Source organism: Lytechinus variegatus, chromosome 12 (genome assembly GCF_018143015.1).
Source record: "Lytechinus variegatus isolate NC3 chromosome 12, Lvar_3.0, whole genome shotgun sequence".
Classification (NCBI taxonomy): Eukaryota; Metazoa; Echinodermata; class Echinoidea; order Temnopleuroida; family Toxopneustidae; genus Lytechinus; species Lytechinus variegatus.
In genome coordinates, this window is record NC_054751.1 from 30,392,120 (window position 1) to 30,450,002 (window position 57,883).

A 57,883-nucleotide genomic window follows, 5' to 3' on the forward strand; every position below is an offset into this window, starting at 1 on the left:
TGAAGCGCCCATCGGTAGCCCATTGTGGGAGGATTATAAGAACAGCCATTAGTGGCGGATGAACTGGAGTAGCCCATTACCATTCCTTATGAGTAATGAGCGATTATGTCCATGAATAAGCAAGATGGGACCCTTCAAAACTCGGCTATAAAGTGAACTTGACATGATTTTCAAGCATTTTTGTTTTCTCTCAGAATTAATATGAACATGGATCCATTTTCTTACTTTCTACTGACTTTTACTCCAATTGACTTGCCTATAAGATAGGGGCCACGGTGGGATTCGAACCGCGGTCCTCGCAGCTTATATGCACAGTCCAGAGACTTTTCACACTGATAAGCTATAGTGATATCATGTTGATTATGCTGCACAATCACTATTAATCCTATATATTCATAATCTATTTGCTATGTATATATATATATATAATATTTTTTTTGTTACCTGTCTTGATGGTCATGGTAAATCCTGTAGGAAATAGACAAAGCAACTTTTTATGTTTTTTTTGCTCGTATAGCGCAAAACGGGAATATAACAAATTACATAGGAAACATATAACTTCTAAGTTAATCATGCATACTGGCTGACCTTATAGACGACTAAAGTACTTTGGGTCCTTTTTTAATCAAAGAAGAGACAATGGCAGAGCGGGGATTCGAACTCACAGCCTTACGATATGACTCCAATGCTCTAACCACGCACTTTCCCATTTTATATGAATGTAGTTTTTGCATTACTGTATTGTAATTTGATATAATTATGTACGTCTTAATTTTGTTTATAAAATAGTATAATTTGAAAGTGCTGTCAGACATATATATACCTTCTTTTCGTTAAATTGAACAATTGAACAGTGTTGAAGATGAAATAAAACAAATCATACCATGGACCACGAAACAGATGTTAAGTAACACGGAATGGAATTGGAGCGATCAGTTCGGCCCTCGGGCTTGCCAAAGACTGCTCTGAAAACCAGATTGCCACACGACCGCGGGAAAACTTCGTTACTGAAAATGACTTTTATAATATTTTGGGTCTCTATCAAGTCAGGATATCGTCATTCTTTCCCAACATCAGCATCGGCCCGAAGAAGGAGAAAAAATAAAATCATCCTAAAACCACATCAACGCGATTGTCTTCTTAATGACATGGGATAAGATACGAGGATTGTTAACCGTACTGAGAGTCATCAAACTTTGTAATTGTCATACCCCATTTTTCTCCCTCAATTATTATTCGGAATGACAAAAATTAATATCCTAGAGCGAAGCATTTAGCGTGTTAAGCGCCGTGTGCCACAGCTGTTGTCGGAGCTAAATGGAATATTGTAGAAAGGAATAGAGGAGGCTTGGGGAGGAGAAGGGGGGAGGGGTGCAAAAAGCTGAAAATCTATTACCCCCAAAATTGTGTCAATGATTTACAAACGATGGTACAATCAGATTGCTGGTGAATAGGAAGAAAATGACTTGGATTCAATTGGCGAGACACAATTAGATTTTATGAATTGGCTATGATAATTTCTCGGGTTCTAACCTTCCAGCTATGCAATTTGCACGGGGTTAATGAAGTTGGCGGAATGAAAGAAAGAGAATACCCGCTAAGGTCAAGGTGAATTGATGACTGAGATAATTCGTTTCTTCTCCCAATATTGGACTAGTCAAATTAAAACAGTTTCGCGCGAAGTCATTTTTCTTTTCGGGTATACAAGCTAAATGACATTTCGTGAATTGATACGAAAACGGGCGCTTACGATTATTCGACAAGCCTCTCTATCGATCTTTTGACCACCAAATCAGGTATAGTTCACGTTAATAGCCCATTATATATCGCCTTAAGTATAAAAATAATGACGTCTTGTACAATTTGTTGAGATAACTTAAATTAACACTGAACATCGAATAATTTTACGAGATTGTGAAAATAAATCGTCTCACTATGGCTGTTAGGGGATTATGACTTTAATTGGGTTATAACTTAAAAGCAAGAAGAGAGATGTAATTGGCTATTTCAGAAATGATTATTAAAAAGTGAATTATGATTGGTAACGATGTAATTAAGAGTAAAATCAATCATAAAGGGATTATAGGTGAACACGCACCTCCTGCTATAGGTCAAAGGGCAATGAATTACGAGAGTTGGAGTATCTGAAGCATTTCGAGATCAGGAGGCATCTCACGAATATGTCCAGAATGTAAGGCACGACTTCGACTTATAATTTCCAGTGTAAAGCAATATTTTAGTCATACATTTATTTCAATATTATTTGATGTATATATGAAAAGGATATTTTAAAGCGCAAACATACTTAACTCGACTCCAGTCACCTGTCTGAAATTAATTTGAGAAGGGCGATTATTTAGTAAGCACACTAAGTTTGTAGACCAATTTACACAGGGCGCGAAGCGCTTCCGAGAGGTTTGGAGCAGAATCCCCAATATCCCCCCCCCACACACACACACATACATGAAGCGCGCATCATGTTATTAATAACTCAAAACTTGTTTTAAGAGACTATATCTCGTATCTTCATTGGCTCTAACTGAACTGACTTTTCTTTTATCGGGAAACTTGATTACTGGAAATAACTGTGGTAGCTTTGAGGGGAAATAACTGTGAGATGGTGCAAGAGGCAAAAAAAAATAGCCGATTTTCCTTACCCCGCGAAGAGCGGAAGCACGACTTACCGAAATCACAAGTGAACGAAATCGTGCAATTTTCTTGGACTGAAAGCGTATGATTAAAAATATTCTTTTGCAAGAAAAGGAGTAAGAGTGAGCGCGCAAACAGCAGAAAACGGTCTTGCATGGAAAAGAAATAGCTTTCTGCATAATAGCACCAATGTCGAAAGTTGCGAAGTGTCATAAAGATAATTCAAAGAGCTGTTCATAAGTTGATTAAATTTTTTTTAAAAACAATATTGAATCTGGCAAGTTATATAGGGGTATCTTAATATTTTTCATTTCGTGAACCTCCGTTGAGAACCAGTGTTGATAAACATTGGAGCACAAGTAATATTCTTGCCACTGTCTTGTCATATGGTAGAATGAAAAGAAAAACAAAATATTAAATTTTGATGAAAATGACATTAAAAAATTGGGCATATATCATAGAGGTAATTCATAGTCATATCATTCACGAGTGGAAGACTGCGAACGACGGTGAGGTACATGGTTCATTAAAAACTAATATTTCAAACCAATTATTTGTCCATTCCATGATAAACAAAGCAATGAAGAACGTGTATAGGGGAAGGGAGAGCATTGACCCCAACCTTTTATTGGGTATGATCGTAATAACGAATAACAGAGGTCATTCATTTTCCGCGCCCCTGCCCCATTTCAGATAGATTTATTTGAATGCGAAAATGAAAGGGGGTGGGGCGAAGTCAACCCATTCCGCTTGCAGACAAAAATTCTACCTGCATGCTTACCATGAAACAACGGGATTTATAGCAGATTTATTATCATTTTTTTTTGGCATGGCGCGTGGAAACTATTTTGTCTGACATGTCTGACGCCATCGTTACAATTTGTGGATTTCGTGGTATCTGTTCACTCTCCCTCTCTCTCCTTATCAGTTAATCATTTTCTATCAATAATTATTTGTTTAAAGGATTGAATTCAGTAGTTTTTGACAGGATAATTGCTTGAATTATGATGTATGAGAGATTACCGATACTGTTGTTATAAACACGGGCTTGGAAGATTAGTTTTATTAATTGAAATATGGATGAAATAATAATCCTTCGCTTAAGACACCGGACGCCCAACTAGCGAGTCGTCTTTATTAGCTTTAGCGTTACCTCCGGTCATCTAATTGTGACTTGCCAGCAATACATAGGTATACGTAATTTATCCACTTCTTGGGGAGCATTAAAGCAAGGGCTTCCGGGCTAAAAATGCTACTGAATTTACATTTATTCAAGCCCATTTCGTTAACTTTCCAAATGAATACGAAAAACTACAACTAATTCTCATTCAGTTCACCCCCACAAAAAAATTTCCATCTTCATTTTCAACAAACTAAAGAAAATATCAACAAAAGTGCAATTCTTTGATCAAATGAAAATTATGTTGGAGCAGTGCTGTCAGCTAGACTTTTATCAATTACTTCTCTCAACAGAAAACTCTTTGATGTATTCCTGGCAACGGTGTACAGTTTGAGGGCGCGAAACCTCTTTCAAGCATAGACATTTTTTGCTATTAAAAATCGGGAGACTGCGATGTGATTTGTCAGGACATATTCACGACTTTGCATAGAAAAGAGGCATATTAATATCTTGGATGAATCATAAGTAATAAAGGAAACATAATATATTAAATATGATTTTAAAGTTAAACGTGATGTTACGTTTCGGAACGAGGATGGTATAAAATTGGAGCATTCAGCCTCCCTTGTCTGGTATGCCATACTTTTCTGTATTTTTGTCATTTTTTTTATATAAGAAACTTGAAGAGGATAAAGGTAAAATAAAAAAATACTACAGGCGAGCAGTTGTCAGATAAATCCATTTTTACGGGCGACAGTGATGTGATCAGAATGAATACGGGATTAATTAAAAAACTGTCTCAGATTTACGAGCGAACATAACTCTTACAAAAGATAACGATGCGAATGGTGAGCCGGGAGAAGGGCTTCTAAAGAACACAAAAGCAGTTGCAACAGATTGATTTTTATTTCTGGATGTGACAAATTTTAGGTGTCCGCGATGTCCTTAATCACAAATACATCCTGGGCAATTCAAATCAATTTTCATAATGGGCGGGGTCGCTATTCAGTCAGGACAAAAGCATCGCGAAGTGAGAAACAACCTTTGTGTCTTCCTAAGCAGTTATGTGCTGCTTTTCTAGCACATTCTTTTCTCTTACTTCGCAAACGCTCTCTTTCAAGCCATTCAAAGTTCGATAATCTTCACGCGTTTGACGGCGTTTAAGACGATTTAATGGACCCGATTATAACGCGTTGAGAAGAAAGAAAGCAATTTGCCCCTCTTTTGTGGCGGAAGCCCCCATAAGGGTATCTATTACAGATTAGTGGCGAAATAAATTTCTCGTCTCATTATTGTCCGACTTGTCCGAAGCCAGCCCGGGAACGCAAGGTGTTAAAATCCGAACATTATTTTCACACCTACACCACCGATATGTTGCGAAAGACAAGAGCAGTGCCAATTCTTTGCATTTTTAAAGCCCCTCCTATCAAAACGTTGAAAGGACTTTTGATAGAAGTACTACCTTGAAATGTGCGATAGAGCGCTATAGTTCCCTTTCTCTCTTTATTTCCCTTTATAATAACCATTCCCCTCTCGTTCTTGTATTGTGTATCACCAGTGCGAGTAATACTATTCACTTATATCTCATATATGTTATTAAATCTTGTTTTTTATTAAAAAGGACAAACTGGTTATGTAACTCTTTCTACTTTCGACGTCGTTTTTAAGTCTTTCCAAAGAGGAAAAATGCGAGTATATTAAAAATAACACTGCATTATCATCAATTTTTCCTGTCCCCAAAAGGTGTATATTGTTGGATTGCAGGGTTTTTTTGTCTTTCGAAAGAGGAAAAATCGTGAGTATACAAAAAATAACACTGCATTATCATCAATTTTCCTGTCCCCAAAAGGCGTATATTGTAGGACTGCAGGCTCTACTTCAGCATGTCCAATGTCCAGGCTGACTCCAAATCATAATGTATCATAACTGATTTGGACCTTTGCTATATACTTTGAAAAAAAAATCGAAATCCACATATTGGTTCAATTCTCATCCAATTCAATGTAAAAAAATATAAAAAATAAATTACATGTGATTGACTCATCGCATTGACTGACGCATGTACAAACAACCCTCATACAGGAATGGTAAGTAAAAAAATACATGTGATTGACTCATAGCATTGGTTGACGCATGCACAAAACCCACATACATGAATGGTAAATGCATGCACTTTAAAGAATAATGATCATCATCAATCATGATCGTCATCATCATCATGCTCATCAACGACATCAAGCAAAAGAAAAGCACATTCAAAGCATCATTCAATTCTATAAAATATTTATTTCTTATTATCCTTTTCTCATATCTAAAATTCATTCTGTACAAAGTGATATTAACAGGTTTTGCTTTTTAGAGAGCAATATCACAACCTTTAGAAGAAATCATTTTCATCCAAAGTCATGATACATAATATAATTCATTCAATACAATTTGCTTTTAGCCTGATAAGAAATACAATAGTCATCTTGTTTCAACGTAACTATACCACTACAGGAAAATATATTGCAAAATAAAAACTAAGAAAATCGGTTAAGGGTGTGTGATAACATTAGATAAAAGGCCGGCTGTAAAAAGTGCACATGTTTATAGCAGATTATGCCCCTTGAGCTGGATAAAATTGAATTATGATGGACAGTTGTGGCTAATGTTCATCAATGCAACTCCTTCATGTACTGATAATACAGACCAGTCATTTAATTACCGGTATATTTGCAAGGATACAGACTAACTATTAGCATCTTTATCTGCTATCTCAGACTCTCTGCAGTCCTTTGGATAGGATGTATAACTGTTAGCCATTCTTATTTTTCTCTACAATGCACATTCTATATCCTTGCATTTCCCAATATGAAACATTATTTAGATCACTTTTGAAAGCATCTATCGATTTTGCCACCAATATACGTCATGTAAATTAAAATAATGACAAAAAGGAAAAAAAATGGAACATAGAAAATTGATTGCCTATAATTCAAAAAAATAATATTGGTAAAATCAATTGACTAAATGCTGATTAATGAAATGCAATTAGGGTATAAAAATATTTTTCTTTCAACCAATGAAATTATACACCATGTTTACAAAAAATGTCAAAATTACTTATACCTCCAGTTAAAAATTACTAGTGTACAAAAGTTACAATATACATGGTCACAATCTAAATCAAACAGATACGTTTAAATAAAACCAGTTTAGGTGAAAAACTGAACAAAGTGAGGCATCTTAGTTCCTTAATACCACAGTTCAAACCTAAAATTCATGAAATTATATTTCTTGCTGGTAAAGCTAAAATTAAACAATACATTACACAAGGTATTACATAACTCACAGCATGCATATACGTGTACAAGGTTATCTATATAGTATCGTTGATGATGTGTGTTGATAAAAATAAAGAGAAATAATGAAAGGATATCTAATGTTTGTAAGTACTGTCATAAATAGCTAAATACAAGAGAAACATCACTTTCTATGATTTTCAACAGAACGATTAATAAATTACACCCTCTTATTACTTTTAATACGTACATGACTTCTCACTTAGACCTTACTTTTTAAAAAGGGGGAAGTGCCAACAAATGCCCATTGATGCCTTCAGGATGAAAGTGTTTGGAATGAGGCCAAAGTTTCACTGAAAAGGTGCATCTGATTGGTGTGTAGACAAGAGAAAACGTTCATATCAAGAAATTTTTTTCCTTCATGGAGCAAAATTTAATTTAAAATAAGAAATGCAAATATTGCAAATAGCAATTTATTATTTTGAAAATTGAATAGGGATCATTTTGGATTGAAAATCATTTCCATATATTTCCAGCAAAGGACAGTTAGAATAATAAAATTATGTAAAGGCAGAAACAGTACATTGATGTTTAAAATCAATTTTTTTTTGTTAGAACGGGCAATAGCAGACCCCATCCATTTTTTTTTAATGCTATAGCCCCATAAAGAAAAGTGGGTATCTTTGTCAGACGGTTAAGTTTAACAATACATCAATCTAAGAAATTCAATTAAAAACTGGATATCAACTCACTGTTATGACATTTCGTCTGAAAAAGCCAATTGATATTTGGCGAAACGTCCCAACAGTGAGTTGATTTTCAGTTTTTTAATTAAATTTCTTACAATGATCACAACTGGATAAATGAGAAGAATTTACATCAGTTTAGTACATAGGTGACGGAAGCTTGTCAATTTTGTTTTCTGCGTCCCCCCTAAAATTTGGGTTGATAACATTTTTTTTTTTTGATTGTCCAATTTCTTACCTGTGTCCATCCCAAAATTTTAAGTGGACCCCTAATTTTTTGACTTCCTCCGCCAATGGTTTAATAACATCAATTTATTTGGAAAGAGCTTAATGTTTCTCAACAATACATGTTGAGCAGACTAAATTCGAATTTACAATAATTAACAAAAATCCATATACATGTCAATTCAAGAATACCTCTTTGAACAATGGTGTCAGGCTGTCAGCCATTATTAAAACGAACTCTTAAAAAGTCCTTCTTATTCACATAGCCCCTGAAGAAACAATGTGTTGAGTCTTGAGTTACATTTTTTAAATGTTGAATCCTATATCTTTCATAGTTGGACTGCCGAAGTGACACGAGTCACAAAAGAATACTAAAAAAATACCTGGGGAAATTTTAGCTATATTCTCAATGAAATATGGTGCAGGCCTAATTAGGATTATATCTACTAGTAACTATGTGCTTTAAGCTTGCATAATTCTTGTGGGAAGTCCCCTAATAGCAAGCACACATATCATAATCAAACATAGAATAAGAGTTTGAATACATATCATTGTTTCCTATTTACAGGTTCATAACATCCTAATCACACAAATAGAGCGATAATATATAAATCTCCATATAGACCTTTCCCATATAGAATTTCTTTACAAAGAATTCAAAGTTTTGGCGAAATAATGTTTTGTTAACAAAGAACAAAAAATAGTCACTTGAGAGGAAAAAAAAAAATCTACAATATTTTCAGAGTAAATGCTGATGAATGCTTCGGGCGAGAAAAAATATTAAGATAAACTAGAATCCAAGATGCATTCGCCTCAATATGATATCACAGCTATAGCCTATAATTACGAGTTAATCAACTAAAAACGATTAAAGAATGAAACCTTTAGAACAAGATAGCTTGTGTAAAAACAGAAAAATCAAAGAAACAGATTAAAAAAAGTTTAAGAAAAATCGGACAAATGAAAAGGTTATGAGCATTTGTATATTGCGATCACTAATGCTAAGGAGATCCTCATATTGGCAATGCGACAAGCTGTGTCACTTCTGAACAACTCTCCCCATTACATTGGTATTTATTTCACTTAAATTGCCTATTTTATCACATCTGTCAGTAGATCATGTATTCTTTCTATAGGAGGGCATGTAATACAGATTTTTAAATACATCATGGATAAAGAGCTTGTATCACCATAAGAAAAAGCAAAAAAGAGACATATTGGGGGTATTTTATAGTCCATCAAAGGGAAAGTTGTTCACTAGTGACATCACACATCCTTGTCGCATTGCCAATGGGAGGATCTTCATAGCATAGTGATTGCAATATTCAAATGCTCATAACTTTCTTATTGTTTGTCCGATTTTTCTCAAACTTTCGTTGATCTGTTTCTTTGATGTTTCTGTTTCGGCTCAAGCCTACTTATTCCAAAGGTTTCGTTCCCCTTTAAATACTGATATATGCAGCATTAGCAATGGGCATTTCAGTATCATTCTCATTTTGTCCAAATTAAATGAATCTCTTAACCCACTTTTAACATTCTACAACATTTCAAGTTACGCCTGCAAGTACATGGATTGGGTAGGGGATTACATAAGCAGTACACTTCATTTCACCTCCATATAACCTGTGGCAGATAAAGATCTAAAATTAGAGGGGGCACAAAAAGGAAATTATAAAATAAAGGAGGCGCAAATGACAATTGTTTACATCTATTAATATGAATTTTCAATGGATGATTATCAAAACATAGAGGGGGGGGGCACACATTCCTTGTCCCCCCCCTCCTGGCTGGATCTGCCACTGATAGCCTATATTTCCACAATTATGACTGTAGGATGCTTCAAGCAAGATGTATATATGGGCAGTAGAACAGAAAGGCAGGTCACCAATCAAAATTATAATTTTGGAAAACGAGGATGGCAGCGGGAAACATGCATTTATCTTATTAATCTTAAATAATGAAGTGGTATCAACACCCCAATTTCTTAAAGATGACTTCAGCTCCCACCTCCTCCTCATCACCACCACCACTACAACCATCCATGGATTCCTTTTCTTCATCCTTCTCTGAAATAAATGTTCACCTTTCAAGATTCCTATGTACAAAGTGTCCGCATTTCTGTACACATTTGCTATAAATCTGGCCCCTCGCCCAAACTTGCTTTCTGAATTCTCCCTCCCACATCTGCTTCCGATCAAAATACACTTATTCATCTCATTCAAGTTTTATCTCCACGGAAACTACATAAAACATAAATCTCCTCCGAAGAGACAAAATCTTTACGTGGTAGGGAGATAAAAGAATGATATCATGACACATCAATAAAACAATACATCAAGAAGAATCTAAGGTTGTACTATAGGTTTTCAAGGTATCAAGAAAATTTGATTAAGCTCTTCGATCCATTTCACAGTAACTTTAGGGACAAATGCAGTGGAACGTTCCCAAGGTACGCTTTCCTTCCGTTCGCAGTAGCAACATCTGGAAGCTGCTGGATGATGATGATAGACCGTTGCGAACAATTGAAGCAATAGGCAGTGGGGTATAGTTCTCCCTGGGAATTCAAAACCGTACTTGTCCATCTGGCCCCCTTTGATGGAAACCAATTTCCCACAAAGCACTGAAGTATCTTCAGTTGAAGATCACTTCCTTGCCAAGTTTCCTCTGACAATCTCCAAGGAGAACCTTTCAGGAAGAACACACTGTGAGATAATCTCCTGGATCAGTTCAACAGCAAGCATCCTAGATCACCTCTTGCATTCAGTGCCACACTATCCTAGTCCCGGTTGGATTGGAGCATTGTGGCCCAGTGGATTAGTCTCCAACAGAGGATCATGGGATCAAATCCCAGCCGTGGCGTAGTTTCCTTCAGCACGAAATCTATCCACATTGTGCTGCACTCAATCCCAGGTGAGCTGAATGGGTACCTGGCAGGAATTCATTCCTTGAAATGCACTGAGCGATTGAAGGCTGCTTGAGCTACAGTCGGGGGTAATAATTATCCATGTCCTTTGGAAGCGCATAGAGACGTTATTCATAAGGTTTTATGCGCTATACAAGAACTGACTATTAATATATTGGTTCAAGAAGCATCAAGACAAGAGTTCTTTATGTACAAAGCAGTTTCAATCCATAAACACACAGGTAAAGCTGTCAAAGTTTAATCCCTTGGGACAACGAAAATACAATCAACTTGGGTGAAATTTGACAAAATGATGCAAATAATGCATGTTTTTTATATTCTGGGTTCCGTGTCACAAAGGTTAGCGATTAATTGTACGCTTGATTTTCAGGACCAATTGTAAATTGTAGTCAATGCAATCAATTGTTAAAAAATATTTTATGATGATCGCTAAGCTTTTTGTTACGGGGCCCCTGGTCTGAAAAATGCTTGGACTTTCGTGATTGTTTGACCTTCTTTTACAGTGGGCATTCTTAGGTAGGCATCAATATGTATGCATATATTGCATCATACTTCATAAATGTTAATTCCAATAATTGTTTAGTTGTATGATTCACATGTTTATGCCTGCCATACATATCTTAACGTCCTCGCTTTAACATCATCATTCAACAGTGCATAGGGTGCCAGAGATGTAATAAGTCAATTAAACCTCGCTTCTTGGATAAGAAACCCTCAAAATGTTTCAAAATAGAAAACATATGAATAAGGTAAGGACAGCAAAAAAAAACTGATTTCATCTCTTTTAGTGCAATAAAGGAGTGAAAGTTCAAGGTTGTCGCATGTGAGAAGAAAGATCGATCCATTTTCGAAATCAGAATAGAGATTATCAACAACAGTATCATGACCTTTAGTGTCTTGCGTACACAGACATGTACATACATTGGCACTTGGAATCAGAGCTATCAGCATGGCATCAGCATATTGATACTGATAAGTATGCATTTTGCCTTTATGTAAGTGCTACATCGATAACTGAACAAAAGACGTTTCTTAAAAAACATTTCCCACATGCACACACACACAACTAAAACAGCAATACTGATTTTTAAGAACATCCTCTTCCTTCCCTCTCTAATACTCCTTTTCTTCTTCTTGCTAATATCGAAAGACTAATTATCCATAAATTATACCATCTGAATTTGAAGGAAGGTATCTATCTTGCTCTCTGCAACTTCCATTTATAAGCAAGACTAAACTATACTCATGGGCACCAAATGAATGATTGCAACTTTGTCAAATATGGAATGTCATTTCTTTTCTTTGCAATCAATCAAGGTCTGCCACATCAGAAACATCTTTTCAATTAAAATATTCATGCATCTTTCTGAATCTTAGGTTTATGTTAAAATGTTTACAAATTTCAACTACAGCGGACACAATAGTAACATTTTCACTTCACGATTCACAATGATTCATATTTTTTCAATGCCCAAACACTTTAAGTCACTGTAATGTCAGATTTGCAGAACATGCTTTTTCTAGTGGTCACTGTCCAGGGGCCCTGTTTCATAAAACTTGTTATAATAACAAATATGCAATAACAGTTAAAAGCTACTGAAATCATCCAATATGATTGGCTGATAGTAAACTTGGTAAAGAAATTGTGTATTTGTTATTGTAACCCGTGGTTACGAAACAGGACCCAGAAATGTCTTCTGAACAGGAACTTCTGGAATAATTCTTTTCAGCAGAACGATCCTGTTTGGCATCTGTTCATAAAAAATTGCCAGTAATCATGCAAACAACCTGGAGAAAAAAACATCACAGTGATTCACACAGAACAAGGCACTGATTGAAGAGTGATTTCACCTGGGTCTTGTAACACAAAGGTTAGCGATTACAATGGTACACTTGATTTTCACGATCGATTATATATTGGAAGTCAATGCAATCAATCGTTGAAAAGTATTCTCTGATAATTGCTAAGCTTTGTGTTAAGGACCCCTGAATAAAATGAGCTGGTGGTATATGTCCAATGTTTATGAGAATCATAGAATTCAGTAATTAAAATATATATTGATTTCATATCTCTTTTCAACAGAATTCCACAGAATAAATATCGATCCACCTAAAAACGCTTACATGCCTGTATGTGCAGCGCATTACACTTCCACACTTGCAACAGAATTCTCTTTCACTAATCCGGCCATCCCCTTTAAACAGGGACAAAAACCAGACTTAAAAAGCTTTGGACTACTGACCGACTAGTCGACTACACACATTAATTTGATTGCCAGCAGAAGACACAACATACATCGAGACATGAAGACTTTCCCCAAATATTTCATAGCAATCAATTTCCAAGGACATAAGAAATTGACGCTCTATCTTTGGATTAATACAGTCTACTTTTATCACACGATTGACAAAATGACGTCTTCCTGAGTTGGTGTAGGGATTCCTTGACTCAATTCAATTGATACTTTCAGAAATTTACGGACTTCACACATTTACTTAAATTTATCATGAAATTCATTCCCTAGTAGTCAACTCAATCTACTTCCTTCTTATTATAATCTATTAGAAATTACCCATGTTTAAAATTGCATTTACTGTAATCTAGCCATGCAAATACATCATAACTCTCTAGATTTGTGTTGTAAGATGAACAACTGCCTACCACCTTATACAATGTTCTACCAGTATGATGTTGTCCAACTACTGACTACATCTTCCGGTTTCAGCAACCACATCTGTGGCATTCATTCTACATGCCAGATCCAATCATGAAGGGAGTGTTGATTCTTAACCCATCGCCAAGTGAAACCGAGTCGGTCCTGTACGAAAGCCTATGGGAATTACACAATTCAGTAGTCAATGGGTTAGAGTAAGACACCGGTTTCTCCCCTCGGCTCAGTAACGGATGTCACGTAGGAAGATAGTGCTGTACTTTTTCAGTTCAAGGTTCGAGTGATCAAGGCGCCGGTACTCACTTGGCACCGTAGGCGCCGTATTGCATGCCCATGCCACCACCGCCGCCCATCTGGTTCATACCGCCGGCCATGCCCATCGGTGCCTGTCCCATCATCATGGGTGGCTGCTGTGGTCTCATGCCACCCATGTTGCCCTGCATGGTACCGCTTGGCATTGACGGTTGTCCCATGGGGGAACCGAGGTTCATCTGGGACATACCGCCCATCATGCCAGCCATCTGGGGGTTGGGCGATGGCTGGGCAGGGGACATTGTACTGCTCATGTAGTTTGGTTGCCCACCGGGTGACATTACTACACCCGCTGAAAAAAAGGACAAAGATTAAGAATTAATACATCAGCAGTTATTTCAATTCCATCCAAACATAATACAATGTAATATACATCAGAAACAAAACATATGAACATTTTATAAACCATTGCAAATTTTAATCAACATAATCCAGAAACAAAAGGTGAAAAAATCAAATATTGGTTATTAAAATCTTAAAATCATGAGGGGAATTTTCATATTATTCCATCCAAGTAACATTCTTTAAGAGGACATTTAATAAATACTTGGCATTACCCAAACAGGTATATCAACAATCCTACATAAATGAGATGAGATAGAAAAGAGAAGCTCTGAATACAGATTGGAAAAAAAAATAAGTGGACAAGACATAGATCTTAGGGATAGTTGCATTTGCATCCACCGTAATACATTTCCAACTTACTTTGTTGTTGAAGCTGATTCATGGATGGTTGTGATTGCTTCTTATATCTATCTGCTGGGCTGAGGGAGTCTAGACTAATATTCACCTTGCTACCTGACCAGATCTTAGACTTCTGTAAAAAACAACAACATCAAACTAATGAAAATAAACAAACTCAATCACAGTACGTGTAAGCCATTAAAAAAAACAGTAAAGACCTTACAACTGATAAAAGAACATACTAGTGCCAATTATCTACGGAGACTCGGTTCTAACAGAAATAAACACAATGACAAGAACAAGGTTTGTGAGAGGTGTGAGTTTTCTGAGAGTGAACAAAATTGTTTGTATCTTACTGCCATTATTGAGGTCTCAAATTACCTTTAAGGTTTACATTCAGTATTATTGAAACCTTTTAAGATGGATAGATATACAAAATGAACTGTTTGCATAAACTCTTCTCAGGTAATTCACAAACAGTATCAATTCCAGAATAAATATTTCAATATCTGAACAGTTTACAGTTTTTTACAACAAATTCAAACTATTAGATAATGTTTCAGTCACATTTCCCCTGCAGCACCATTTATTTTCATTCAAACCACCTATGAAGCTGGTACAAAAATGTTAAAGGCCACCGCACACCTTACGACCTGACCGGTCACCGACTGGCTTGCGATTGGGTGAGGGGAGATGAATCGCAAGGCAATCATGAGTCTCGACACCGCACACCTTGAGATCCGATCTGCAACTCACGCATGCGCTGTTTGCTTTTTGGCATAGCATCTGAGAAATTGCGTTTACTACTGCGTATGCGCGTTGTTTATCATAATACGCGTTATGCAACTCTGCTGTCTGATTGGCTGGAGGTCGGATTGATCTTGCGATCCAATTATAAGGATTCGACATGTCCAATCCTTCTGCTTTTCCTTGGGACTTGTCTCTGACTGGTCTGCGACGCTCAAGCTGACAAGAGCTGTGACGTCACATCTCCCCTCACCCAGTCGCAAGCCAGTCGGCGACCAGTCGGGTCGTAAGGTGTGCAGTGGCCTAAAACTGCCATATGGCCACCTTGGGGGAAATGTGACTGCCCCTTTAAAATAGTAACAATGAAACTAACATGTAGTTTACAACTTGATATGTAGGTGCCACTTCATATTTTGGATGAAAAAAACATATACAGTAGATATTGACAGTGTAAAGCAACACTGCTGCATTTATAGACAAGCGAGAAAGAGTTCCATATCCACCCTCCACCAAAAATAACAGAAGATTGTCAAGAATTCTGGTTAGTTCACTTCGGATTTTCTTTATCAATTTTTTTTTCTGTCTATTACCTTTGGGACTCAAACTCACCTCGTAACTGCAGTCAAGATCTCTTTCCACTATGCTAACGAGAAGCACTGATACTCTTAGAGCTTTTTTTTTAGCAATTACAAGCTGATAGTTTGACTGGTCTAGGCTTTCAGACCAATACTGACAAATAAACCAATGTCTACGTAAATTTCACGTACTCGATCCTGCTTGAAAATTTGACGGAATAAAGCCATATTTTGGTATGTATTTCCACTCACCCATCACTTATGTTCTAGATTAGGGCTAGATATATTATTATAAGCCTCCATATTTTTATTTTCAATTTTATTGGGGTGCATATGGAACTCTTCCGACAAGCCTTTACAAAATGAAATCTGCCACATAATTAAAGGTAAATTCCAGTTGTGGTAACGATATCAAAATGAGTTCGTACAGAATCCAATGAAATGACCACCAAAGTGTCTGTTTGTATAAATAAAGAATATGTGCCAAAGGATTCTGGAAGAAATTTTGTTATATGCTGAGAAATTAGCAAATAAGCACAGGATTTGGGTCCAGCGTCGGGCCTGTACATTCAAAGCAATAATAATACACTGTCCCACGTGCGCTTACCTATGTTGGTGATCTTCAGTGTGAACATTTTTCAGCAAAGATTTCAAGATTTCACAATATTCAGTTTATGTTACTGTACCAAATCTAGATCCTCAATAATTGATATACTGACAATTAAGCCTGGTTTTATAGACTTTCTCATGAAATCAGTAATTACTGCAACTACTGGCATTTCTCTTTAATCCAAATCATAGCTATTGAAATTACTTACGGAAGGTGTTGATTGACCTGAGGAGGACATCGGCGTCTGGGCCATCATGTTTGGTTGCCCCATCATTCCAGGCTGTCCCATCATGCCCGGCTGTCCCATCATGCCTTGGTTCATCGGCTGAGCATACAAAACAAGATGAAGAAAACAAAAATTTGAATAAAGTGCACACACAAAAGTTATGTCCTAGAAAATGTTAAATAAAGGCAAAATCCTTAGTTGAAGGATGCAAGGCTCTGTACCATATGAAAAGACCCGTTTACTATTTATATGCATACTTTCCAAACAAAAGTTGACAACCAGAAAGATTGTCAGAAATAGCAACAAGTATGTATGCAAACTGGATTACATGTATTGTACTTCATTTACTAAAACAGGTTGATGATAATCCTACTGTAGTTGAAAGAAACACATAAATTTCTATCACTTAGCACAACAGGTCTATAGAGTACTGAATTGTGACGCCTGCCATGGCAGGCTGGTTCTAAACAGAGTCGTAACTGACGATCGTCTGTACACATCTGTATGACTTTGGCTCGTCTGAAAAATAGGTTGCAAGCGATCAAATTTCGATAGCAAGACATTTTCTCCTATGAGAAAAGCACACTTTCATTCGGCAGGTTCACTTGTTTAGAACCAGTCCGCCATGACACCATGGCAACTGACGTCATCACTTCGGTACTCTATTGCATTACATTTCATCCAAGTGAATGACAGTATGTCATGCAACAGACAGGTCCAAAGCGGCAAACCCTCTTCAACTAATCATTTCAAGAATGTAATGTGATTTTGCACACATGTCTTGTAAAGAATGGGAAATACATTCAGCTGAACATTACAGGTAATTGAACTTCCATTGTCAAGAGGTGAGAGCAATGCATAATGGTTGCCAGGCTAGGCAGCAGCTTTTCCTAACCTAGCAACAACCCTCTTGTTCACATGATGTAAAAAAAATGGATTTCATTATGAATATACATGCAGCATAAATTAGATCTTAGGAAGGGATAATATAAAAAATCTAAAGAGAATGATAGAACCCAATTTTAAATTTAACCCTATCCCCCCAAAAAAAAATTAAAAGAAATATACAAACATCACAAGAGTACATTTTTACACACTGGGTGGTAAAGGACACCTTTCATATTTGAAATCATAGATGCAGATGAACAAAATAAATTTGTTCTAATACATATTTGGTCATATATGCCAGGCTCGACATTAGCGGTGGCCCGGTGGCCCAGGGCCACCAAAAATTCATCTCGGGCAACCATTATTGAAAAAATGTTAAGTTTTGGTGGCCCGAATCGGGCAACCAATAATTTTCAAAGTAGCGCAATTTTTTCTCCTGATTTTGCATGCATTTATCAACTTTCTACAGTTCAACTTGCAAGCCAATTCGTCATGCGCCTTTTTTGTTAATCTACACACAAATACACACACACAAAGATTGCATAGTCATGACAGTATGTAGGCCTACCGCTGGCATTCAGCCGGCCGTGCCGGCCATCTGGCTGAGCTTTGCATGCGTACACCACTGCAGCTAGCTGTGCGCTAGCAGACTATATTCAAACTCAGGGAGCTGCAATACGAAATGTTACTGCTAAGAAATCTTCCCCAGAACTTTGAAAATCTATGTCAAAGTCACATTTTACACCAATGAAATGCCCTTCTACAGTTCATATTACTGAAACCTGATGATTTGCAAGCATTAAAAGGAGGAATTATGACCTATCTTTTGACTCAAAAAGCCCGATTTCCAAATGCATTAATACCGGTACACATAAAACACATAGGTGAGTACATAACAGTCCCACATGTGCATTTTTGTATGTATGTTGACATTTGGTTTATTTCGAAGCTATGTCTCTTCTAGCCAAAAATAGACAGCTTCTTTCTTTGTTTATAAATGACTTCTTAAACCACTCTTAAGGAAGTAAATACTTTTGGAAGGCATTTCATTGATATGAAATATGATTTTTTTTTCCATCATTTTGTCAAATATAGGGAAGGAATTTTCTTACTGTTTTTTCCAGATAATTTTTGTCATTTTTTTCTTTCATTTTTTTTACAGTGATTAAACCATTTATACCCCTTCCCATTGAATATACCTGATTAAAGAACATGTTTCTACTGAATAATAATAATAATTTTCCCAATTTTTTGATAATTTTGCCTTATTCATTTTTCTTACATTTTCTTTGTTTTTTCTAAATTTTTTTCCTGTTCTTTGTTATTTCTTTCATTTTTTCTTTTCTTTTATTTCACTTATTCATTTTTACAATTTTTTTTTTCTTTTTTCAATATACTATTCTAAAAATTATTTTGGTTTATTTCCCCCTTTTACACATTGTTCTAATTCTTCAGCATATTTTTATGTGATTTTCTCCTGCTATAATATGCTGGAAAAGAGAAAATAAACTGGATTTGGGGCCTGCAAAATCTAGGTTTTACGATCAAAAAGGAAAAATGTTTTGTAAATCTGTCTGAGTTTGCTATATGCACTATTTATTTACTTTATGTTATGAGTGTGTGTCTATACAGAGATTAAAAGTCCACACAACCTGGGAACAATACAGTTCTTTTATTCTCTTTCAATCATTTCACATTTACAATGATAAAACAATTTATATATTACCACAAAATAAGCAAAGTAAAATAACAAATTACATACAAAAATTACATACAAGATGTACAAAGAATAGTGGTACGTGGTAGTGACTGCAGAATATTTAAGTTTGTTTATTCATTTTTAATTAATGTTTTTTTTATATTTTTCGGGCCACCAAACTTTACTAAAGGGCCACCAAAAAAAATTATTTGAAGGTTTTGGTGGCCCGAACGGGCTACCACCAAAAAAAGTTAATGTGGAGCCTTGATATATGTATTAATAAGTAAAGATGAAATTAGGCATTAAAAAAGGAGAAAGGACACTAAAACAATACAACATAATAAATGTATTCACTGTTTAAAAAAAGTGAAACATTCGCTCAGGACTGCAAAAATAATATGTGAAGGTTAGGATTATGATAGGTATTTTGCTTCAAAATGATGTGGGGATGGGGATAAAGGCCATAATGTAGTTTATTTTTGGAGTTTATTGGTTTATTGCTAGATTTCATGAGTAGTGAATTTGAGTAGGAGCAGTTGTCCAAGTCTGAACAACGTCATAGAACTATTTAAAACGCTTTCAGAAACACATAATTTTCTGGCTAAAACATCTGCATCAAATCTACACATTGCTAGGAAAATTTATTACCAGCTATAATTATCATCGACAGAGGATTTTGAATGTTTAAACTTTGATAAGATTCAGACTTTGAATGTTGACTGAAAGCATGCTCTAATAAAGCTGGTAGATACTAAAGCAAGTTCCCAAAGCAAATTTTTGGAATATTTTATATAAATGAAAAATGAACTATTGCATAAAATTGTAAGCACCTTTCACAATGCAGCTGCAAATAAATACAACAAAAGACAAGCATAATCTTTGTAAAGTATGAAATTGCACTACTTTTCATTCATTTTGTATGACTGTGCATAAGAAGCATTTTCCTGAAACTTATAAAAAAAAACATAACAGCAGAATGCTATATAGCCATTACAAAGCATGCACAATGTCGATGCGAGAAGAACAGCTGATGAAAATGTTTATTGGGATGAAACCAAAATATACAAGTAGGAATAAAGCAATGAATTCATATTGGAAAAAAAGCAGTTTGATTTTTTTTAATGAAACACATACCATTACTGATCCTATAGGAGGCTATGAAAAAGATGAAGAAAAATTTCAAATGATATCTATTTTTTTCTAAAATTCAGATTATTCTTGTTACTTCAATATCATGCATGGTACACACAAGTATTTATAAGAAAAATATTAATATCTCAATATTTTAATATTCATATTTTTGGAAAAAGAGCCTGCAACTCAACTTTAATATATTTGTTTTTCTGGGAAGAGTTTGATACATACAGTTTCAATATTGGAGTTCTGAAAAGTCTTGCAAAAGGATGTGAGCAGATAATTTTGGTGAAAAAACAACCAAGTCGCCTCTGGATGCCTTTAAACTACGCAATATCATTTAAATCTAAAGCATGAGGACAACGAATGAATTATTGCGTTGGATGTCAATTCACTACTGATTGGCATTAAATGTTATGCAACATGTAAAATGATAGATATAAAATAAAAAAGCCATTATTCAAAAACCACTTACATGTACATGAGTAATCGTAACTGATTACAAATGGGAAACTAGTTTTATTTCTACACGACCAGAGTGAGAAAATATACTATGCCTCTGTTCACTTTTGTAATTTTGTGTGGTCCCTCAACATTAATTTTGTTGTAAACTTGGCTAATTACAAAAAATATATAAGAAAATACATTGAATGAATTTTATCTTTCACATATTGTCAAAAGAAACAAGAAATCGTGATACAATTAAGTTAGAAATCCTTACAACATGAACGACTAGAAGTTACATGTACATGTAAAACACCAAGGACTCCCCCACAAAAAAAAGAATGAACATACCACAAATCACTATGAAAAGCAAATTAGCTTCCAATTATCTTTAATAGATGGTGCTTGACAATATTGAACAAAATTATAAAATAAAGTTAGTCTAAAAGATGATCTAACATTTAATTGATTGAAAGGGCAAATGGGCTTCATTTTTTGTTCAACCTAACATTGAGAAAGAAACATTGTCACATGGCAGATTGGTACTTGTTAAGAGATCTAGGAAATAACCTGTATGGGTGCTTTTTAGGGCCAAAATCAATTTAACTGAAAACTCGAAAACGACCATCAAAGAATATTTCATATTTTGACATTAATTTAAGCTGAAATAAAAGTGAAAATGGCTTGTACATGGAATGTTTTTTCTTGTAATTGCTCTGTTATGTTTGGTTGTTGTGATTTTTTATTATTTAGTGTTGTCAATAAATTGAATAATTTATTCATTTCATACTTAAATGGTTGATTGCAATTTGGTTCATTGTTTACAAACTTCATTAAATTTTTCCCCTAAAGGCTGCCCATACAGGATTAGTCACTGATAACAAGTAATGCTCTAGATATCTTGTGAAGACATAAGCAAGTTCTTGCAATTGCGACAGGAACGGATTCTACAACATAATAAATCTATTGAAAATGCCTGTCAAATCACAAAGGACAGCTTAGAGGTCTTTGTCTCGAAACTCTGTGAACCTGGGCAGCACATCGTCCCAAGATTCAGAGCTTACAAAAAATTGAAAGGTCGTTTGTCAAGAGTCCAGGGGGTGTTTCACAAAGATTTAAGTATCACTTAAAGTCGCACTTAAGTGCCTAGTTGCGCGAGGTATAAAAGGCTTGACCGCATTGGTCAGATCATGCCAAGAGGACGCGCACTACTGCGTATTGATCAATAAGATTGCACGTTGCACATCATGTACGCGTCGACATTTAAGTGCGACCCAAGTCATACAAATCTTTGTGAAACACCCCCCAGGACGAGATTGCCCTTTTGAGTCACCGATTTTAGACCATGGCTGCCTTGTCATGAAGGGCTTCTGACAATAGATTCTCTATGTAGCAGAAAGCGTCTGCATACTGGTTGCAAAAACTCCCTTATAACAACAAGATAGTGACAGGTATGTCAGGCTAGTTAGATTACATACCATCATGATATTGGGCTGCACCATCATAGGGGCCATATGGCTCATGTCTCCTATGACTGAAGCATTCTGTGGCATCAGAAGCAGCGGTTAAGAAGAGTGGGAGAGATAGGACTATGATTGATTACATTGGTAAATATAAGAAACTATACCCATCACCAGGCATGCGTTATAACGAATGAAAAAAATTGCACTCAGATTTCCAGCTGCATGCGGGTTGTTTATAATGCACAGTTGAATGTGTTAGTGGTGATGCAGCCTACTCATACTACCATGTACAAAAGAGCATGAGGTGCTTAAAGCCAAGTCATTCTGTGTATAACATTTTGAACACCAAATATGCCTGCGTCACCACCAATGTCATGTTTAATCCTGTGCATTATTTGTTTTATTAAAAAGGGTTCAGCAGTATGACTTTAAGGTGGAAAATAGTTAAGACCACTGCTTATTTTCTTTGATTGCACAGATGAAGACTATACATTTTGATTAACATGTATGTACATAACTAAGCCTGAGTCATATCGATTATTTTGAAAACCGGTGTTCGACAGCTCTAATTCGATCGAACATCGATGCATCGAATATTGAAGGCGGGGAAAATTTAGTCTTTTGTTTTTGCGTCGATGCGATGCGCTTTGCATATTGCACTACGCACTGACGATATGCGCTGGCGTTGGCCGGGTGAGCGTTGCACAAGCAGATGACAGAGCAAAGTTCGTTTGTATTTTCCATGATCACAAAACACACAAAAAAGGCCGGGGACCAAAGCAGAATTCTTCCCAAAATATCTTCAACAATGATATTTGCAGATGACAACATATAAGTTTAAAATGAAACAATAATAAAGACATGAATCACGCAGAGTCGATCCGAATGATTTTCGGTCGACTAGCATTCGCAGTCCATTCACCAGCCCCGTCCGCAGCTCCGTACACTCACTCTCCCGAAACGACAGGCGTGCTTGACGTCAGCGCCAGCAAACAATTGCAATCAACGGAGAGCGCTGTAACTTGCCTGAGATTGTGTAGTTGGATCCAAAATGAGCTCCAAATAAATTTATTGGAATAAATACGTAATTTTCTCTGGATGGTCATTTGAATTGCTATTCAATGCTGATATAACGATTGTGAGGAAAGATTGTGGAGTATGAGTTATGACGATGTTCGAGAATTAATCCTGATAATGACAATCCAGTTTTTTAGACGCAATTGAGCATGCGATCAAAATAAATACGAATGTTTCGAATCGAGCCCTAAATTCATCTAAGTTATTACGATTTAACAAGATTTTATGGTCATACTAAGAATATTGACGATGTCAGCAAAGTATGTTATGTTCATATGGAAGAAATAATACTGGGATTATTTCTATTGTTATTCCATCTCTGGACGTCTCCTCCAAGCTCCGAGAAAATAAGCACAATGCGCATGCGTGTTTGATGACGTATGACATATTTTCCCATTCATGAAATCAGAGCCCAAAGTTGGGCACAAACTAGCTTCAAATTGATGGGAAAAAATATCAAACGCAATTTTCTCTGTTTTGTCATGTAAAATGTTATTATATGGTGATATTACGAACTTGAACAGAGTTTTTGCATGTAGACAATGTTCGAGAATCAATCCTGACGTGATGATTATATTTTTTAGACAAGTGCACTTGCTCGACTCAAGAAGTCAAGTCGATCGTCAAGATCGAGATGTCCGCCATTGAAAATTGAAACGAAATAAAAACGTTTCACATCAAGCTCTAAATTCATATTAATGATTATCATATGCAAATTATTGTTAAATATTACGATTAAATAATGTGCTATGGTCATGATTTTAATATTGTTCATGAAAGCAAGATTTATTTTACGTTGATCGCGTCAATTTCCGGCCATTTTCTGGTTTGATTAAAGAACAGTACTGCGCATGCACGATCGATGGCCACGACTTCCATTCATGAATTCATCGTGCATGAATTATCTCGGCACGAGCAGACGAGTAAGACTCGAACTATGATCGAAATGAACTTCAAATTAATGGTGAATAGCATCATAATTACTCATTCGGTTTCATTTTGGGGGCAATAGAAATCAAGTAAGTAGTAGTAAAGTTGGACATTACTGATATTTTGATGATTGATCGTGTAAACCAAACGAATCGGCCGGCCGACGTATTTTTTTTTTTTTTTCGATGCACCGATTTTGCAAAATCTGCACCGGTGTTCGATGACATCGATCGAACACCGATTTTAAAATCGATTCGACTCAGGCTTATACATAACACATACACATCAGAGCTTGATAATGATTTTTTTTAAAGTGAACATCAGTTCTTGATGAAACAACCTCAAGGTCTTCAAACCATAATACTGATTGTGGTATTTTGTTCATACAACTTCAAAATGAGAAGCTTTACATATATATATGTAAACATCAAAATCAAACAATAGAGCATAATTTTCAATACAAGCCTAGGGGTTGGGAGACACCAGGAATCAGCAGCTGGAGACATGTTATTGCAACAAAGCTGTACTTTGTGGAAAAGGGAAGAAAGGCATTAGGACAAGAGGGTTACAAGTGTTCTTTAGAAGAAAAAGACACCACCAAGAAGCATACACAGAATATATTTCTACAATGCTTTTGAGTATTGGGGAAGTGTTTTAGGTTTTCTTTTTCTTGAGCTGAAAGGCACCATATGTTGCATTACCGTTTGCTCCTTGTCTTCGCTTCTTTCTTCAGGCTACGATGATAATAATATGATAATGGAGAATAAAATAATGAGATTTAATGGAGCTTATAAATGGAATGAATGTGTTTATAGAAGCATTTTCCCTTTACAAGTTTCAGTGGTGAAGAATATGAATGACTGCATCCAGGCTTATAAAGTGTATCATATATTTAGCATGGAATGGAAAGGGGGCAAGAAAAAAAAACAATTAGAAACAAATGAAGCTACAGTATATACATGAATATTATAAAAGCAGAAGTGTAGTAACTGTACACAGTATATGCAAACGAGATGCATGAAATAAATAAAATGAAATAAATGAGGGGCAAAAAGAGGGGGGAAATGTGTAAATATTGATGCTGTGAAATATCATGTTGGTGATTTCAGTGGAAAGGAGGCCAAACAAAAATCAAATTCTGTTACAATTTCATATTTCTTTTTCATTTTTTTTTGTTTTTTTTTTAATGTGGAGAGGTAAAATAGCAATTCCTTCATAAACATAGCAAATTCAGGAAAGGGGTAATCTTCCTGCTAAAATATATGCAATAGAAGTATATTGTGTGCTTTTTTTTCATATCAAATGATACTACACATTATTTTCCCTCTTATTTTCATGTTACATGATACCTGAGAGATCATTTCCAAAAATATTGCTCATATTCTCTTCATAGAAAAGCCAGACATATATGATCTAAAACAAAATCAAATATAAATATCCAACAAGTGGAATGCCTCTGGCCGTGTCACCTGCATCACGCGGTTCAATATAGCAGCAGTGCTGATTTTGAATACTACTCTAACTCGCACAAGATGTTCAGTGATACATGGTTACTCTTATGTCCACTTTTTATGAACTAGACCAATAAACTTACAGAGATATGATGATTATTCAACAAAAAACCCCAACATGGCCAAAGTTCATTGACCTTACATGACCTTTGACCTTGATCATGTGACCTGAAACTCGAACAGGATGTTCAGTGATACTTGATTACTCTTATGTACAAGTTTCATGAATCAGATCCATAAACTTTCAAAGTTAGGATGGTAATTCAACAGATACACCCAATTCGGCCAAAGTTCATTGACCTTTGACCTTGGTATGTGACCTGAAACGCGCACAGGATGTTCAGTGATACTTGATTACTCTAATGTCCAAGTTTAATGAACTAGACCAATAAACTTTCAAAGTTATGATGGTAATTCAACAGATACCCCCGATTCGGCCAAAGTTCATTGACCCTAAATGACCTTTGACCTTAATCATGAGACCTGAAACTTGCACAAAATGTTCAGTGATGCTTGATTACTATTATGTCCAAGTTTCATGAATCAGATCCATAAACTTTCAAAGTTATGATGGGAATTCAACAGATATCCCCAATTCGGCCAAAGTTCATTAACCCTAAATGACCTTTGACCTTGGTCATGTGATGTGAAACTCATGCAGGATGTTCAGTGATACTTGATTAACCTTATGTCCAAGTTTCATGAACTAGGTCCATATATTTTCTAAGTTATGATGACATTTCAAAAACTTAACCTCAGGTAAGATTTCGATGTTGATTCCTCCAACATGGTCTAAGTTCATTGACCCTAAATGACCTTTGACCTTGGTCATGTGACATGAAACTCTAATAGGATGTTCAGTAATACTTGATTAACCTTATGGCCAAGTTTTATTAACTAGGTCCATATACTTTCTAAGTTATGACGTCATTTCAAAAACTTAACCTCAGGTTAAGATTTGATGTTGACGCCGCCGCCGCCGCCGCCGCCGTCGGAAAAGCGGCGCCTATAGTCTCACTTTGCTTCGCAGGTGAGACAAAAATACCACACAAGCAAATAAAGCAGAATCAAAAGAGGAAAAGAGGAAAGGAGATCGGGGGAAAATGTCCTGTCCCACAAATTCAAGTGAATGAGCAATAGAGTACCGAAGCGATGACGTTAGTTGCCATGGTGTCATGGCGGCCTGCTCCTAAACAAATGAACCAGTTGAATGAAAGCATGTTTCTCATCACAGAGAAAATGGCTGCTATTGGAATTTGATCCCTTGCAACCTATTTTTCAGACGAGCCACAGTCATTTGCAAAGAACAAATGTGTACAGACGATCGTCAGCTGCAACTCTGTTTAAAACCAGCCCGTCATGACACCATGGTAACTGACATCACACTTCGGTACTCTATTAGGGTCCTGTAAGAGAAGAAAGAGTCAATGGTGCAATTAATTGTAACTACTAGTTTACTTACAGACAAACATGTACATGTAAAATAGTTACAACCAAATTATTGATTCATCTCTCTGTGTTACAGGGCACAGGTAGCCTTTTTTTTGGGGGGGGGGTGGGTAGAGTGCACATGTTATTAGATAAGTTTCCATCTTCCTTTTTATCTACAGTATACTTGAGAAATCCACAAAGAAAGGGAAAAGAGAAGACCCAAACTCCAACTGAAAAGAATAAAAGCAAACATATCAAAAAAATATTGTGAAAAGATAAAGACAGACAGAATCAAAATAAGATATTCATGGGTAAAGAAAAACACGAGCCCACTTCAACAGTAGAGTAGATGACATTTGTCATCATACAATTTTACTTTTTGATTGGCCGAGAAGCATAGGTGTATGATTGTTACTAGAGTAAGTGTCAGATAAACGGAGCTTGTCGGGTAAAACATGGGACAAGTCTATTCAGGAGACACTCCCTGGTAGCACTGATGACAAAAAAAAAGCAAAAGTGGAGCAATCAGAGAGGAAATACGATTAGTAATATTATTAAGAGGAAATACGATTAGTAATATTAGTAATATCAATTTTATCACCAAAAAGCGGGAATTCGATTTTGAAACATGGTTTGCATTTTTTCAGGTGAAAGAGATGCAATATCCTTGCAGGCAGATGACAGGCATGCTAGGAGAAAGAGAATGATAACAAAATATGCAATTTATCATATCAATAGCACAACCAAGAAGCTCAGAAGCATGTGGATTGCTAGAATTTAATGGGAAGACTGATGTCCTTGAATGAGCACGTCGGAAGAGAAGATCAAAGACGGAAGGTATCACAGCAAACATGTCACCAAGAACCTAAAAATGTGGAGCTAATATCAAGAGGTAACTGAATCATATGACATGCCAGCAGGCAAGATTGATCAAAGACAGAAGTCATCATAGCTAGACCATTACCAAGAGGCTGAAAAAAAAATGTGGAGCTAATAATGAAAAGCGTGAAAGGGGTTTGATAAAATCAAGAGGTTACTGATTCAGATAACATGCCAGCATAAAAGATTGATCATAGATGAAAGTTGTCATAGCTAGACCATTTAAAACCAAGAAGATAAAAAAATATGGAGCTATAATGAAAAGTTTGAAAGGAGTTTGTTAAAATCTAATTTACTGATTCAGATGACATGCCAGCAGAGAAGATCGATCAAATATGGAAGTCATCATAGATAGACCATTACCAAGAAGCTAAAAAAATATGGAGCTATACTATAATAAAAGCTTGAAAAGGGTTTAAAACCAAGAGGTTACTGATTCAGATGACATGCTAGCAGAGAAGATCGGTTAAAGATGAAAGTCATCATAGCTACACCATTACCATGAAGCTAAAAAGAAAATGTGGAGCTATAATGAGAAGCTTGAAAGGGGTTCGTTAAAATCATGAGGTTACTGATTCAGATAACATGCCAGCAAAAAAGATCGATCAAAAACAGAAGTCATCATAGCTAGACCATTACCAAGAAGCTAAAAAATATGAACTTGAAAGGGGTTTGTTAAAATCAAGAGGTTTCTGATTCAGATAACATGCCAGCATAAAAGATGGATCATAGATGAAAGTCGTCATACATGTGGCTAGACCATTTAAAACCATGAAGCTAAAAAATATGGAGCTATAATGAAAGCTTGAAAAGGGTTTAAAACCAAGAGGTTACTGATTCAGATGACATGCTAGCAGAGAAGATCGGTTAAAGATGAAAGTCATCATAGCTACACCATTACCATGAAGCTAAAAAGAAAATGTGGAGCTATAATGAGAAGCTTGAAAGGGCTTTGTTAAAATCATGAGGTTACTGATTCAGATAACATGCCAGCAAAAAATATCGATCAAAAACAGAAGCCACCATAGCTAGACCATTACCAAGAAGCTTAAAAAATATGAACTTGAAAGGGGTTTGTTAAAATCAAGAGGTTTCTGATTCAGATGACATGCCAGCAGACAGGATCGATCAAACATGGAAGTCGTCATAGCTAGACAATTACCGAGAAGCTAAACAAAAATGTAAAAGCTATGAGGAGCATGACAAGGTTTTTTTAAATCAAGAGATTAACAGATTTCAGATGACAAGCCAGTAGAGAAAATTGATCATAGTCAAATGTCGTCATACCAAGACCATTACCAAGAAGCTGAAAAAAATTGTGGAGCCATAATGAGAAACTTGAAAAAAAGTTTTGTTTTGACCAGCAATTAACAGATTTCAGAGGACAAACTAGTAGAGAAGATTGATCAAAGACAGTAGTCATCAAAGAAAGTCCATCACCAAGAAGCTTAAAAATGTGAAGCTAAAATATGATAAGAAAGGATGTTTAAACATGTATTGCTAGAATTTAATGGGAAGACTGATGTTGTTGAATTAGCACATCAGAAGATCAAAGATGGAAGGCATCACAGCAAACCCGTCACCAAGATGCTAAAGAATGTGGAGCTAAAATCAAGAGGTAACTGATTCATATGACATGCCAGCAGGCAAGATTGATCAAAGACAGAAGTCATCATAGCTAGACCATTACCAAGAGGCTGAAAAAAAAAATCTGGAGCTAATAATGAAAAGCTTGAAAGGGGTTTGATAAAATCAAGAGGTTACTGATTCAGATAACATGCCAGCATAAAAGATTGATCATAGATGAAAGTCGTCATAGCAAGGCCATCATCAAGAAGCTGAAAAAAAAAATGGAGCCATAATGAGAAGCTTAAAAAAGATTTTATTTAACAAGAGATTAACAGATTTAAGAGGACAATCCAGTAGAGAAGATTGATGAAAGACAGTAGTCATCAGAGCAAGTCCATCACCAAGAAGCTTTAAACATGTGAGGCTAAAACATAATGAGAAGCTTATGATAGGTTTGCATTAAGAGAATAAATTCAGAGTGCATTCCAGCATAAAAGCAAGACACCACTCCAAATCCCATCACCGAAAGATATTCGACACATTGCCTACAGACACCTGACGGAACCCATACAGATCATACAAGAAGTGCAGTTCAGCAGTCGATGGGTTAAAACAGGAGTGCATTATTAAACAAGCAGTTAATAGAGATGCTGTTCCACTGGGCATGCCAGAAGTAGATCTTACCCCTGAATAGTACATATACTGGGCTTGTTGGTCAGAGGGCATTACACCCCCTGACATAGCAACAGGAGGCATTCCACCCATCGGCATTGGCTGAGGCTGCTGCATTGGCAGTGCCTGCGAGTGAACTTGTGCGTCCGGTATATTCGGCTGCTGCACATCCGAGTCTAACGACTGGAACATTGTAAAATGGGAGGGGCATGAAAATGAAAGGGTACAAAATAGAAATGAAAGTACGTGTAAGGGAGGCGAAAGCAGTGACGGAGTCGATTTATTTCCTAAGGGCTAAAAAATGGTCCTAAAAACTGAAAATACATTTGATCCACACCAATCTTAAATACACATACAGGACAGCTTTTACGTGATATCAACCATATATGTATGACAACATAATAATGAATGGCTTTAAAATCAGGCCTGCAGGTCTGTCAGAAAGATGTGTATGACATTGGAGATTTCAAGAAAACTTGTGGCCCCAAATAGTTTTTTATGCAAGAGTCATTACCTTTTACATAATTTTGAAAAACGTATACCGGGTAAATATATGTTGTTGTTTTTCTAACTCGGCAATTTGGGGTTGGTCCAGTGGGGGGGGGGGGGGACACTAAAAAAAATCAAAGAAAAAAAACATTCCCCGCACATAAATGAAAATTTACATTTTAAGCATATACAGATAAGCACTTGGGGTTACTGTAAAATATGTAAGATGCACCAGTGTATTTGAAAGTAAACACAAAAATAAGACATGGGCACAAAGTTACACATTCCTATGGGAGATCAATTGAGGAAATGCATTAAGGTTCAGCTCACAGGATGAAAACGAAAGAAAACCTAAGGCCTAAAAGGTAGATTGTCTTTGGTACATACAACTTAAAATTCACAAATTGTTTCTGCTTCACTGATCTGCAATCAATCCCTGACATTGTAGCATTAAACTAATAGAAATAACGACATGCTTTGAGTTTTGCAAATTCTATTTTCATAATTTAATCCATCATTCTTTCAGCAATGATCCACTTGTGTCACAATACCAATTACAGTGAGCATACACATGTATATAAGTCACTTTGAGAGGGGAAACATATCCAATATATTCAAGGAACTGCAACATGCATACATGTACAAGGTGTTTCAACAAAAGCATATATCTAATATCCAAAAGCATATATCTAATATCGACAAAAAATTCCTTTTCAACACAAAATGACAATCCAGACTAATGGCAATGGTGGTACAGGTATGTAGGATTTGACGACAGGAACAGGGACGACAGCACCTACCATTTGGAGCGGGTGAAATGAAAGAAGATGCTGTGGCAGCAAACGATTGCAAGAAGGAAGCAAGAGCAGAGGAGAGATCACAATAAAGACATTAGATAAACTAATCTAGAAAACTATCAAAGACTTTTTGTTTCATTGTGTGACTGTGTCTACTGCAGTGAACTGAGGAAGAGGGAATTCGTGAGGTGGAAAGAAATGACTAGATTCTATTTATTATCTTTGAGGAGCTACTACATGTAAACTGGAAGACGCGATGTCAAAATGAAGTCTTTTGGGAAATGTGTCAAATCATTTATCTCACTTTTATGAAGCATTTCATGACAGAAACCATCAATGACAATTGTTATAAGCCACTGAAATCCTTGCATCTGACTGGCTCAGAGCAAAGTTGTCAGTGAAAATTATCATTTTGTTTCATAGAACTCGTTCCTGATGTTGCCTAAACTGAACTTAAACCATTGAGCCCACTACTTGAGATTACTCATGCTGTGGTCGATAGAAATATGCATCACTCAACTCGAATCATGTTTGACTGGTAATGCAAGAAGAGATAATTGGTTATCTGTCACTACTTCATTTGAATAAGTTTATGCAGTACTATTACAACATATGAGGAATAAACTTTAAAAAATATCTCAATGAAAAGACTGTATGATGAGATGGCAGAAAAACTGTAATGAAAAACCAAAACGGAAATGGACTAAAAGAAGCCGACATAAAGAATTTTTCTTCAGAAGAAAAGCAGGTACTCTCTATTTCAACATGTAGTGAAGACCTTTCTAACCAAAAAAATAAATAAATAAAATAGCAGATGGCGAAATCAAGGAAGCATTTCATGAAACATATAGTCAGTTGCTTTCATTATAAGCTCCTGAAATCCTTGCATTTGATTGGTTCAGAGCAAACTTGTCAGAGATGCTTCATGAAACCCACCCCTGAATTGAAAGGCAACAAACCTGCTGTGGTTGCAACATGCCCATGTTGGTGAGTTGTGGCTGCATCATGGGTTGCTGCGTTGGTTGCTGGGCCGTCATGAGTGGCTGCTGGGGCATCATCATCGGCTGTTGTGGCTGCATGACGCTGCTGCCTGACGATGGTTGTAACGGCGCATCCAGGCTGAGGAGACTGAGGTTGCTCTGTAGTGTAGTTGTGCTCTGGGTCTGTTGGGTCACGGTCTGCGATACCTGGACTTTCTGGAAGTCACCGAACGATGAATCGGCACTGTCATAAAGGCACAACGGAGGAGAGTGTAATACAATACAGTGGAATATGCATGGAAAAATTTCTTTAAAAATATACAGTGGTCAAAAATCCTAAACAAACCAAATATCTTGACTTAACAAGAACTTTCAATAACAACCTTGGGAAACATTTCATCAACAGTTGTCCTACTACAAGTTGTCACATCTGACAACTTTCCTTGATTCTGATTAGCTGAGAAGCACTGTTAATATGGTATCTATCGGGCAAAACAGCACTTGTCGTATCAAACGTCTGAGAAGTCCTTTCATGAAACGGTCCACAGGCCTTTCATAATTTGAAAAATGTGAGAGAAAAGCAGGACTGTAAGAACTAAGATCACTGCATACATGAGATATTCTTTCCTTTATAGACATGGTATAGGGCTCCATTCTTTAGACAGAGAGCTGGAAGGTGGAAAAGGGATTCATTTGAAAACTATCTAGTCATTTTACACAAACAATTAATATTCCCCAAAATTTGAGAAATGAGGATTTACCATCCCAGTACCAATGGGAACAAGATAATCATAGTAATAATATAGGTATATCTACACAGGGAAGCCACTTTAGTTCTGAAAAATGGTCTCCTAACGGGCCCTGCTATTATTACCCCAGCTTTAGCTGGGCTGCCTAGGCACTCAAGCATTCAAGAAATTTCTTCCTACCGGGTATCCATTCACCTCAATTGGGTTGAGTGCAGCACAATGTGAATAAATTTCTTGCTGAAGGAAATTACGCTATGGCTGGGATGATAAATGATGCCGTCATCTGAGAATATTTGCTCAAAAAATCGAAGCCAGCACAAACAAATGTTGATAGTCTGACTAGAAACCTTTTGTCCATGACTTAGATGGTCTCGGTTAAATCTTATGGGGCATTGGATGAGTTATTTGTGACAGGGTGCCTAACAAGAAGATATTAGTGACTCATATCAGTGACTTACCTTGGTTGTGCAGCTGAAGCTGGAGTGCTCTTGAAACTTGAGAAATCAGCAAAATCAGTGCTTGCTGCTGCAGCTGGCTTGGCACTGGGAGTGTCACCTCTGGGGTTGAAGTCCCCAAAGCTTTCGTTCGCTGCTGCTGATGAGAAATCTGCAAACTGACCTGAGCGTGGGGATGACGGTGCAGCGGAATTTGTGATGGGGGCTGCCGAGACGGTAATGCCGGAATCGAAAAGGTCGGGTACTAAGTCATTTGAGGAATTCTGTTGAACAAAGACGATAGAAAAGCCATGCACAGAAATTAGAACCAAATCTCCTGAAAGAGATGTTGGTGATTATTATGGACAACTGATATAAGCTACTGAAATCCTGGCATCTAATTGGCTGAGAGCATAATATACAGTCAAAATGACTGACCAGGTACTTCATGAAATACTCCCCATGTCGTCTCTGGGGCTTGTTGCACAAATAATCACAATCTAATGCCATCTTGGTTTTCAACCCGAGAGAAGGCAGCCTTTGGTGCTTGCAATTTAGTTTGTAAGCATTATTCTTCCAGCATAGGGTATCAGAGGATTATTACTAATAATGCACACACATGCATCCCCCATACAAGATTTTCAAAGTACTTCAATATTACCCTAAGCCAGCTGAACTATCAATTTACTGCTCAAAGGCATTCAATGAATTCCTTCAGCTAGTAGGTATTTACACCTCAGTAGAGAGTGGATGTAAAATAGATAAATGTTTGCTAAAGGACAGAAGTACAGTTCAAAATCAAATCAAGTATACCCCAGTATACTATGGCAGCAATGAAATTCTACTGGACATTAAAAAAAAGCCTTAAGCCGACAATCACCTTTTCATTGCAGTTTTGTGTGCCACTTATAAGAATCACATGAGTGCACAAATGCTTTGAAGTATGTTTGGGTTGACCTTCTACGAACATTAATCAGTAAGTAGATGTGTATGTAAATGGATTAATGCACGACAGTCTCATAGATGATCAATGTTTACAGAAATAAAATGCATCTGATCAGGTACAGTACATTGTATGTTTATAATTAACGCAGTGAATGCATTACAAAATATTTGTTTCTCTCCTTTTGTCACTAGTTTCTGTTTGATTACAAATCATTACACAATTGCATTTAATCATGATGTCCCATGAAGAGCACAACTATAGTATTATAATAATGTATCCAACATTTTGCTGAACAGAACTTTTTATACAGCGAAAATATCACTACTACATGTACCTGTGTATTAGGAACGGAATCTTCTGTTGCTTCTGCTGCATATGATGCTGCAGCCCCTAGATCTAACCTCTTCCCTGATCGCTTTTTGGTCATCTTCGTTCTCCTCTCTGTCGTCGTTGTCGATGTTATCCTTTCCTCCTTCTCCTCTTCATCGTGGAATTCAAACCTAGAATTCTTTGGCGGTTGCTGCCTTGTTGAGGAGTCATCAGAGTCTTCATCTCTAAAAAAAAAAGGTTTCAAAAATTGAAAATAATTGAATTTGAGCAACGAACCCTCTCTCAATAGAAAACAATATGCGATCTCAGTGCTTCAGTAAACTTTATAGACCATTGAAGGGCTATGATCTTGGATGCCCTGTTGACTGACCTTGACAGACCTGAAGTAAGGTTTAACTTAAAATCAGGTTTAAAGTTGTGTTTTTTAGTACGGATAGCCAATTGTTAAATACAAGTAAATCACCAACAGTAGAGATATCTTATTTCAGCTCATGTGGCTCTCAAATCATTCATAATTGTCTGGGAAGTATGAAAAGATGATTGTCTTCACCAATGAAGAATCAGGAAAGAGCACAGTAAACATAAAAAAATACAACTAAATAAAAAGTTTGACACATTTGGCTTCCCATAATTTTAGCACAGAGTTAGATCATGGTCTTAGTTAAACGGTATATACCAAGTTAAACCAGACTTCAGAATACGGGCCCATGTGTGCTGAAAACATGAATAGAATGAAACAGACAAGGAGATACATGTATCATAAATGCCCGTATAAATGTCTGAATAATGAGGTAAAAGAAATACATCAAATCAGTGATGTGTGTAGTATATTGTTCAACTTTATGAACAAGTGTACCAAATTTGATCAGAAAACAACATGAACTGCAAGAAGGGATTGGCTTATGTGCCATGAAAAATGACAGCTAATTAATCTTTGAATTAACATACTGTACACTGTACTGTGGTTTTGTCATGTACCCAATTTACAATACAAAAATAAACAAATCATATGTGGAAATCGAAATGGACGTATGATTCAAGTCAAAAAAAATTTCATGATGTGTCCCATTCAAACAGGGTTTTTTTAAATGACATATATAGGCTTGTTATATTTACACTCCTTCATATGATTCACAGTGCATCTAGAACCACATAACAAAGCGTGATGACACCGACTTCACATTCCATTACAACAGGAAGTGCAAACAAACCAACAAGGTAAGGATGCACCCTATGTGCACACATACTGTATAGGTTCAAAGTCCATGTTAGCACTGCATATAAAGTTGTTTTTACAATCACCTGCTAAACTTCCTAAACCTACAACAGTGAAGAGTACTTATTATTATGCCAACGAGAAATGTCATGCATGTAGTTGTGAACTTTATGAACTATAAACTAGAGGGGCAACAAGTTCAGGGCCATAAAGCATCATGCCAGTATTCTTACTATCCAGTCTGATGTAGACTGGATGGTAAGAATACTGGCATGAGGTTTGAACATGTAATATTTACGCTGTGCAGATGTGTATTTATTAATTATATGTAACAAACAGTGCAGACTTTACATGTAGGCCCTATGTACAAAAAAATATGAAGGGAGAAACAGATTCAAGTCCATACAGGCCATCTAGATACAGTACTTTTAAAAGAAACAGAGGGGAGGAATTCTAATTAAAATAAAATAGTATGATAAAAATAATATTCATACTTGGAAAGGGTGGTGCCAAGCGTCATCGCAAGGTTCTACGAGACAACATCCAAAGTATCACGAAGCTTTCTATACTCTTTTCATTAGTCCAACATACGTTCATAAGTATTCCTTCCAAGATGAACGATTTGACAATCGAATGTATGCATTTAAAGAAGTGACCTTTTCTTTTCCAATTTAAATCAATTAGTCTACCAAAAAAGAAAACAAAATTAACAGCTATAATTATTGAACTAAATTAAATAAATTATTCTTAAAAGTGAATGGTACAAAAATTGCATTCTATCTTGCTATTTCAAATTTCTAATTTAGGTAGGCCTATTTGTTTTCATTCTAAATTTATGGATGAAATTAAAGGAGTAAAGGAAGAGAGGGACTGGTGGTTCTTTAACTTTAATTTCATACCCAGACAAGGGCAAAGTGGCATGTCTGTGAAAGAGTCCTGAAAAAACTATGTACATGAGCCCTAGAAATTCTCATTGGCTCGTATTCTGAAGTCAGGTTTAACTTAGACCATGGTCTATAAACTCTGTGAGTCTGTGCTAAAATTATGGAAAGCCAATCATGTCAAAATTTTCCTTACATTGCATGTTTCTTATGTTTCTTAGTGTGCTCTTTCCTAAATTGTGAATGGTATAAAGTTATCTTACATGTATTTATCTTTCCAACACAGTTATTAAGGATGAGTGAAAATGAGCTCATTACATGTATCATCATATTTTAAGAGATTTTTGCAAATATTGGCTGTCCATAGTTAAACAACGTTAAAACAGAGTTTAAATTAAACCCAACTTCAGAATATGGGCCATTGGGTCTATTTTGTGAATTATAGTAATACAATGTACATGGTACATGTACAAATTTTTGCTGGTGAGCAGTGAGCTCAAGATAACCCCCCCCCCCCATTTCATTTTCTCAAGGTATGTACCTTCTTGTCAAATTACTTTGTTTAAAAATGCTAATCAATTTAACCTCCTGGAAAATCTAATGATAGTCAAAAGCAAAATGATAAGTAGGACATGTACAAATTTCCTTGATATAGTATTCATTCTGTTATTAACAAAACAAACATCTTTAAAAAATAAAAAATGCAGGTACGATGTATATGTAGTACTGACATTTAATTTGAAGAATTACTGGTATTTCCACTCTCATTAGCATGTTGAGCTGACGTGTCATTTCCATTAATTAATTTATGGTACAAACTGACAGACAAAATTACACAGAATAATTTTCCAGTGGAACTAATATGATTAAAAAAATCATCTGATCTATTGAAATAAATTCTGGTTGTGAAAATGAATTATGAAACATATTTGCAGGATTTGGGGAAATAATACTGATAATGTATATTTACATGTAGGTCTCTATGTAAAGACCAATTAATTTTTTTTTTCTTTTTTTTAAATCAAAATACACAAAATAAGCTCAACTCTGCAAGGAGTCACATGCACACATACATGGTCAATCTGGGACTCAGCGTCAATTTAAGGTGAATTTTTTTTAATAATGGCGGGGTATTGAAAATTGAAATCGAAGCTTTCCCTTCAAATAGTGTAAGTATTTCCATAAGCATGCACAGAATGAAAGAAATGTGAGAAAATAAACCAGACTGGTGTGCTTAAACAGGTTTACAGCTGGGCTCCAGATGGCAAATGCCAGCTATACTCATCAGCATTACCAGCAATTTTTTTTTTAGGTAGATTCCTACATGCTGACTACTGACACAGTCAAACATTGTATATCCAATCTGAATTCTAACCACATAATTTTGCACAACTGAATCATATCATCAAAATACCTCTGCACTTAGTATTGGATAACAATATTGTTGTTTTTTCTGTATAACTGAGCAATTTTTGCTCTATTATTATATTTTAAACATACCCTAAGAGTTTTCCGGGGACCGAGTATTAAAAATGTGAGTTTTTTTCCTTGAAAAATAATTTGAGGGCCTACTTTGACATACTGTATATGGCAGATTCTACAGTAGCTTTCCCAATCCCTATGTCTTGATGAAAACATTGGATTGGAAGAGTGAAAAGATGCTGATTCTTGCCGAATGCTGCTGAATGAGGCTCAGAATCTTGTTAAGATACCAGTGTTTTATTTCTACTGGTAATCCATGATATAATATGGGGCTCGACTATGAAAGTTATGCTGGTACTCTGTGAATTTTCTTTCTCGGGCTTTTTTTTAACCCCCCCCCCCTCCTCCAATTTCCACTTTTTGTAATCCATTTTGAGGGCTACTGTTCAGGGGATTCTATTTATTTATTTGTAAGGATTGAATATGCTTTGTAAGGGCTTACACTGTGTATTCTTTCAATAAGACTTCAGGGCCCTGAAGAATTATGATCGATTCGATCAATTTCAAGTACATGTATATGGAAATCCATCAATGTCATAATTTTTATCTTGAGAAATTTGCTCAATGTCCTTTGAAAACAAAGAGGAGCATACTAAATTGTCCAGAAAACAGTGAATGTATGAATATACATCATTTATAGAAATATTTTGAACAAACATGTATTTTGGATGACGTTGTGGCTTTCCATATTTGAGGTTGATGGAATAATTCGCAACTATTTGTAAGACGCCGGGCCCAAGACCTCCTTCAAACATGTCTTTACTCATTAGCCATAAGAAAGCTTTTTATCTCAATTACTTTATCACTTTTAATGCACATTTGATACAAGAACTGCTACATTGTAAAAAGGCTATTTTCATCTTCCACCAAAATTATACATGTAAGAATAATAGTGCGCCACAGCGCCTTGGAATAGAAAGATTATTTCTAGATAGATGGTGGAATATAATAAATGATTATATTTATTTTATTATTATTTTCAGTAATATGAAGTCTGCATTTTCATTATGAGTAAATATATTAATGTCCAGACTTTACAAAATAGACAATATTATTGGGGTTTGTCTATCTTAATGTCTATAATCTCTATAATGCAAATGTTTTTTTACAAAGAAGTCATAAAAAAACGGAAAGAAAAAGAAACACCAGTACAACAAGCTAAATTTTACCTAATAATAGTCCTAAAATTATTGTAATTCACACAATAGGGCAATTCCATAAAATGATCAACCTTCTTGTACATCTGACCCCCAATTTTTTTTCAGTTTTACTTTCCCATTATAAACTGACCGAATCAAGGTCTTTTGAGAACATTACAGACTGTCAAAAGGACAAGAAATCAGAGACAGAAAATTTCATGAAGGTCCCACATATAGGGGGTCGGATGTACACATCTTATGGAATTGATCAATACCATCATTATCAATGCAAGACAGAGTTCTTATTCAACCTTGGTTCAGTTATTCACACAAATGTACCAAGAGTCCTTTGTGCCACGCTGTATTTAGTTTACTATGCAGGGTCCGGTGATGATAACAAATGCACAATGACAATAAAAAACTCATTATCAGCCCATCAAATTAAAGGATTCCAGTACCTGTTATTAAAGTTAACTATTAATATTTTTGCAAAAATTTTATCATGACAGGTTTTATGAAACTGAGAATAGAGCTGGATAGATCATGCGATCAGTGAAAAAAAAATAATCACATACATCCAAATCCAGGTTTTATGAAACTGAGAATAGAGCTGGATAGATCATGCGATCAGTGAAAAAAAATAATCACATACATCCAAATCTAGACTATTCTCACTCACTCAATCAAGCATGCAGAACACTTTGCAGGCAAGGAGACTGACTTCTTACTTCATGGTAGCCTCCAAATGGACATTTTTAGCCAATTTCAAAGTCTCTTTTGGGTGTCCCCCCCCCCCATTAACTTGCCCTCCACCCAATGTATTTCATCACTGCTGGTATGGTAAGGTCCCCCGAGTCTACACAGTCCCCCTTGTCGGTGCACACATGTATCTGCGCGATTCTAGAAAAACTAGATACGCAACAACCACAAACTTTACACCTGCAATACATAGATATTCATTAAAAATGCCAATCAAAATGGTGGAATAATATTTAATTTCCAGCATTTCATGTGAGGGCCTCAAAATGCAGCATTTCTCATCAAAATCCCAAAGTCTTGTTTAAAATGAATGGGTGTGCAGACTTGGGGCACCAATTTGTTTTCTTTCTGAAAATGACTGGCTGAGGTTTTTCCATGAAAATCATATACTTCTTTCGAATTTTTATTATATTTTTTTGGCTCACTGTACTTGCAAGAATATTATTATTATTATTATTATTATTATTTATATACTGCGCTTTTCCCAGAATGGCCCAAAGCGCTTACAAGAAGAAAAGGAGATTATTACAACTATACAAATGAAAACGTACAATCCTAAAAATCTGGATTGGAAAAAAGAAAGGTTTTAAGTCCCTTTTTAAATGAAGGAACAGATGGTGATTGTCTAAGAGTAAAAGGTAAGCGATTCCAATATTTTGAAGCGGTTATGGTAAAAGTCCTATCTCCAGCCAGTTTCTTAGTGATTTTATATGTGAGACGGAATGGGTCACTGGAGGCTCGTACATTCCTGCGAGGGGTGTATAGGGTCAAACAATCACGCAGATATAAAGGTGCCTGCTTATTGAGAGACTTAAAAACTAACAAAAGTAACTTAAAAACTATACGATGTCGTATGGGAAGCCAGTGTAACGATTCAAGGAGTGGTTTAGAGAAGTGAAATCTTGTTACTTGATAAATTATTCGAGCTGCCCAATTTTGAAGCCTTTGAATGCGATCTACTTGAGTAACAGGAATGTTAGAGAGAAGACCATTGCAGTAATCTAAACGGGACAGAACTAGAGAACGAATTGCATTGTTACAGGCAGATTGAGTAATATATCTTCTAATTCGAGAAATATTCCTTAAATGAAAAGTTACAGTAGTGCATATTTGAGAAACACGGTCAACCATTGACATTTCTCTATCAAAAATTACACCAAGATTTTTAACAGTAACTGAAGGGCTTATGGATATATCGCCGACTGTTAACTTCAGATCTGGCAGATTGCGTAGACTGTGTGGAGAGGCCGCTATGAAGAATTCTGTTTTTGAGTCATTCAACTTCAATTTATTAACTGTCATCCAGTTTCTAATATCTGAGATACAGTTCTGAAGTCGAAACAGAGCGACAACTAAATCTCCTGGGATTTTCGGATTAAATGAAATATACAATTGGGTGTCATCGGCATAAAGATGGTAGTTGATACAATGATGTGTAATAATATTACCAACTGGTAGGGTGTATATAGAATACCCGATGGGGCCTACTACCGAACCTTGCGGAAGACCAAAATCAAGGTTAGTGGGTTTGGATAGTATACCAGTAATGTTAACTCTGGAGGACCATCCTGTGAGGTACGACTCAAACCATGACAGAGCTGTAGATCTCACACCTATTCTGCTGTAAAGACGAGATAAAAGAATTTTGTGGTCGATCGTGTCGAAAGCAGCAGATAAATCTAAAAGTGCGATCAAAACAACTCTGTTACAGTCAAGGGAAAACATGATATCATTTTTAACTTTAACCAATGCCGACTCTGTGCTATGATGCGACCTGTAAGCAGATTGAACAGAATCAAACATATTATTGCTTTCGATGTGTTGAACTAGTTGTGAACAAGCTGCTTTTTCGATGAGTTTAGCAAGGAAGGAGAGATTAGAAACTGGTCTGTAGTTTGAAAGATCATTTTTATCCAAGTTCGGCTTTTTCAACAGTGGTCTAACAATTGATGAATGTGCTCCTAAAGGGAAACTACCTGTAGATAAAGAGTTATTAATTATGTCGGTGATTAATGGCAATAACTGAACAAGATTATCTCTTAGAAGCCATGTCGGAATTGGATCTAACATACAGGATGTGTTAGTGAAATTCATAATAAGCTTGGACACATCAGATTGAGTATATGATTGAAAACTTTCAAAGAGAGGAATAGTTTCGTCAACTGAATCAATAAACCTAGTGTCAGGGACAACATTCAGAGCGTCAATTTCTTCTCTAATCTTCCTTATCTTTTCCACAAAAAATTGAGAAAATTGTGAGCTCAAAGTATATGCTGAGTCATGTATAGGTAGATGACCAGACTTCTTATTCAGAAGAGAATAAATAATACGATAAACTTCCTTACTATCACAAGAACTCAATTTCTCTTGGAAGTAATTCACTTTAGCTACACTAATAACCTTGTTAAGATTATCATTTTGCTCCAAAAATAGTTTTCGGTCCGAATCTAGCCTTGTTTTGCGCCATTTTCTTTCCGCTTGACGGCGGTGCTGGCGGGCAACAAGTGTAGACTCATTGAACCAGGGAGAGCGCGACTTTGGAGCACAGGTTCTTGTTTTGGGTGGTGCATGATCATCCAAAATTTTAGTGATTTCAACACTATACCAATTAAAAAGTGCATCACAATCATGATCATGTGGTCTTAACGATACTAATTCCTCCAATGCATTCATGAACCTTACTTTGTCTAACTTGCGATAATTGCGCAAGGTCTCTGTAATCAAACTAGGATTGGGCTTCTCCTTTCTTAAGGAGAAATGAATCATGTAATGGTCTGATGAACACATTTCTAGCGTATGACAATCAAATAAGAAAGCATCATCACGAGTAAAAATAAGATCTAAGGTGTGACCTTGGATATGGGTCGGGCCCTGGACATGCTGTACCAGCCCAGCAGCGCTCACAGTATTCATAATGTGTTTGACATCATTCTTTAATGCATTTTCCCAATGTACATTAAAATCGCCCATTATTATTAACTTTCCTGGAATCAGAGAAGTTTCTGTGATAAATTCATCAAATTCTGCAAGGAAATCTGACAGAGATAACATGTTCACGGTTGAAGGAGGGGGTCTGTACACAACAATAAAATGAACTGAGCCTGAGATATCTGTAATATGGGCAAATTCAAAAGTTGAAGAAACGAATACATCATTCTTCTTCTTCATTTTTAATGATGTTTTGAACAATACGCCGATACCACCTCCTCGAGTACTAGAGATTCTGGGATAACTTATGAATGTATAACCTGGTGGTGTACACTCCCCAATCACTACATCATCTGTTTCACTTAACCATGTTTCGGTAATAAACAGCATATCAACATCATTTTCTTGTACATACTCTGTTATCTCGGTTGATTTGTTACGAATAGAATGTGCATTCCATAGACATACATTATTATTGGATTGTACTACAGAGCTACATACAATAGGGACTGCCTTAAGATTATCACAATTGATTTCTCTTGAAACCAGAGACTTTGGTTTCCTTTGCCTTGTTATAACAACCGGTATAGGTGAAGGAATACAAGTAGGTGGATCAAGAGATGTGATGTAGCTATCGGTCTGTGTTCTGACTCTATTCTTTTTCGATCTTTTCTTTCCTCGAAGATGAGCCTGGATAAAGAATAAAGGGAACATTATCAACTGAACATTTTTGAAAAAGTGAAATAGTTAGGTGCGCAGACATGCCCCCCCTCCCATTCATGCTACTTACACATATTCTGCCGGGGATTCATCTGAGTCTTCCCCTCGTCTCCCCATCTGTCTCCCTCTGTCAGTTTTCTTGTTCCATTCATCATCTAATTCTTTGTCGTTTTCTTTATTCCTCAGCCAGTTAGACTTGGGCTGTCGGTCGTATCGATCACCTACGAGACGCAAGCAAGAAGCAACGGAATGTTAAACAGAAGCTCAAGACGCATGCAGTTTTTAAAATCTTTAAATCAAACATTTAAGCAGTTCAAAGAAGCTTAAACAGCATGATCATGTATGATCTTTTTATAACAATAAACATCAAACAGTAAAAAATTAATAAGCTATGATCTATCCACGACATTCATAATTAGTCTAACCTTTACTTCAAAAGCACAGGCTACTGTAAAGCCAGGGAGGGGCCCGTTGCATAAAAATTTTTACCTGAGAAAACTCAGGTTGTTTTTACTGGAGTTTTTGCCTGTGTTAAAGTCAATGGCAGAAATCAGACTAACCTTCAGTTTTTACCAGAGTTTTCTCAGGTAAAAAGTTTTATGAAACAGGCCTCAGGAGGCCTCTGTAGTCAAAGTTTGTCCCTTACTTGCATCAACAATTTTGTTTTGTTTTGAGAAACACAAACCAACTTGAAAGTTATCCGATCCTACATGTACATATATACATTCTGAATAAAATGTGTTTCAACTTTTGAACAATATTTCATGTTTTGACACTTCAATCAAAATCTAATAAATTCCATTAAATTGAATTTATACAGAGCAAAGGTCCCAATTAATACAGAACCACCAGGTTTAACCCAACTTACTGTAATCTGATGATGGGCTTGAATATGAACCTTCAATCCCAGTATATTTGTCCTTGGATTTCCTTGCTGCTTTTCTCTTAGTTCGGAGGATATCGTCATCCTGAATGAGCTGGATTATATCCTTTACTTTTTGTCTTACTGTAAGTATCATGGAAAGAATAAGAAGGAAGAGAGAGCAATGTCAAAACTTGTGAAACAGAATATTAAGATACGCACTTAATTAATCACTCTTAAAAATTATGATTATAATATCCTAACATTGAAGTGAATTACAGTACCCAAATTAATATCTAACCACAATTACACTAAATAGGTTCATTATTGCAGACTGAAATTATCGCTAGAGGGTAGTCATTTGTCTCGCAATCTACTATGGTCAACAAGGAAATTCGTGATCACTCTCGCAAAAAGTGTTCACTAGCTTTCTAGGAAATTCGTGATCACTCTTGCAAAAAGTGTTCACTTTAGCTTCAATGAAAGCTAACGCATGGAAATCTAATAAAATATTCAGAATTAGTAGTAGTAAGGAAGTGATTTCATGCAGTATATGCTTTTCACAGAGCTTTTTCATTGTCAACAGGATTACCTTCCACTCAATGAAAGATCAAACTGCGGTACTGGTGAACACTGCATTCTTTTAAAATGGAAACCATGTCCTTGTTCAAACTTATCAAGGATTTGAGGGAAACAAACAGTGTTCACACCCACAAGTTTCTAGTGTTTGAAATACATGTACAGAGTGGCCTGACCAGCGCAAGCCACTATAGTGACACGTGTCAAGAAATCATTTTACATGTAGATATATATACTACACTAGTATGTGAAATACACTCCACATGTACAAGAACTCGACCTGGGAGTAAAATTTGAACAATCAATGCATTCCATCATTTTACCAACTTGGCAAATAGTACAATTCCTTTACACTAATCAGATGTTTGCAAGATGTTTATTACTGACATCCAAGTACATGGCTATAATCTTTAGTATTTTTAACGACAAAGAGCAAGATAATAAATTAAATTTATGTAGAAATTTCATGAATTCCAAACATTGTAACCCTTTCAAGACACAATGAAAGTCACCGGAGACTGTGTATCATTCCGCTGTGTTGACATGAAAGTCAAAGGCCTGCGGTGTACTGAAACGAAACACCAGACTGAGTCAACTAACTCATTATGTGTGAGCACAGGTACTAGGATATGTAAATAGGCCAACTTTCTTGTGATTTCTCATAATCCAAGAATCTCAATCGTTTGAACCATTCACACAATCAAATGGCAAAAAGTTTATTCATCCCATGTGGGTGTTTCATGAAGCTGTTCGTAAATTCATGCACCACCTTACGCACAACTGGAACATGTTCTTAGGTCATAAATCAATTATATAGGGATACGACATAGCACAAGAAAGGATCACCAGTCGTGCGTAAAGTCATTTCTATCTTACAAACAGCTTTGTGAAACACCCACTCGGCCTAACAAGAACTATACAATTTTTATTTCCTCACCATTCAATCCTTGGTCCCTGTTAAATTCATCTGCGAATGAGTAGGATTCTAGTCCTTTGAGATCGTACAGATGTTCCCTTGCACTGGTCACTACTCGCTCTGATCCATTCAATATAAGATACTGAAGAAGTAGTAATGACTGCAAAGAAAAAAAAAAAGAAGAATATATATTCAGATAAATATCAGGCAGGTAAACATTTTTGTTTCTATTTTTTTTTTTTTGGGGGGGGGTGGTACTTTTCACAACCTACTGCCGAAATCTGCTACAGCTGTAACATTGAAGTGAATGGGAATTTGCTGGGGCTCTGATCTGGAGCATTTCAGGGGTGACATCACCTCCGCCACCGTTAGGTTTTCCCTACTGTCAGAGATAAATTCACTCATAGCCAACAACTTCCATCAAATTGGCTAATATGTACAGTATGAATGGTATTGATTTCTTACCACGAACATGTGAATCATATGTCTGATATTCAAGCTAAATGTTGAATAAGCACATATAATTTGTGATTGAAAGCTGCATGGATCACTACTTCCCTTTTTCATTTAATAATCCTTGCTAGAAAACACCGTCACTTTGATTTAAATTTGTACCGTTTTCTAATCAAGTCATGCTTGAAATAGCTTACCTTATAAACTCTCCTCCAACTTTTCTTATTGTCATAGAGCATTCTTTTCCACAGCATCCCTACAACTTCGGGAAAATGCTCGTATGTGAATGTCTCTCTGGCGATCTCTGACATGAGAGAACCGTGCGGACCCCATGCTTCGTCATTTGTCGCTTCACGGACCTTGGACTCCACCTCACTGTAGTTCATTACCACATTGGTCCTGCATTAAAAAATAAATGAAAGATAATTACATGTAATTGTGGTGTATGACTGAAAAAGGAGCATGTTTATTCTTCCTTTTTACATGTAAGATGAACAAAGCAGTTAATCTATAAATACCGAAATGACCAAATAAATGTCAACATGCAAATGCAGTGTATATTAGATGAAAAGTATCAATGAACAATCACCTAAAATTCAGTTCTTGGGTTGTTTGAAATGCAGTGTATACATGTATATGCCTGGGAATTTACCTTAAAATTAAATAACTATGAAGTCAGAGCAAAAATTTACCACTGTGCATGCACGAGTAATGGTAATTGCCTCTTCAGTGTCTATGGGTCATTATTCTCCATGAATTAAACTACCAATTTAATTACCAGTAAAATAGGCTTAGGAAAGAGTTCCTTTTGCAACAGCCACCCCAACCCTACTCCCAATTGTTTTTTGATACTAAAAATTATTTATAATTACGTAATGAATTTTAATATTTGTAAAATAATAATTTTTATTTATGTTTTTTCAAAACGGCTTCGTTAGACGGAAGTACGTCATACATAAGCCGTTCAAGGGTCGACGCTATTGTATTTCAGTTGTTTACATGTGGATCAAGGGGTCTACATGTACGCGGCATCAGTTAAGTAACCTTCATTTTTTGACAACCTTCCTATGCATTAGGCATAGGAAGGTGTAGAAATTAATAAAATAAACGTATTTCGCACGATCCTGTTATGAAAAGATGGATTTCCTCGGGAAATCCATCTTTGTTTACTCCGTTCTCTTACATGTCTATGAAGGCCTGTTCAAGACATCAATGACGAAGAAGTATATGACAGGATTTTAAAAAGTCATCATCATTGCGTCCTCAAGACTATGATGGTGGGCCCAAGTCTGTGCACCTAACAATTTGAGTGAAGATTTAACATGAATTTCTTCTTATTTCACAAAATCTTTCAATTAATCATGTTCCTTATACTATTGTAAGTGTACCAAATTTCTCATGAAAAAATGAAAGAAAATACTAGGATTTTCTTGAAAAAACCTCAGGCAGTCATTTTCAGATTGAAAAAAAATGGTACCGGTACCCCATGTCTGCGCACTCATTCACTTTGCACACGATTTGGGGATTTTGTTGAGAAAGGCCGCATTTTGAGGCTGTCACACGAAATGCCCTAAATTCATTATTTTTCCATCATTTTGAGTCAGATTTTTTAATGAATACTTGTGTATGTATTACATGTGTAAAGTTCGTGCTCGTTGCGTATCTTTTTTTTACTAGAATGGCACAGATACGCGGGTGCGCAGGCTTGGAGACCGCGCAGACATGGGGGAACTGACCATACTACTGAGTGACGGACATGACGGAGCTGAGGAAATGCCGCAGAGCCAGATGAAGTTTCAGCAGAGCATATCCCCGACTTACTGCGGCAGCCCGAACACGTACTGTGTTCGGGCTGCAAACAGTTTCACCCAAGCTCACCGGATCGGCCAAAAGAGATTCGGGAATTTAATGATTATTAATAATATTACACGAAATTCGAATGAAGGAATCAATACATACTTACAACTTAAGCCGCAATATTCACAATCCTCAAAACGAAGAATGTCCCAAAACTAGGCAAAAATGGAGGGATGTTTTTCCGACGTGCATTAAAAGTCGTTTGTACAGGAACCAATGGAGGATCGATATAGCCTTTTGACGAGGCAACGGGATAAATTTGATTTTTGTCAGTAAACAGGCGAAAAAACAAAAACAAACAATAAAAGAAAAATATACTTAAAAAATAAAATAATAATTGAATATGCGAATGTGTGTGAATTTCAGTAAGTTCGTATGTTCATCAGATTTGCCAATAGCACTAAAGTCCATATAGAAAATATAACTTAAGGCCCCGACAAAAGGCTATCATTCGATGCGTCGGAGAAAGATTACATGAATATTCATGAGTCTAGTTCCGTAAATTCTTGCTTTTCCCTTTGCCTGATAACCAGTCAACATACGGCCTTGGTTTTTTCTTTGAAAGAAATAATATTTTCTTTTGAATTATTTGTTTTTTCTTTCTTTCTCCTTCATTTTTTTTTCTTTTCTTCTGTTCTATTTTATTTTCCTTTGCCCTTTTTTTTATTCTCGTTATTTTGTTCCCCTACCTTCTCTTCATTTTTGGGTCGGTTTTTTTTTCTTCCCTTTTTTTTAGTTTTTGCCTTTTGTTTTTCTTTTTTATTCTTCATTTTTTTTCTTCTCTTTTTTGTCTCTAATTTTCTTCTTGTCTTCTTTGTTTTCGAGAGATAATACTCATGGTGTCGTACTACAATTTTTTTATCATTATCATTATTATAGAAATCTACAGATAGAGGTAAATAAACAAGCGAAGAAATAAATTAATACTCATATATTAAAGGAACATTTTCAGGGGCGTACCCAGAATTTTCCGTGGGGGGGGCAAATTCGTCTGCCCAAAAATTTGACAAGCAAAAAAAAAGAAAACTTGTCTCAACCAGAAATAAATGATTTCGTACCAGAAAAAAAATTGACAAGCAAATAAGAAAAAAAAAGGTCTACAAGTTCAAAAGAGGGGGCACTTGTGGCTCGTCGGGATCAGTTGTGATTCGTCATGGGGGCAGGGGTACGTCCATTGCATGAGTTATGACTCGTCAGAGGGGGGGGCTGTCTACCCCCCCCCTGTTAGGTACGCTTGTGAAAATATTCGTTGATCAAAATTATTGAGTGATCAGCAAATCATCTCTTTAAGATATTGATGCCCATTTTCTGGAACCCAGCAACTGAAAGGTCTGCGCTGACTTAGCCTAGAATCTAGAGGACTCCGTGATGTGAAATGATTTTAAAGACATTATCACGGAATCCAATGCTGGCTCTCACATATTTTAATTTTGTTCTTTCTCTCTTGTTATGTTTTCCATTTTATTTATTTTGTATACTGTGCATGCATGAATCATTCTGTTAGTTTGAATTGTATGTTGTATGTTTTAAATAGAATTTAAAATAAATAAATGAAATGAAAATATATGCTAATCTCATTATCATCCAACAATTTTCATATACTATTGATGCTTATATCAATATCGATTTGTAATTTGTTTGAACGGAGATTATAAGATGATCATGAAATATGATTAAAATTCATGTTGTTTCTAGATTACTATGTAATCTTTCATCTTGTTGGCATTCTTTAAGCCTCAATCATTGAGTATATAAATCTCTGCGGGATATAGGCCTGTAATTACAAAGAATTGAATTTGGTCATTACATATAGGATGCATAAATTCGCCGGGAATCTTGCTTATCAGCTTGTTTTCCTGGCATCCAAGAGGCGCTTTTTTCGAATACGTCCCGTTCTCTATCTTAATACTGCAGTACCACTGAAGTATTGATGCAGAAATCAAATTTTGTGATAGATTTTGTCATAACATCCCAATAAAAGTCAGGCCTTTGTCATGTTCCTTTTCCATTTTTCTATAACAAGTGCGTCGCAAGGAGGCGGTGGGGTGGCCTTCCCCATCCTAACGCCCCCCCCAAAAAAAAAGAACATGAGAAATGGTGAGAGCGAAGGGGAAAGCAATGGCGAAAAAGATAGCTTTGCGGGATTTTCTTTCTCTATAAATATTTGCTTCCGCGCAAGTTTGCGAGGAAATCATGAAAATATAGTTTTCTCCTTTGTTTACCTTTCCCCGTTTTCCCATCTCGGCTTAATGCTATTTTGTTTCGTTGCGGCATCAAGTTTTTAAAAATAATATTTGGGAACGGAACTTGTATTAAGATTACAGGTCAAAGTAATATATTTCTTCAAATTGATCAATACCAACTTTTCCGATCCCTAGGTAAAGGCGGTAAACTATATAATAACAATGATGTCAATCACCCACAAAGGCTACTTCTTCCGCTTTTCAGCTCTTTACTAGTGCATTTATTTGGGGCCGCAGACGGCCTTATCATGAGCATGTAAAGGGGCAGTTATAAAAATTGTGAAAAAATACAATATTACTAGATGATGGAAGTTCATATGTCATCAATCTCCTGTCGCCTATTTTGCGCCATTAATTTGATATTTTGCTTGTCACTTTTGTTCCTAATCATTCAAATACACTGTTAAAAATGATTGAAAAAACGCTGTTTACGACACGAATCACACAATTGTTTAAACAAGTATTTAAAATCTTAAACAACACAGTTAAATTCAAAATTTGATTATCAATAATTCAATTCAAATATCAAATTATCAATAATTAAAGCTTCATTGTTTAAGATTTTAAACACTTATTTAAAATGTTTAAACAACTACTGCGCAATTCACACAATAAATAATGTTGTTTAAATTATTTTTTGACAGTGTAAGCACTTCATATAGATGAGCTCAATTAGGGGCGGAACCATGATTTTCAAAAGGGGGGCAAATTTTTCCAATGAAAAAATTTGACGAGCAAAAAAAAAAGAAGAAAGGTTTTCCAACCAAAATTAAGGAAATTTCGTCCAGGAAAAAAAATGCTAAGCCAAATAAAACAAAATGAAAGAAATCTTTAAAAAAAAAAAAAAAAATTATTTGGCCCGAAAAAAATTTGACAAGAAAAAAAAGGGGAGGGGGCACAGTACGGTTTTAACACCATTTTCACAAATTTTCATTATGCTTCTCAAGGGGGGAGGACGAGCCGGCTTTGCCCCCCCCCCCCCCCCCCCGGATCTGGCAGTGAGTTGGATGTTTTTAATGTGAATTTGACAAGCACAAAAGGGTTTTCAACATAAAATTGGAGGTCGTTTCGTATTCGTATCAATTTTCTTTAGAAGGGGGGCGATTAAAAAAAAACCTATGCTACTGCCATGGTGATTAGAGATTATCAAAGCGGCAGAATTTTTTTTTTAATCATAATTATTTATTCTTTACAATATCTTGATATTTATTTTAAAAGGAGGCAAAGTTGTTTTTCAGTATGTCCTTTCATTTAAAATCATATTCATTCCTTCCTAATAGCTATAACAAGTGAAAAAGATGAATAACATCAATAAAATCAGGATTCATATTTAAGAAAATCATTATTTTAAATGTAAAATTAGAATCTGTAACTATTTCTTTAATATCTCATAATCACAAAGGGAATACTCATAATACAGACTAAAAGTTTCTACATGATCTAGATATCTCTTAATATAATTATAAAAAAAATCATGCTATTCGTAAATTTTATTTGTTCAGTATATAAAACACACACACACCAAGAGAACAGTCATGCTCCCCCCCCCTTCCCATAAACAAAGCATAAAAAGAATGAAAAGGAGAAAGAAATATAAGTTTATAACAAATGACAAATAAAAAAAAATATATTATAAAAACACAGAATGTAACAAAATAGCAATATATATGAAATAAATTATTTTTTCATTAATACAGATTTTTTTTTCAAATTAAAATGAAAAAATGGTATTGAATTACATGCCTAAATCACGAGGCGACTTGCCGAAAGTTTTGACTTACATGCATATTCATTAAACTGTTTTGTAAAGGTAGAGACGTCATCTTATGAATATTTATATACGCATGCGCAGAAACTATTTTCACGTTCTTCAAACATGGCGATCTCGCGATTGGAACAAAAGTCCGAAAATTGACGTTCTTTCGAAGGATTTCTTGGAATTGTATACATCAGTTTTAATTGAAAGTTAAGCTGATTTAGGAACAGTTTGTTTAGGTAAGATTGATATTCATCGTTAGATTTTTAATTCATTATTATCACCGGTTTTCTAATGCCAAACATCGCGAAGTTTTGTACTCCGGTGAGCATACATGGAGGAACTCAGGACCCCGACACTGTCTGAAGACGTGTCGGGGTCCCCGGGGCAAATCCCCGACGAAAATATTGGTCTAACACTAAACAGGTAGGCCTAGGTATACTATAATGTTAGATCTTAAAATCTATATTTCCTTGTCAAATTAATATGATTATGAATTATGAAAAGCCCCGTCGCCGAGTGACCCTTTTTTGTCATTGTCTTGTCAGACTGGCTTGTTCACTGACACTGCCATTCATTCTGTAATTTACATCACAATTCATCAGGTTTTTACCTGTCTATTACCGTAAATATCTGTTGTTGGCTCATTTGATTTGATTAATTACTTTGACTGAGCAGCAGACAGACTGAATGAATGTGAGCGGGCGTAGCCACCGCCGCAGCAAGCACAAATGGCACGGCGTTTGTACCGGCGGAATTGCATACAGATTTACGATAGCGATGGCAACGAACGTCATCGCCGATTACCATTCTAGCGTATGGATAAAAAGAGTAACTTACACTTTGTCCGTTAATTCACGGATCTTCCACATAGCCGACTGCATGATGGTGGCTTATGCAAAATCTTGTATTTTTGAAGAAAAAGTGAAACGAAATACACAAAATTCAATTCGATGATCAAGGATTACAAATCCGTACTTTAGCGGTGGGCGTCTGCTGTGTAAATCACTGGATTTGCCGGTGCCGACGTCATCAACTCCGTGACCTCATTCATGAATATGGGCAGCCCGAAGTGTCAAAAAATAAATAAATAAATAATGCTAAGAAGCCATTTTCAGGAGAGCGGTTCGATCTGTCAGTAAATTGCCGATTCGTCTACTGCCAACTCATCCACTCACCACATGGTCTACCTTCATTTAGTTCAATGTCATTCCGTCCATCAAAATTTCGTCTAACAACCATTTGGTCTAATAAATTTGGTCCAATTATCACTTCGTCTAATCACCAGTTCGAAGGTCTATGACCATTCCGTCTAGCTCATAACCAGGGGGGGGGGCGTTTCATCAATATTTTCTTCCGACAAGTTGTTAGATCTGACAACTTTCCTGGATTCTGATTAGTTGAGAAGCACTGTTACTATAGTAACTGTCGGATAAAACAGGACTTGTCGGAAAAAACTTCCGACAAGTCCTTTCATGAAACGCTCCCCTGGGGTGCGTTTCATGAAATATTGTTGGTCTAATATTCGTTTTATTTTCATTAATTTTGCCCAATTAATACTCAGTCTAATTAGACCAATTGGTATATGGACTAAATTGCTATTGGACCAACTGTTTATTAGACAAAATGGTGAGTGGACGAAATGCCAATACACCATGTGCATAGTGGACGAATTTATGATAGACAAATGATAGTAGACGAATAAGCCAGTTCGTAGTACCTTTCTGCGCATGATCAAAAGTTTCTATATACGCATGATCAGAGGAAGGTCATTGTACTAAAGTGACATGGTTGTTTAAAATCTAAAGAGATAAGCACCAACTTTGATGTCTCGATTATTCATATATTCTTTTGAAAAGTGGTTTTCATTCACATCCACAAAAACAACAATGCGTACACGAACGACTGGTATTTCACAGTTTGCCAAGCACATTGCGCAACTTGCTATGATATGGATTCAAAGTAGGAATGCAACAAATACATAAAGTGTTAATTGGTGTGCTATTCTAGTCACCTGGTCTATTCAATTTCTTCATCCTGCTAAGTAGGGCAAGCTTACGTAATATCTTGCTTTGAAATCTGCATCATAATGAAAGAAATGAAAGGTCATTTGACCAAAATTGTCCATGAAGTAACTACGAACTGGTCTCTTGCGGGTCTCTCGCCATTAAAGTGCACTTAAAGGCATACTTGTCTTTAAGATGTATCTCTCTCGCTAGACAAATATACTATTACGCCTCACACACTCTTAGAAATATTTGTATTTATAGTTATAGAACATAATGATTTGTTTTTTTTCTGTTTGTAATTATTAGTAATTCGTTCGACTTTCTTATTTATTTTGTATACATGCATGTATTTTATATTTCCAAATGTGTGACAATTAACGCTTCAAGCATCTGCTTATATTTTCATACCACTGCATGTCTGCATTGCCATTTTCGTGTAATTAGTTATGATCATAATAATTATATAAAATTTAATGTATTTACTTCTGTAATGGTCACACTGTGTACATTGCCAGGACATGCAGAAACGAATAGGTCATAAATAAATTAATTAATTAAATAAACCAATTGGAAATAAACCGTACATCGCCATAAAATATAATAATAATGATGGAGAAAAGAAAGTTTCTTTTAATCTTATTTACCTCGGTCCATGCGCGGCCAGCCATTACAATTACTATCTATGGTCAGGTTCAATGGAGGGGGGGGGGGCAGATTTGCATACTGTCAAAATGCCACCCACCCTCCCCCCAAAGAAGTCATCCTTTGAAGAAAATCGAGCCCGGCCCCTGCCAATTGCAACCGCCCCCCAAAAAAAAACTTTGAAAAAGGGCCCTGCTCCATTGCGAAACACAAAACTCGTCTGCACAGACCATTATTTTTTTTCTGGTACGAAATCCTTAATTTATTTGTGAATGGTTAAGACCTTTTTTTTTGCTTGTCAATTTTTTGGCGGACGGTTTTGCCCCCCCCCCCCCCGTGGAAAATCTTAGGTACGCTACTGTGAAAGGTGTTATATTCATGGAGCTTCCACAGGTGGAGGGAGCAGGCGGGGTTGTCCGACCAATCCCTTTATGAATTTTTAAGTATTTAAAAAAAAAAAACGTCGAGGAAGAAAAGAGAAGAAAATGGAAAATTTCAAGAGTTAAAGGAGGGGTGTTGACAATGTAATAGTACTCCTACTGTAGAATAAACGCTATATGCAGTAAGCCAACCCTCCCCCGGCTCCCAAGGGAAAGGTTCCGTGAACTAGATTTTTAGATGACGGGTCCGGGATTTCAGATAGTGGGACAAATATGAAATCATAGCAAATGTTTTATTGGTGCCCCGGGGGCCACTTCCATTCACGAGTGGATACCATGCGCGACCATGGGTCTCGAAAAGCACCCTAAACACGTAATTTCCATATTCTGAAAATGCACCCCTTAACAAGTATTGGGTTGTCAAACCCTACCCTTAACAAGTATTGGAAACAAAACGATAATCTTGGAAAATATTCCCTGAAATGAACCCCTAAACAAGTACAGGAATGTTTTATTGTTACGGGTCCTTCGGTCGTCGGCTTTACCTTCTTTGGTTTAGTAAGACCCCACCTTCTATACACCTCGCGCAAATCGGACTCTAAACACGAAGTGTTGGGGAAAAATGGACATCCTTTATAAAACATTTTAATTTTGTTTTATCATCCCCGCAAATTCGACCCTAAACACGTAATTGTCCTAGCGAAATAGATACCCTTTTTTCATTATTTTTGTGTTTTTGACACCCTTATCACGTTACGTACGTAACGTGCCCTATCGTGAAAAAGACATCCTTTTTACGTGTTTTTTGGTCGCGCATGGTATCCACTCGTCAATGTAAGTGGCCCCCCCCCCCCGGGATTGGTGTTTATGCAGGCCTGTCTGGTCTAGCGCATCATGAAATTTGGGCTGATCGATAGGGGGAGGGGGGGGGGGGGTGCTGGAATCTTTTTTCAAATATAATAATGACTGGCCTTTAGCAGTTTAGGGAATATCAAATATATTGCCCTCGACATCGGCCTCGACGGAATCTATTAGCCCTTTAGATAGACCGGGACATTTGATCCTGTGGCGGGCCATCCCCCCAAAGTTCAGGTGGGGAGGCCGGGCTTTATGCATCCCCAATTACGGGGAGAGCATTATGATGAATCAAAGTTATGACCAGTATTAGGAGGGAGTAAATGATGGATGATGGTATTGTGCAGATAATACGCGTGGCACCTAGTTTCTTTTTCTGGTGATTTAACTAAGTTTGTTACTTGTTTTTTTTAGTGAAACCATTCCATTAGAAAACTGTTAGACATGTTAGAAACAGATGGAATTAAGGGTGAACGAGAATGAATTGTTAATGTTGAGGTTTTAAGAAATATATGTTTTGAAATCTCGATCTCCCCTTCCTGCGAACAAGCGAATGTGGTACTTGTACTTGTGCCATGGCCTATTACTATATCTTTAAATGCATTTAACCCGAGAGGCCTAGCGCGCTGCCCCCTCCCCCATCTTAATGTTTGGCTCATTACGTCACTGGCCCCCTTCTAAACTAATTATAGAGAAAAAAGTGTACGTACCTTTCATTTTTGCGGGCTACGCTACAATTAAAAACCACGACTTTCTTTCTAGGCTATGGCAATTTACTAAAACAATTTTGATTATTTAGTCTTTATAATAATTATGCCAAAGCAGACTATATAAACCTTTAAAAAATCTTCACATGGAAAAGAACAATATTTGTGTAAGTCATATCTCCAACCATGATTGTCAAAACAAGCATGTTGGAGGATAAACAATTAAAAAAAGAAACCCTGTGCATCAAACCATAATAAATCGTCATTTCTTATGTTTAATTCACTATTTATTCCATTGTTATGC

General features: G+C 36.2%; 1 protein-coding gene across 4 annotated transcripts; it reads right to left on the reverse strand.

Annotated features, from left to right (window-relative positions):
* Positions 1-9,465: 9,465 nt before the first annotated feature.
* Positions 9,466-54,025, reverse strand: LOC121425383 (clathrin interactor 1-like). 4 transcript variants are annotated; one of them, XM_041621410.1, is made up of 13 exons: positions 53,827-54,025; positions 47,328-47,529; positions 46,699-46,837; positions 45,189-45,326; positions 44,391-44,541; positions 35,200-35,419; positions 33,944-34,203; positions 32,716-32,980; positions 30,483-30,653; positions 22,417-22,482; positions 16,756-16,872; positions 14,637-14,748; positions 9,466-14,223 (listed from the first exon to the last, which is right to left on the reverse strand). In XM_041621410.1, exons 1-13 carry the CDS (start codon positions 53,868-53,870, stop codon positions 13,919-13,921), a joined length of 2,190 nt encoding a protein of 729 aa, XP_041477344.1. In that variant the 5' UTR covers positions 53,871-54,025; the 3' UTR covers positions 9,466-13,918. The 4 variants fall into 4 exon arrangements, with proteins under 4 accessions (XP_041477344.1, XP_041477346.1, XP_041477347.1 ...); XM_041621412.1 differs by lacking the exon at positions 22,417-22,482; XM_041621413.1 differs by lacking the exon at positions 30,483-30,653 and having other exon boundaries at positions 53,827-54,024.
* Between the last annotated feature and the right edge of the window lie 3,858 nt (positions 54,026-57,883).

What these genes read in the sequence shown, in the direction of transcription:
- LOC121425383 (XM_041621410.1), bottom strand. Translation starts at nt 53,870, where the DNA reads ATGCAGTCGGCTATGTGGAAGATCCGTGAATTAACGGACAAAGT. An exon ending in ATTCCGTTCCTAATACACAG is followed by an intron (nt 34,204 to 35,199) that starts GTACATGTAGTA and finishes TTTGTTCAACAG; the next exon opens with AATTCCTCAAATGACTTAGT. An exon ending in GCTTCAGCTGCACAACCAAG is followed by an intron (nt 32,981 to 33,943) that starts GTAAGTCACTGA and finishes CCTTTATGACAG; the next exon opens with TGCCGATTCATCGTTCGGTG.